We start from the raw sequence: 72,089 nt of genomic DNA, 5'->3' as shown, positions 1-72,089 counted from the left end.
GTACACGAAATGTCAGATTTGCGATGTGTATTTTATTTTATATCGTGTTTTCTGTGTTACAACTTTGCGTCTCTTAATGTTCATAATGATACTTGACACCCTGACCGTGTGGAAGGTGTGTAGTCCTTCCACATGGCTATATTGCCAGACTTCCAGAAACTATCTATTAAACACTGCTGCAGCCAGCTAACCAGGATCGGGATCGCCACATCTTATTGACAAGCTTGTCCAACCTAGCAACCGTAACTAAGGGGAGCGGGACTCGAAGGACTGGTCAATTGTCCCAATCACATGGCTGGAAAATGTCCCAGAGTCTGGTGAAATGTATCCAGTGGTTTAGCGCTCAGTGATGTTGGAACACGGTCTTGAACAGTGGTCTCTGGCTTGGCAGCCATCTTGGGTATCCGTCACAACATCGCAATCCCCTCCACCTCTTCACATTAAAGTCATCTCATATTCATGCAATCTGACCGTGACATGACATGGATTGTAGAAATGTTGATATGAGATGTATGACATCAGAAATGTTCAATACCAACATTTTATCCTGGCCACTGGGCTGATTATAGAACAGGGTCATTATATCCAGTGTCATTTTGGCAACTCTTAATGCTAGACATAAGTCTAGCATAGTTATTATGATACTAGTGTTCCAACGTTAATTAAGTGATTAATTTTATTTACAGACAGAAAAAATGACAATATAGACTCGTTCATGCAAATTTTTACTGGTTTTCTTAATCTTTCTTTGAAAACTGATTATCTCCTGGCTTTGGTTAGGGTCAGAGGCAGTTATAATAGGCAGACTGATCAATAATGAAAACAATCTTTAGTTGAAAAGCTAGTTAATGTAAAATGTATTACATGCTTTAAGTGAACTCACTGAGTCAATAAAACAGTGGCCATTTGATTCCAGTTCCACAAATTTACAGCATCGATTTAAGCAAAGACTTTCTCAAAGTGGTGGCATGTAACTTAATTTGAAAGTACATGGATTCAAGCTTAAACTGATTCATGAGCGGAGATTTGCCAACAGTCAGCAGTAACTCAGCCACAGCAACTAAAATATTTGCTAAGGCTGTTCTCTTAAAGACCGTATTAAGTGAAAGATGGTGCACCTATAGCGCAAATAGAGCTCGGGCCAAAACATTCTGAAGAATTATGCTCGGTGTACTCTGGAGCTGAAACAGGTCCCATCTCATATCCAGTCTTCCTTGGAAACGCATTCATCAGTTGGTGAGTCATGTTGCACTCAGGAGCATGACATTTACAATTGACATCTCTTAGTTACCTCAGCTTGAGGGGCTTTACCTCCATTCCCAAGGAAACATGCACACAAAGTCAATCCACCTTTAACAATAATGAGTCCGAGCACATTTGAACTGCACAATGATGATGATGTGTTATAGCACTTCTACTCTAATTATATCCATAGACATATCCAAGACAAACAGGTAGGGAGGAAAAAGAAAGCTCTTTCTCAACAGGTATGATTCACCCTGCATTAACACTGCACCAGAATAAATGTATATGTCTGTAAATAAGTTCAAACTAAATGTTTCTTTATGCCGTTTGTTCGTGTTCAATTTTCTGTTTCTCTCTTGTCCCTATGCTGTGCTTATTATATTCTCAAGGTTCAAAAATGGCAGGAAACGTCCTCACAGACTTGAACTGCAGCTGCCCTTTTGGCAGCCTTGTGGCTCGTAATACCTTTTAAAAAAATATATACCCGCTCCATGTAAGAGATGAGCGCGTCTGTATCTGTTCAACCAACTAAATTATCTGCATCCGAACCAGTGCTCCGACTGGGCAGGGCTTAAAACCGGGAGCGGGTTGTGCTTCAACCTCGACAAACCAGAAGCTGTTGATTTAAGCCTGAAACTGATACAACAAAATCAAAGTTGCTTTATTTATTATTCATTAAAATGCTATTTACAGAACCGTCTCAGAATTGAGCTTCAGATCAATGTTTTTGATCACAAGAGTTAGAAAGCTATTTACAGAACAAGTTCTTTTTTAATAAACTTCAGTCAGCAACCTGATGAGGACTGTCCTTCATCATGCCTACGGATGTGGACACGTTTTACTTGGATGACTTGCAAAAAAATGTATTCTCTATACCGGGTACTCGTTTGAGTCGAATACTCACTCAGCCCTATTTTAAACCATTTAAACAGAGATGGCAAGAGGAGAGTGTGGCAGCACTATCAAGCAAAGTTAAAGCTTTAAAACAAACTTTAATGAGACTGGAAACTTCAACAAAAGGGGTGAATTGTGTCAGTCTCAAAATGAGTTCGCTTGTGTTTTGTGCCCGGCTTTGAGATGTTTTCAGATGCATTTCGGGGCACCGGTGGGAATTTTGTCAGTGAAACCTCCGTCAAAAAATATCAGTCTGACAACCTTTCCTCCATGACGGCAAACAAGAACAAAAAAAGTACAAACCTTTAAAAACAAAACCTATGATGAAATGTATTACAACTTTCATCAACAGATTTTTCAGAAGCTGATTAAGCTGCTTGACTTGTTGCACTAAAAAGCATCATCACACACTTCAGTAACATTATGCCTCAGTTACAGATTCATGAACGAGACATTAGACAGGTACGACTCCGAGGATACTTTCACTTAGCCGTCTTAGCCATTTGTAAATTATAATACTACTCCTGAATTACAGTTTGTAATAGATAAGAAAGCCTGTGATCGTAGTGACTGCACATCAAATACACACAATTTTGCACAAAAATTGAAAGTGAACAATTAAACCACACGTTAACACATTTTCCTTTATGCTGACTGAAAACAGTATCTTAGCAGTACATCAGAACAAGGACAAAAGGCATTCGGGGTGAACGCTGTCCAGGGATCTGAAGAAGTGCTTCAGCCGAGGAATAAATGACTTCCTCTTAAGCAGCATCTCATTCAGCTTTTGAGCAGCGTTGGACCCACCAGGGGACGACTCTGCTGTCACCTTTCTTGTTCACTCCCAACTGCTCCAATTTGAGATCCGGCTCTGGGAAATGCCACCTCCGCGATTTTGTTCTCCTCATTCCTCTCTTGTGGGCTACATCTGTGAAGGCAAGAAGAAGGAGACGGTCTAATGGAGAGCTTCGCCAGGTGGTGTAGGGATCTGCTGCTCAGTGTCTGAGACAGGAGCTAATAGGGTTGACTGGGCTGATGCGGCACAAGAGTGTAGACTAGTCAAGGAGGGTCAGGTTATGTGTTGTTGTTTAACCATATTTGAGTGGAAAAAAGACAACTTACGACACTTGGATGAAGTAAATATTGATTGCAAGCACAAAGGAAGGGCGTCTGCCATTGCACAACCAAAACAGGAAGAGGGTTTATTTTTCTCCGGTCGCTACAGGGAGCTATTCCCAGGAACAACTGCAAACACTACACTGCAAAAGAAAAATAACTCCTTAGGAGTGAAAGAAGGCGACGAGGGAGAGTGATAAGCCAAGATTAAAGGCATTCACTCAATGGAGAGAGCTGTTGGTTAGCTGTTGGGGTCAAGGCCTTTTTACCTCACATGTGTTTCCCATTACGACCAGGACTTGAGATGATTCAACACCAACGTTTAATCTATAAGATCGGTAACAAAACCTGCCTACTCATTCATACAACTGGATGTTTGACTCTTCCTTTCATCAGAGCGCTGAGATCAGGATTTATAGGTTAATCTGTGAATCTGAGTTGCTTGTTGCTTTGGACAGTAGCCAGGTTGCTAGCGGTAATCATGTGAGTATGCAGGTCAGGGCGGTAGACGTGTACTGCAGCACATATTCATCCTATCACAGACTTGCACTAAACGTTTGAGTTTTTATTTTACATAACCACAATCTTTTCTCAGCATTAACCAAAAGTGTGAGTTGCCTAACTCTAACCACACCTTGTTCGCCTTGCACAGATATTTTAGATTAACATGTGCCACTGACATTGGTTCAAGGAGAGGCCTGTGTTACTGATCAAACACTCTACAACAGTGATTACTGTTGCAATAAAGAGACAGAATATAGAGATTTAACACTTACGTCAATAAGAAAATAATGTTTGCAGCCGCTTTAACTCTAAAAGAAAAATTGCAGTGTCGCAGCAGCTATTGTGCGAGCAACAGAAATGATATATAATAACAAAAATAGACGGAATGGCAGATAAAAATTTAAAAAAATATGCAACGGAGACTCGATGTGAGGGATAGGACCATGACTGTCATGTGTACTGAACCCGCTGTATACTGTTCAATGACAGTACTCATTAATAATCACAGTAAAGTACTGAACAGCACATGAAAATAATACAAAAGGCAATTAACAATTTAAATTCACAAGATAGAATATAGGAAAGAGAGAACCAGAGAACATTTACAGGAAGGGGAGATGAATCATTAGAGAAAAGTATTTCTGATTCGTGGGATCTTTCATGATTTCTACTTCACTCTGATTTGTTGAAAGAGCACAAAAGGAATCAGCCAAATATTGACATGAGTTATTGTGCTCATATGATCTGTGTAGGAAATGAGATATGAACTACTGGCTGGCTCGCCTTCAGTGTTAGAGCTCACCGTGCCTTCCCACTTGCGATTCTACACATTTTGTCGGGAATGTGCTTCGCTGCGCTTCACTGTAGTAAAAAACGCTTCTCTTCAGGCTAAAAACTGTTTCACACGGGCAGCAGAGAAAAAGCAGCATATGCCACAGGTGGTAACCGGAGCTAAGGGGTGTGTCGACTTCTCTCCTTCAACTTTGGACCTCGTTCTGAAGCAGGCGGTCGAGGCGGCGAGCGGGAGTCGGCTCCACAGGTTGAGCACGGGGGTTAGATGTCGGAAGCGCTGGGCTCTTCTGGCTTAGAGGCGTAGGTCTGCGCGAGCATGCAAAATTGGCTGTGAGTTCAAAGAGAATCAGTGAGAGCAGGGAGTTGAGTTGAAACCTGTTATTTCTATCTCTTCCTCTCCCTGTTTGATTCCGACTCTCTCTCTCTCTCTCAAGCCTTTTCTAATGATGACTTTATCTGCCTCCCACTGGAAGGCAGAGGAGCAGCGGCCTCCGGGCCCCGCAGCACTAAGGTATCGGCATCGCAACTCATGCTTTCCTCTATCTCTGCTTTTCATGTCGGCCCTCATTTAGCTGTTTAGCCTTGAATATGAACAAGTGGAATAATTTAAGGATGTCCAGAATCCAAAAAATTGCTGTCTTATACTCACCCATGATTAACATCAAAAAAAAGTTTTTTCTTCCTCCTTCAAACTTGTCAAATGGAAACGGATATGGATGTCAGACATCTGGGGAATAGCTGATGGACTAAATCTAAGCATAGCGATGAGCGGAATAAGATTAAATCTGTGTGCATACCTGTGATGGAAGCTTTTATAAAAGGAATTAACAGACGAATGACAAAGTCTTTGATCCTCTGCATATTTTTTGATGACAAGACAGAAAAATGCTCCTCTTCATGTGCAAGATGACGTTTGCTATAGGGCATATGCCAGTACTGAATCACACTTCTTTGCAGAAGGCAGGCACATTTTTTAATGTGTGTGGAAACACAACTTGTGCCTCTAAAGCTTCACAGGTTACGAAAGGTTTATGACACGGGGGTAAACCAAGGCGGCTGTGCCGTGCAAAGTAGGACATTTTTCACACTTTTCTTTCCATCACAGACGTGTTTCTACCTTCATGGTGCTTTGGTTCACCAGCCACTTCTTTCCACTTGCCAGCAATTAGCTTCACCAGGATGGTGCAACACACAGATCCAAGCCCACTCTGTGCAGGTGCCCCAAACAACCGGTACAAGTCACGGGTGCAGCAACAAAGGTTGGGACCCTCGCCAGCGAAAACAATGTCTTTTTTTTTTTTTCTCAAAATTTCTCTCCTGCATCAACCGTGTGCTTGGAAAACAGTGATAACAATGTAGACAGAACGGCTTTGTTTCAGTCAAAGATGTGAACACGTCATATTTTGGATCCGAATGAGTTATTTCTTTATCGAGAACATGGTGTTTTTTTTTAACAATCGTCTTAGGAGACGGTGCACTATAACACTAGTAAATTATTCAACAAATGTGCAAAAGAAAAACTGATACCATCTGTGATCACACAGTGTGAAAATCAAATTCAATCTTCACCAAAATGTTACTGTTTTATTTAAACAGAGTACAGACACAAATGCAAAGCTATCAGACGAGAGCAGCATTAACACAGGATGCAAAAAGGTGCCAGATCTGCTGAATGTACTCAAGGTGTTCAAGAGAAAAAGGTAAAATGCAGAAAGGAAGGATAACTTACTGAGAATATTGTACGCACTAACCTTCTTCTGCCCTCGCTTTGCATGTACAGGAGATGACAGCTGCGCGGTGGGGAAAACACACTTCCAATAAAGGTTGAAGACACCAGTTGGCCTTTGAGGTTTTTACCGAAAACAGCTATGAAGACTGTGAAAATAACGTTGGATTTAACACAACAGGTTCAAGAATGATTGGCAAAAAGAAAAAGGTAAGAAGCCAGGAAGATGAGTTACACAGAAGTACAAAGAATTCATTTGCACAGTAACAAGAAAACACAGAAATATAGATTTGTTTAGGTACAACACAATAATTACTCCTGTAAACATTGTAAAGACACCATAAGTAAAATACATAAGCTAACAGTTAGCAACACGTTAGCCTCAGACAGCTGAGATAGCACTGAACCGACAGCAGAAGAACAAACACATCTACCATCCCAAATTAAGGACAACAGTTACAAAACTGCCACAACAAATAGACAACAAAGGAAGTTTGAGAGTGGATAACAGACAGCTATCATTCTTTAAAGCAACATTATGCAGAAATTGCCGTTTTGTGGGATTTGGTGCCCCACAGTGAGTTTAATACAAATCCCAGCTCTGTCAGATGTAATGTAGATACTAACTACAAACAAAACTCATCACGTCATAACAATGTCATGTGTTTGAAACCTGTATCTTGAAGTAGTGCAGAGGGGGGTGGAGTGGCTGAGACAGAGACACCATTCACCCTGTTACAAGACACTGTGCCATCAAAATGAATATGAAGCTGTTATTTTAAGGTAAAGAAGTTGATCATTTCATTTGCTTGTATCTAATTCCAGCCATAACTTTAGTCATAACATAATTTCAGCATTTTATTTTATTGTGGGTTCATCTCACAACAGCAAAAACCACGTTCATTATGCAACTGTTACGTATCCAAAAACATATTTTGCTAACAAGTATGAACCAAACTCTGTAGTCTTTATCCGACTCTTCCTGACTGTCAATCTCTCATTAAAATGTCCCTTGAAAGTTGTAGTTAGCTTAATTATTCAATTTCCTAATCCTGCGGTGTTGTGTAATCATTGCTGCGAAAACATTTTCAAACCATTAAAATGGGCATGTGTTTGTATTTGTCGTCCTTGCTCCTGTCTCAGCCAAGGACTGATTTAGGCTATTCCAAACTTTACTTTTTTTGCAAAATGCTTGTGGGTCTGAATTTAATTGAAACCCAATTAAAATCACAGCATGAAAGCTCTAATAATAGTCAAGGGTTCGTCTTTAACCAGTGAAGTTTATAGAAATTGCCTCGTTCCCTTCACCTTTCTCTATTTACTCTGCATTTTTGATTTAACAACGGCCTCTTAGTAAAAAGGGATGCAGAAAAGGAAAGGTGTTACTGACAAACAGAACGTGTAGCTGAGAACATCTCAAAATGCCAGACCAAAGATGTTTGAGTCTCCTGTAAGCCTTTGTCAAATGACCTTGCCGGGCTAACAGGCAGAATCAGCACCAGGTTCTTGGTTGTGATATCTCAGAGCTTACAGGAAAGTCCTTTTGTTCTGTTTTCCTACTGTGACCGTAGCTTTTTTGGTTCAGCAAAAAACATTTCTTTCAAAGGTTGCGCTCATTTAAGGGCTCCCAGTTGGGTAGTGACCTGCCGGTTGGGAGAAGTATGTACTCATTTTACTCTATGCTCCTGACCTGCCCGCCCGATCAATGGGAAAAAAACCAGCCAACAACAAAACCAGAAAGCTGCATGTCAGAGGAAAATCTGAAGAGCAAGGACTCCCAGATTCAGTGGACGATGTATTAAAAATTTATGAAAAAACATTCAGACTCCATGTCACCGGATCTCTTTTGCTGATATAGGTGTTGCAACAAACTAGGTACTTAAAAGAATTTCATTCTGTTTGAAATGAGTATGCCCTCATGCTCACTGAAACAGGTGCTTTCATTCCTAGCAGTGAAGAGATCCTTCAGAAAGTAAAAGATACAGAGCATAAAATCCCCAAATCCTAATGCTGCAGAAAAACTCAACTTGAGCAGGTGTCGGGCTCGGTCAAATAAAGACGATACCTTCCTTAAGTATCGCAACAAACTATATTTGAGATAACTCAAAGCAGTTGAACGTGAATACGCCCTTATCTTCACTAAAACAGTTTTTAGGTGCTGTAATGAGCAGCGGTGAAGAGATCCCTTCCTAACACAATTAAAAAGTAAGAGATAAAGAGTACAAACTCAAAGCTTCAGCAGTCTGAGTTGGGTCAAATCAAGAGGATATCTTCCTCAAGTATTGCAGGAAAGCCAGGTATTATAGAAATCTGTCTTAAATTAGTATGCCCTCATGTTCAGTGAAACAGTTTTTAGGCACTGTAATTACTCGCAGTGAAGAGAGCCCTTCCCAGAGCAATGAAAGAGTAAGAGGTGTAAGACCACAAACCTGAACGCTGTAGAAAAAAACTCACCTTGAGCCGGAGCTAACGTGAAGCTTCAGCAGTGTGAGGTAGTCGAAACAAAAGGATCCAATGTTAGTCTCATCTAAAGAGACTGCTGAGGCCTCCAGACAGGTTTATCTAGGTTTATAGGTTTATTTGAGGAAGAACGAGGATTGTAAATTTCTTCCGTCTTTACTGACAGGCCTGAAATTTTACTTAAAAGCTAAAATTATAACCACTGGACTGTTGTTCATTTTTACACTTTAGTTAAAGCGTATTAAAATGATTAAATACTCGGAACAGTGAACTCGTTTATCTCAATATTAAATTGAGACCGTTTCAAAACCAGAAAAAAAAAAACCTCTAAAACTTATCTTGCTCACACAGTAAACATTGTTGTATATTCTGTTTTACTGGATGTTTATTTTATTGGGTATTTGCAAGAAGTATTATTATCCCACAGTTGCTCAACGTTAACATATTTCAGGAACCCAAATTGTCCGACCCTGAGCAATTACAGAATGGTACAGTTTGTCTGGGACATTTCCTGCAGCCCCAGACCTTGCCCTCTGAGTTCTGTGTATTTTATTGAGCAGGACATAGATTTTATCCACCCTCTCACTAAAAAAAAAAAGGCCTGACTGGCTTTTCTCCTCTGCAACTCTGTAACAAGTTATGTGACTGCAGGTGAGCTATGGCCTAACCAAGCAAATTGACTGCGTGAGGTGAGGGAACAGCACTAATGTCTGCAGGTGAGAATACTCAACCCTGTTGCACACACTGGTTAAAGAAAGGGCTTTTTGACATTTAGGCTGTGCTTTTCGAGGTCTCTGAACAGAGAAACATTATCCCTGTCAGTATTTTCTTGTCTTGACAACATACTGCAGACACTTTGCTTGCTTTCTCTGGTTTTCACAGACACAAAAACACTGGATGACGCAAGTGATGAATTGTGATTTTTTTTTTTTGCTACTTGCATTTGCATCCAGACAGGGAATCACTGTCACAATATTGCAAATGTCTAATTCCATGACTCCACTCAAATTAATTTCATGACTTGAATAGATAAAAGCAATTGACCAGTATGTTTTTCTCAGGGTCAGTACAATACCTATTATTAGCAATCGAGGACACTGATGACAGATATGTGGAACGGTTACACAAGAACCTGAATTTTGCACTTGAGTGTTTTATTTTCTACTTATTTTCTACTTTCATTGTGGAGGCAAAAAATTGTATCCCTACTTTTATTTGATAACTTTAGTTACTAGATATGTTGCAGATTCAGATTATTCAGTGCTAATCAGATAGTGTTGTAGGTGGGACAAAAAGTGGTGACTACAGACTGAGAGAGGCGGCTGCAGCTGAGCCAAAATGGCCAATTTTTTAATTTAAGGAAACATATTATGCTCATTTTCAGGCTCATAATTTCATTTTTGGTGACTAATAGAATAGTTAAAATGCTTTAATGCTCAAAAAACGTGTCAGTTTTGTCTGTCTCCAGCTTCCAGTTCGCTTCACCTCCACCATGAATATTGGCATCAGTGCTGCAAATGTGTGACATGGTGACGTAGTGTGATGTCAAGAAGTCACGGAAATCAAAGGCGGGACTACTGACGAGGCGTTTCAGGCACTTCAGGAGCAGCATGCTCTGTGGGAGACGGGAGCTCCCGTTGGTGCAGACTTTGGGCTTTTAAACTTTCAAGATCTTTTAAATACACAAGAGCCGATATAAGAAAAAACATAGTATGATGGGTCTAATTTAATTTATTTGATCGGGAAAAAAAAATCGTGACTGATAACCAGCATTGTGTTTCCCTAAAAGATATATATATATATATATCTCCAGAGCCACTGTTGAGATTTTCATTCCCTTTATTCTAATCATTAGAGTCAAAGAGTAATTTAGGATATACAGTATTTTACCTCTTAATAATACATTACCACTATTAAGCTCTTTTGCAGAATATGCAGCAGTCAGCAGTTAGTCCTCAGAGGCAATAATAATTATTCCAAGGTTTTACACGTGATCATGTGAAGACAAGACATAGCTTTCTTTTGTATAATAAATAGAGAGGTATTTATAGCACCCTTAACGACGTCCTTCTAATGTAGACTGCTGAGACTAAAACCAAGTCGGTATGCATCACTGTAACAGTGTGGACAACAATGCAATGCAATGGATGATCTTTCTTTGCAGTGGACATTTCCAAAGCACTGCGATCCCTTTCGGCAATATACAGCACATCGGTGTACAGTACAGTACTTTATATGCTGCTGTTTGATAGTGAAAGCGAGCCACTAACATATCTCACTTGTACCAGCGCCTGGGGAAGCTGGCTGTATTTCAAGCTCCACTACAAGTTGCCTTCAGCAGTGTACCAAGCAGAGCATGTGTGGTTTATGAACAACATGTCTGTGTGTTTGATTTCTCACCGTGCCGTACTGGCCTCTCGCTCGCATCACCTCACTGCCCTCTCCCACATGCACAAAAGAAGCCACTCTACCCAAGCCTTTCCGAGCGAACAGAGGTTACACGCTGCATTCAGTACTATTGCTCCTCAGACAGATTCAGCAATTACCGTGTGAGGGCAACTCCCGGTGTTAACGGACAACGCTGTTACTACAGTATTGTACCGGGGGAAAGTGGGTGGGTGTCGTGGTCGGTTTGGAGGTTGAGATTGGTGCCGTCCGTGTCGTTTTTCTTTCCAAAGGCAGTCGGCAAAAATGAGGCGCGCGAGTGAGGCGAGCGGATGTGTTGCTTTGAAGCAGAGCAGCATGGCTGTCAGAGTCAGTCATGGATGGGATGTTCCTATCCACAGCCTATTAGAGAGCTGTTTATCAATGCAGCTGCCAATCAGGCCAACTCCTGGTTTGCCCATTCTAATCTGGACTTCATAACTGCTACATATGGTGCAAGTTCTGTTCATTATGTGTGGCATGTGCTCCCCCCATCCCACTCCTAGTGTGATTCCAGTGGAGCTGCAGGTAATCTATGAAAGCCACAAGATTGCAATGCTCTTGTCTGCGCAGATGGTGGCGGGTGTGTGTGTGTGTGTGTTTGTTTGTGTCAGTGGGGGAAGAAGAAGGAGGACAGAGTGGCATGAAAATAAAGAGAGCTCCCACCTTAGTTACAACATGAAGAATTAATCTGGCTGAAAGTAGGTTTTGGTGTTGTGTCTCGACTCACTACAGTGTCACCGCACACCTAAACCAGCAGGGAATTTGTCATTACATGTGCCGAATGACTAGCTTAATGATGCTAAGGCATGGCGAGCCTGTCAAGCTTTGGCTTTCTTCCCTGCAGCCCAGAAGGCGTTTCATTAGATTTAAGGATTTGATAGGGACAGATACATTACACATAGAGAAATGCACAATCATCCCATGCAATGAATCACACCGTTTATAGCTACAGACTGCTATTACCCCATGCGTGTCCCCAAAACAAAACAAAAACGACGTTATTACTCAAAGGTCCGCGTCTGACTTTTATTTTAGGTCAGGGGTCCGGAACGGATGACGACAACAAAATATCAATTTGCTCAATTGTGTAATGTCACAGCCCTCGCATTTCATGTGTTTAGTAGGTAATCAAAGAAAATATTAAACTTCATAATGTATTTTAGTCTTCATAACACCAGTTGTGGGCTGGGACTGGGTCTGGCCTGACTCTCCCTGCCCCAGAAGGGAGACCACCATTAATTTGATGTTTGCAAAAGACCTAGAGGTGGAGCGAGTGAGAACCGCGGCTTGTAAGGTGATGACACCAAAACGCAAGACAAGCGCGAGAGATTCATTAAAGAATGTGTTTATCTCTTCTAAAATAAGCTACAATAATTAGCATTTCCTGCTAAGTGGTTTGCTACCTTGGATTTTCGAAACGTTTTGACTCACAACCCTGACAGTGTTATCTGAGATTGTCACCTCATAAACGCCTTATTTTCTTGTGGGAATAAAGGTGGATAAGCTAATCAGCAGAGTAATGTCAGAACATGCTCTCAGCACTCGACTTTGTTCCAATGGCAGATTTTTTTTTTACTACAAGCAAGAAACACCTTGTATTCATTGTTTATTTACATATTTTTGAAGTGGCTATTTTTCTAGCGTAAAGTGAATTACAAAAACAATGCTGCTTCCTCTACTGTACATGGATCATAAACTGATGGGGATGCTGACTTTTTCCTCTGTAACGGGCAGCTTTAGCTTACAGACTTAAGCTAACACGATATGTAGCCATAAAGTGCTTTTGTAAAACCTTTTCTATAAGGTTATTATCAGCAGGAAGCATTAAAAGGTCAGCCGGAGACTTTTCACCCAGTGTTAGCTTAATCAACCAAGTAGCTTCAACTGATGAAATCTGCTCATGATGGCTGTATTTTCAGATGGCAAACTTGCCCGTCACCAGCTGCAATGAGAAGCTGCCTTTGTCTACCACTGTCTGAATCAACACTACACGCAGTTTGTGTTGTGTGACGGTAGCCAAAGGTGGTGGGATTGTTTGTGCCTCCTGTTAGTTGTTGGCATTGCTGAGAAACCATGCACAATTGTAGTTGCACTACATTGTTTGCAAATATAAATATGCATTTATTTAGGCTGCATTTACATTAGGTAACATTATTCTGCATGTTCTTTGCTAATATATTCATCAGAAAGTAGCAACTGCTTCTAAGAAAGCTCTCCAGCGATCCCTATGACCCCCGGATACCTCCCTCCATGATTTATTCCTGTTAGCGGTGTCTCTGTAAATAAGCAAGGACACGCTGTATTCTTCGGGGAAAGCAGTTGACTACAATGAGCTTTTCTTACATTTTGACACTGATAGGCACGGCGCGATGGGAACTACAGTCAAAAGAAGTTTTCCAGTGGAACAAAAGGTGAGCACATGTGCCCTTTATTTTCGCCCATTTGCATAAAGTTGAATTCAACTCACTGAGATGTCTCTACCAAGTGTCTGCCGCTGCACTCTCTGCTGCTCCCTGTCTTCTAGCGCTCATTTAAAATGAATGGGTTGCACCATCTCTGTCTCTTGTTGTCTCTCTAGGTGTAAGCACAAAGTGAGCCACACTTAACCTATGAATATGAAATGTTGTTTGACTTGTACAGGACATATTTGCCTACATTTTTTGAAATTGCTATAATCAACCATGATACCACAAACAGTAAGCGAGTGTGTTTCTGTCCCGCCGTCGTTCCTTGCACCAGCGTCTCTCGTGGAGGCTGTAATTACATTACAGATCTCTTGAGTTGAAACTTGTGTTGTTTCTCAACACTTTGCTGAGTGTGGACCAATAAATGTAATCTCAGTAGGAATTTGGACCAGGCTTGCAGTGGTTAATAATTCAGTTCAGAGCTGGAGGCTTTCATTGAGGTGAACTATGCAGCAGTCTTGTTAAACATTCATGTTCTCAGCTATGCCTCGCGCCTGGAAGGCATTTGACCGCTAGAGCGATAACTCAAAAGGTAAAGGCTTCTCATAGATATTAATATCAATTTGATGTCTGCGGTGTCAGATCTGCCCCCTACTCAACAGTAGCTGTGCTACTCGGGGCCACCGTAGTTTCTCTCCCTCCCTGTTGCAAAGACGGGTGTCTGTCTGTTGTGTTGCAGGCTACAACAACATTTGCATTTGTTTGTGTTGTATGTTGTTAGTGTGCAACAATGCCCATGTGTCCTTTTAATTTTCTTGGAATGTAGAAAAGGTTTAAGAACTGCGGGGCATCTGCCAAATAACCACAAAGCGCACACACATAAAAGATCACAGAATAGAAAATAATAACAAGGTGTGACACCACAAGCTCGGCTCACGCACACCATGCACAGCATCATTAGTACATGATCTCAGCTGGTGGGGCTTTTTTGGCAGGTATTATATAAAAAAGCAGCTGCCCCTCACTCATGTGTGAAGAAATATGAATGGGGAATAGAGAAGTTTAGCTTTCATTGTAGTCAACAACAATGAAGAATCAGCAGGGTGGCAATACAGACACTGCTTGACTAGAATAAATTCAGACTGCACAGTCACAAGTGACAGCTGCTACACATGATTTCAAGGTGGAGCGTTTGTCAAATGTTTGTTTCTGCGGCGCTGAACAAAAACAACAACAACAAACACAAAAAAGGCAATAATTCTTCTGGCTTTTGCTCGGGAGAAACTCTGTTCATATGTTAAAGTACGGGCACATCAATATCAATAATGGATGCCAGTGAAGAGATTAAAGACAAGATTTTTGATTTTTTTTTTTTTCTTTTTCTCACACTCTTAAAGATATAGCGCAGCATTGTTGAGCTGTGTCTCCGTTACCGCAACCCAGAGCATGCTCATCAATCATGCTCACAGTACAACAACACAAATTAGTTCTTTTTGGGTGGCAGTGATTTATTAGAACGGCAGCTGGATATGCAAGACTAAATTGTTTTTCTGCACTTTCATAATTCATTTAATTCTCCAAACAACAATTTTCTGGCAGGTCAGTGTTGTGCTCAGGGTTTGAATTTTTCAAAGTAGTAGCTGATGTAATTGTTTTTTTTTGTGCTCTCTGACTAAGAAACTGAGCCTGTGGCTACTGGTAACAACGCGTATGCGATGGAGTCAATTTGACACAGTCCTCTTTAAATCTGAGGCACCTTTGCAGCCATCTTGCAGTATGTTTACTTCTAAACAAACAGTGCGCAGGCAACTAATTACATCCCAGAACCACGGCTCTGTCTGCACACCAGCAGGTAGTGACCCAATTTGTTCTTTTGTCACATGTAGCTCAGGAGCGTTCATGACACACACAGAGTGTCTGCTCCCAAATCAGACATGTATTAACAACGTACGAACAAGATAAAAAGCAGCTGCCTGTTTCCACATTTACATTTCCCAAAAGAAGTGCCGGCATTAGCCAAAATCATAGTTACTCGTTAAAAAAAAAAAAGTCATAAGCAACTTTGCCTCCCTGAATAGCCTGCTGTTGTTGAGATGGACATTTTCCTTCCGCTGCTGTAATGCTGTAGGGTAACCCTGTCTCTTAGAAATTTCATTTATGTACTACCAATTTGTTTTGCCGAATATTTTTAAAGGCAAACATATTCGGTGACAGGCTGGTATGTTATTATTGAGTGAAATAAGTGCTACAACTGCACAGAAGTGGGTGGGGTGGATGGTGGGTGTTCAGAGTGCCGGACTCTGACACCGGACCGGTAAGCAATAAAAGCACTTTAGTCGATGTTAGTGAAAAATTGCAGTCCAAATATAAAGTAAGCACGTTGTGTTAAATGCACAAAGTCACTTATGATTTTTCAATATTTTTCCAAACCGCTTACCTTGAGGAATAAGTCACTTTATCTGTCGTTGTAGTCATTCAACAACATTTTGTTTGGTAGCTCTCAGAGACCAGCATATAGACCAAATAAAGGAACCTGTTGCCGTCGACTCCTTTCTTTTCCTTGAGGCAGCTCTCTTGGCTTTTCTTCTCTTTAAGTGGTCTTTCATCACTCGGCCTGTTCGGTAGTACAAGCCGCCAACGAGAGCGCTGGAATTGGGAGCTTTGCTTGTTCCGCCATTGCCGGTGTAGGTACCAGAACAGGAGGATCCTGCTCTCTGCGTCTCGAGCAAGCAGACAGGAACGCCTCTTTATGGAGTTCTCTGTCCTGATTGGATAAAGTGGGCAGGGATACCAGAAAATGTCTTTTCTCTTTCACTGCATGAGTAGGAGGTAGGAGAGGCATTGGTTACTGACCAAACACTCTATAACAGTGATTACTGTTGGAATAAAGAGCTATTTAACACTTATTTTAATAAGAAAATAACACTACACAGCAGCTTTAACCAAGAGCTTTAAATGTGTAAACATAACCTTTCACAGGTTTAATAATGCTTTAGTTGTTATGGTACAATATTGTATTGCAAGAGTGGATATTGCAGGAAAAAACTAATGAAACACGTCGTCAGTCATCATTTAGCTGATGTGTTCTGTATAAATATTTTAGCTCAGGGGTTAAGACAGGGTTTTAAAATGCATAAAAAAAGGCAACAAATAACAAAGAAACAAAGACAATAATGTTTCCTTATTCGGGTCGATAATTAACATTATATAACATTACATTCCTCTCAAAATGTGATTGTCGAGACATGGCTGTGGTCTCTGGTGTTTTCCAAATAACAAGGAGGAACAGAAGTGCTCAGAGCCTGGCCATGAATTACACGACTCCTTCAGATGACCCTCCAAATTCAGACCCCGTCTGTCCTTCCTCCAACCCCAGCTGACCCTCCAGCTTGAATTGTTGTTTCCATCTTGTTTGCTGCCGCTACAGATGGCAATTTTGGCTGTGCAGCTTAAATCTGTAATGTATTCATTAGCAGGTTGTTTTGAGTGTAAACACAGGAATCGGATACAATATACGACAGTTACGCTCTTGTGATATTCTATTTTTTTCTTACTAGAAGAAAACAATGGAAAGACACAACAGTGACTTGATCCTACTAACTAACATCATCTGTGTAGCACAAGTCTGTAATGGCTCAGTACTGCGTGCTATGAACCTCCAGAGTTGTTTAAAAGTTATTTAAAAACATATTAATAAGTCACACCGTTGCACTGGATGACACATTCCTTCGTTATGATGAACACGGCCCTGCTGCCGTACTTGCAAGCGTTCCAATATATGCCTGAAAATAGCTCCCAAGGAAAGCACTATGTCCTCCTGTTTGAGTAATACTTGCTAAAACTACAATGCCAAGTTGTTATTTAACCTTTATATATATAAAAAAAATGAAAGTGTATATTTTTGACCAGTAGAAACAAACAGACTTGGGTCTGAGAGCTACAGATAGAGTTTGGAGGTTAGTGAAAGAACTAATGTTGCTTTTGGCCTTCTCAGTTGACTTATATCACCAGCATTACCCATCACACTGACAGTATGTAATTTCTGCAGCTGGGGGTCTCTCTATCAATACAATGACAAACAAAAGACATAGATGATCTTGTGAAGTCGCGTGGGATTGTGTCAAAACTGCGTCACGTCCGATGACCCCCTTCCTCACTCTCTGACTTTCTTTCGGAAGTTTTATTGAAAGGCAACCACCTGAAGTGCACCATTAACCTGAGTAAAATTACAGACTTCTCTGGGTTGAATGGATTGAATTCAATGGATTCAAGGTATATTATAATTGACATGCGAGGTCATTATACTGTATAATGGCCCACAGCAAGTCTTTCATACATTCAAAATCCTTTTAAACCAGGCTCAGAGGGAACCAAATGATTAAATCCATTATAGGTGACCAGTACCTATTAATCAGCATGAGGTACTTTAAATTTAGATATGTTCGCTCTTTCATCTTGAAGGTGTTATGGGTAACATTCAGCCACTCCATGTGGCATTCCCCCCCCGCTTGGTTGCATTCATGTTGCAATACTGCTGTCGCTCAAATCATCTGCTACCTCGAGTGGTTGCCACTTTGTGCCGTAGCTAAAGTTGCTAACACTAGTTAATGTTAACAATATGGGCGCATACTGTAGAACTCAGCCAGTCTCGCGTTTTTTTCCCACACACTGGCCACTACAGTACAAAACCCTTGATTGCTGACGAAACACGGATACCACATGACACTGATGATGTTATACTATTAGCTCGCCAACCTTGTTAGAAACTGGAACCAACAGAATTAAAATTAATATATAAAATGATTAATTCACAATCGTGATAATGTTTTTAAGGAAAAGTGATGCTTTTATTCTGCACCTTCCAACAAGCTCTGTAGATGTATTATGATAATGATTAATGATTTGTCTACACAAAAATGTTATCAATGTGTCCTTCAAGTGTACAACAACAACAGTCACTTCCAGGTAGACAACTGGCTGTTGATTTGCATTGCAGAAATATTTGAAATCTGCAAACTTGTTTATTACTGTTGTCATTTTGAGCCTTAAACCGTAACGTTTAAAGATATTAAGTTAAAGATGGCAGTTCAAACCCATCTGACGTTTCTACTGTGCTTGTTCCGTGTACTGTGTTGCTTTGCAAGCATCTTTGGTGTCGACCCACCAGCAACATCTCAGAGTAACTGCTAGTTTGGGGTAAACTCGAGTCATTTTCTTTAGTCTGCAGGCCAACAGGTAAATAATGTCTCCAACCTAACATTAGTGAAACTGATGTTATTAATGAGATATTAAAGCAGCATTCATTTATTTTAGTAGAATGAAATGTTAACAGTTAAAAAAAAAAAAAAATCATAAAGACAGTTGAATTGTTTGTACGTTAGCGCATTTTTACACATCAGGCTTACGGCAGAATCAGAACATTTCAGTCATTAACTCCCCCAGAAATGTCGCCATCAATCTAAACATGTCTTAAAATACATGCAGTGTTAGTATGATGCATGTTTGTGATAAAAGGCGTATTAATTATTATTAGTATCACAGATGTTGGGACATCTACAGCAGAACTTTACTCATAATATTCAAAGGCATGTATGTTCAGTGCTGTGAGGTGTGGGCGGGACCCATTTGATGGAAATGGCTAGAAGCCTGCATTTCAACACAGAGGCTGTCAAATCTAGATATGTAAACATATGAGACTTCACGCAGCGACAAGGGCACAGGCGGAGAGATCTATCACATAGATGACACCCCGGGATTGTCTTTAAGCTTTCCTGGTGTTGCACACATAAATTAGCCCAAGCCAAGCTTGGATCAGTCAATTATGCTGGGGGCGGTGATTAGTGTTTGAACACAAACGTTTTGGAGGTGGGGATTATCCCTGTCAGCCCAGAGACCCCAACCTTCACCTCTACAAGGTGAAAATCTCGACTATAGCAAGAGGTTGAAATGAAGCTTTCTCCATGTTTTAAGATGAATAAATTTAAACTGGAGCTCTTATAAATTTACCCTCCTGTTGTTAAATAAAAATCACATTTCATATAATGATCATTTTTCGAGGAGAGCCCAGAGAAATAAAATGTTTAGTGCCAATAATATTTATTAAGCCAGTTCATTTTCCACACTGAAAATGGTGTATTCCACTGGCTGCATGGCCATGTTATGTTCGTTAAAGGAGTGATTATAGCCTAAATAATTAATCGATCGATCGACTAATTGATTAGCCTTTGGATGGAAAATTAATCAGTAACAATTTCAAATAATCAAATGAAGTTGGTTATCATGTGAGAAGAAAACAGCTATAAAATGTTTTCAGATTTCCTGTTTTTTTTCTGTTTTATATTATTGTAAACTAGCTTTTGGGTGATGGTTGCACAAAATAACTCATCTGGAGATGTCAACTTGGGGTCTTCTCACTGATTTTCTGATGTATTATAGAAAGGTTGGGTAGGTTTCTGGCTTTGTATTGTCCAGTATTGTTGTTGTGAGAAATACAAAAACCCTGTGTCACAGTTGGCATGATGGACTGTAGCGCTGCCTCGAGTATGCGGCTCATTTCCTGGGACAGCTAGTCGTGAAATTAGGTACTACCAGTTCTGTCCGGTATAAAGAATCATATCAAACAGATTTTTTAATCAACCCAACTCTATATTATAGACCGGTAAATTATATGGATTACTCAAAAAATGATCAACCGACATGCAGACAACCAACAGTGGAACAACTTTATTTACAGCCCTTATGGAGACAGTAGCAGGGTCCATACTCAATATGTCTAGTAAAATAGCTCACATATGCTGATTTTCTTTGTTGCTTTAAATGTGTCCTTGATAATAATGTTATTTGTTATGACATTTCTGTGTTTAAGTTGTTGTGCAGTATATTCTGAGCCTGTCCGTGCTCACACGTCAGTGTTTAATTGGTAAGCTGGGCATGTTTTTTATTAGATTTGCTGTTGTGAAATTGAGGGACTTCTGAGTTTACACATCCTCTGCATGGTGTCAGTTTTGCCATTTGGTGAATGTGGGCAGTGTAAATTTCACGCCCTCCCTCGTTTCTTAGCTTTCCTTTATAGAGCAGGCTATACTGTAGAGAGGCTATCCACATGCAGTATTCTAATGATTTTCTTTGTTTCGTTCATTCAAGTCGTAGATTACCATTGATTGTGATAAAGGCAGTTTCTGTGGCAGATGGTGCAATAAGACAAATTTATTCACCAATACAGCACATTATCATAACCTCTCTCTCCGTCTCTCTTTCATTTATGTGCTCTCTCTCCTCCATCTCACCCCTCTCTTCCTCCCTTACAGTCATCTAATGCTGTTTATCTTTCTTAATCTACTGTATCTGTTCTTCGATCGTCTTGCTCATTCACCCTCACCCACTAACTGATGCAAGGCGCAGTAACTCATGAGGGAATTAACAGGTGAAATGTATGCTCTTCATCTCAAGCACTGCTGTGCTGCATTACACAAACCCGCCCAATATCTTTCTCACAGTGCGCAAACAAGAAGTTTATATAATTAACTTTCAAAGACATTGTTGAACCGACCCTACATTATAGAGGAGGAGCTCTTCCCCCCTTAACTCCAGGGGATTAAGGTAATGACACAGAAAGAAAGGAGTAGACAGGTGGCCCGCAAGACGTCTCCTCCTATTTCATACAGTAATGAAATTGAATTATAAACCTCTACTAATCTCTTTCACATAGGTTTGGAAGATATTCCCTCAACTGCAGGTGTGCTGGAGCCCACCTACCGGCACAAGTTATAAAGTCTGATTTACATTTCTTCCTCAGGACTCAAGACTTACTCCTGACATCAGTACAGCTTTTATAGTCTTCAATTGAAATCACTGGATGCCATACCAATGAGCCCTGGGGGCCGTTGCACCAGCTATGCATAAGTTAGAGTATAAAGTCCACACTAAACGATACGTTGAAACCAGGTGGTCTGATACTAAAACTGTCGTTTGGTTGCAACACTGAGGCGCAAGCGTCATCTTAACTACTCTGGCGTAACGTCCAAACTATAGAAGCACCATTCTTTATGTAGTGTTTATTACCGTGTTGTCACTTGTGCAGGATAGTCTTTGAACAGGCTAGTGGCTGAAAATATCTTCCGTTAACTACCATTAATCAACAAACAACAACAAAAAGGTACGTGAAACAGGACAAAGCACTATGATAAGGCGATAACTATAGCCTAAAAACCTTTATCTATTGCGAGTGTAAAATAACAACAGTGACACTGAGTGGTGAAACTGTCAACTACAACATGCGGTGTTGGGCAGATAAGGTTGCAAACTATAAATTAGTAGCTAAGCTAGTTGTTAATTAGAACGTTATCTAACCTCATATATTTGCTTGCCAACACTGTAACATTAGTGTCTAATGTCAAATTTAAAAGCAGAACAGCCTCCTCGTCCTCCAAGTTATCCAATCTTACAAAATCTTACACCTACTTAAACTTAAGATGTCCAAAGTCCTTATTTCAGATCTTTCTATAAGTGATTGTAAATGCTTTTAACTATACTAATTTATTTTGTTTGTTGCTAAAAAAAAAATAATTTCCGACGTAAAGGTCCACATGAAATTGTCAAATGTTTTCGAAAGGACAAAATGCTTCTTGGAAAAATGTCTTTATTAATATTCAAAAGTAGATTTTGTGCATTTAATTGCAGCTTGACTCTTTTCTACATGCACTTGAATTATGAATCGTAACCCTCTGCCCTCTCTTGACGTAAGCCTGCATTTCTAAGTGCATCATGATAGCTTGACATTGCATTGGCAGCGTGATGATATCCCTTCGCAACAGGTGATGGGGCTGTGCTCACACTTCACACAATAGCCTTTTCTCCACACAATGCTAACCATTACACTCACATACAGGAGGCTGCATTTTGTGCAGTGTACTTTTGCCACAATATGAATCTACAGGAGGGTGAGTGTCAAGCTGCATGATTCTCTAAATATAGATCAAGGCCACGCCAGTCAAGGAGGTGAGCTCATAACTGTCAAAGCCTGTGAAAGAGCAGTGGAAAGAGACAGGAGAGCACACACAAGCCTGCGGATGCTGGCTGCATTATTCTGTATGGAGGAGCCCCTCAGCATGTTTATACTCATTCAGCGAGACAGCTGTGGGCATCTCGAGCCTGCCTATGCCTATGTTTCTCCTAGGCTCTCTAAGCCAGGCCCATTCATCATCCTCCAACAGCCCTGCTCTAATTGGGCTGCATCCCCACCTGCTGTCACTCACCACCTCCTCCACATTGAGCCGGAAGAGATACAGATGTACCTGGTCCGGCACAGCCCTGTCGCAGCACACCAGCTTCTGCATTTGAATTGCATATGTGGACAGCTGAGCCCCGGCATGTACACTGAGCTGATCCCAGGCACTGCTCTCTCCATTTCTCCCTGTTGGTACCTGCCTGTTCCTCTATCCACAGTGCTGTTGAAGCCTGGTAATGATGTGGCCTATCAGTTTAACTGGAGACGGGGCTACAACGCTTCCGAGGCTGGAGACCTCTGTTCCCCGACATGGCAAGGACATTAGACATTCCTCTTCCTCGGTTAGCATGTCTCTTAAAGTTTTGCAAGGCCTACTTTCATAATAGCTCTTGTCTTATTTGAGTGGAGCCCTGCACTTCAGATAAGAATTGCAGATACCCTTTAGCTGCCAAGCAGAGCTAGAAGACATCTAATGAGCCTTTGAGATTTCCCTGCTAAACCTACCATAAAATGCCCGACGTGCATGGAGACGTGGCTTCAATTTGTCTGAAAGGAATTCTGTGGTTTCAAGTTTCAGCATAATAGACAAGACAGCGACCAAAAGTCTCATTTGCTCAATTTGATTTTATTAATAAATAAAGGATTACCACTTTTGTTCAATGGAAGATTGGCTGAAGATATCTAAGGGCTTGGCTTTGTCTAGTTGGGCTAACCAAGAAGGAGATTTGCATTTGTTCACTCTGTTCGTTTTCTAGATTCTGCGTCCTGTATACTTAAATTCCCTGTCAAACATGGAAAATATCCTTGTCTAACCCCATTAATGGCTGACAGCAGCGAGAGCAGTGAATATTATATGAGTAAAGCCCATTTAGTCCGTTGTGACATTGGCTGAAACCAAATGCTTGGGCTTTCTCAACGTGATTTTGAGATGCACGTTGTGGTGTTCTTCAAATTTTGAACTTACCGTATGTGCACTATATGGTGGTCAGGGTTTACAGGTTCGACACGCACAACATTGGATTGCATTGGATAGTCACAGGCTACCATTTTGCAGCTGGTGCTAGATGGACAAACAAATGGACAGATTAAAGGTTTTGGGTCAACAGAAATTGAGTTTCCATCCCCCTATTTTGTGAATGTTGCAAACATTTTTCCGCTTGGCTGATGTGGAAAAGTTGGTGTCTTGGTGTATAGACTTGACGTACATACATGTACAAGCATGTGACTTAAAGCTCTAGTGAGCCCAAACTCTCAAAGATCTTTGTTTCTAGTTGAATGATAATAAAGTAAACAAATCTTGTGCTTTAGGTACGTCATGCTTTATGTGCTATACTTCTATATCGTATTGTAAGAGCAAATTTCATAGGAAAAAAACAACAAGTATGAACCCACTGTGACTTCAATCATTGGTTTTGGGAAATCGTTTTAGCCGGAAGTTTGGCATTACAGCGGTCACCATCTTGATTTCTGGGAGCCAGATGTGACCACATTTGAACAAGAGACTGGAGTTTGGAATAGAGATTGGACCGTTCTGATCCAATATTGGTATCCACAACTCTTTACGGCAAAATTGAAGTTGAGTCTCAGCCTCAGCGTTGTCTAACCCTACACATAATACCAACAACAGCAACAAAACCATCAGAAAAGAAAAAAAAGATAAAAGTTCTGGTATCAGCTCTAGTATCGGTATCAGCAGATGTCCAAATTCAGGTATTGTAATTGGATTGGAACAGAAAAAAGTTGATCGGCACATGTCCAGCGGTAGCAACGCCCAAAAGCACACCCTCTATTTTACTCTCAATCGGACCATAATTTACTAAATGAACATTATGCTGCATTGAAGAAGATGTGAAACTAGTGATTGAGAACATGAGCTCATTGGAAAACTGTTTACTGAGCTAATAAATCAAGCGAGAATTAGAGTCATTTTCTCATAAGCTTACATTCAATCAGAAACCAGTTCAACGTCCTTACACATTTGTGGACTTTTCAGAACCAGAAGCTCCTTCCATATATACAGTCAGTGGTATCAATGTGTTGTGATTCCTTTAAAAATGTTTACTCCTTCTGATAATAAACCATTTCTCTCAAAGCATATTTGCTTGTGGACATAGACTCCAGGGTTTATATGATCACTTGTGGCAGCAAAACAACGAGGCATGACTCAGTACCAGTGGAGTGAATGGAAGCTTGAGTGGATGAAACCGGAACCTGGATTTCTCTCTCTCTCGTCACAAACAGCAAACAACGGATATGAGATTATATGATGATGATCAACAGAACAGCACATATAAATCATGAGAAGCCTTTCATCTTAATATATATCCATGATTTCCCTCCTCTATTTAATAAAATACACACTAACTCAGGCAGACCATATGCTGCTGCCATATCCTGTCTTGTAACTTTTGAGACAGGAAAGTTTGAAATGTCAATTTTTATGTTTCAGGCTACATAAACATGAATACTGGGCTTCTTCCTGGAGACAACATTATGGTTTAAGTGATCTAACCATAATGAGGCGTCAGCTGTTCAGACAAAACACAGGATGTTGACTTTGATTGTGAAAACAGGGAGCAGTCATTTGAAGTTGCTTTGTATTGATGCAGAGCGCTCTGCAGGCACCGGGTACATGATGAATCATGCAGGGAAATTCAGAGTCTCGAGGTCTGTCCCAATACCCACACTTAGTATTTCCAACTAGTCAAGTGCCTACTTTAGTGACGCATTTCCGCTAATTGGATATAGTGTACGAGTACCTATTAAGTTCATAAGTAAGTGGCAAAAGGATTTTCAGGACACACGTTAATGACTTCACCCACCACTAATGCAAATATATGATCACGGAAGCCAACATAGTAAGTAATTAGGAACTACTAATTAACCAACAAAACAGGAAAACACAGTATGGAGGCTGCAGGATAAAAACTCATTACATGGAGAGACATCTAGAAGTTGTACTGTAAGAGACAAACAATTGTTTTGACAGACTACTCCTTTGTAATAAAATGTTTGGTAAGGTAAAGTATTTCTAAAATTTTGTGAAAGCTAAAGGAAGAAAGCATGTTTAACCAACATGGTAATTATGTTGATACACTCATATGAATAACTTAACTTGAATCAGTTAAATGAGGAAAGATTTTCCATTTAACAGTAAGTGACAACCATCTGCTGAGGTCCTGTGAAAACTGCCGAGTGTCTGGAAACAGATGTTTAAATGGTTAAAAAAAAAATCTTTTTCTAAAAGTCTGAGACAGATTATTACTCATGACTACTCAGTTCACATTGCTACATTATTACATGATTACTCAGTTGTCATTGGTGCATTATTACATCAGTACTCATAGGTCGGACCACGGCCATCTTCCAATTCAGCCTTCATGTAAAGTTTCCTAACTGAATCCCGCACAGGACTTTTATTCAGGAGACCGCTGTTTGTTTCCAGTGTGAAACCTGAAGTCAACAATGGGTTATTTTAGGGACTGAAGTCCCTCATGTATATAACGAAGATAACTGCCTTTGTAAGGGAAGTTACAGAAGTAACGTACTGATTTTAACCCAAACCACAATGTTTTACTAAACCTAACCAAACCGCAACCATGCAATGAAAGTCCAGTACGTCTGTCACTGTGTTGTATCATAGGGAACAGACAGATACCAGAAGAGGAGGTGAATGTCTCCTGAAATACTCAGCCAATGGTGACTTTAACACACAGTCTACATCAGGGGAGTCATACTACTGTCAATATAATTATCATTGCAGTTTTGATAACTATGGCATATTAAATCCTTTAATTACAGGGTTGGGTTCTTTGATCCTTGGCTCCTCTTGTCTGAACCTCCAACTCCTAATTATATAGTCCTATACTTGATGTTAATGTTTACATTAGAAAGAATGACTCTAATGTTGGAGGCATATAACTGTTTTCAGCCTGAAATAGAGACATTATGAACTCAATAACTGCTTTTAACTTCAAGTAAATTGATTCTTGTTGGCAAACCAGCTTGAGAGTGCTTTACCACCAGCAGCTGGACTGTATCCTGGTGTTTCTTGAGGGGTTACTTATGTTGTGGCACATAAATAAAAGGCTTCCAACTGTCAAACATTGTATGTATACTTACAGCATTTACATGGCACTCCAGCCTCCAACCAGAGCCACTCCTGTGCATCAGACAGAAGCAGAAATAATAAAGGTTTTTCTTACAGATGTGATGTGTTTCCCTGTTATTATTGCATACGGTTAGATATACAGTAAACATCATGAATCATAATTGAATACTATTACGTAACTGTGTGCGTATGTGTGTATAATGATTGCAGATGGTATATAATCACATCATGCATGTATGAAATTCATCTGGTCGGTGGTGTTAATATGAACAAAACAGCAACACTAAGCCAAACGATGCATCATCCAGAGATGATGCATCCTCATCATCCTCTTCTACCCCTCCCAAAACACACAGATACCCTCCCCCCTAAAGCAGTAATGCAAAGTAAAGCCATAATCATATGAATAAATTAATGTATGACAATAAAACACATGAGACAGTCACACCAAATACCAACATCACACAGGGTGCAGATTTAGTGCCAGATGTTAAACGCGTTAATGGGAACAAAGGATTACTCTAACCTTGCTGTTGTGATTTTGCACTGCAGTATCCTGCCCCTCTGACGCAGCTCTCTCGCCTGGTGTACGGGATGAGTGGGTCACCGGAGCAGATGTATGAGACCAAAACACTTCCAACCTCCCACTGCAGTGAATAAGTAAAAATTTTGTGGCAGCATGTCATAAACATCTGCTTTGATATTCCCTTTAAAAAGCTGCAATTCAGTGTATTTTATTTAATAAAGTCAGTTCTTGTTGTTTGTTTTTCTCCCTCTTCCTTATTTTTTTTTTTTTTTTGTCACTTTAATAATGATGTCCCTCGGTTTGAATGGCTTTAGGAATAAAATATGTTACAGTGTCAGTTGTTATGTAACTGAAAAATGGGTAGAGGTCAGACATCACTGGGAAATTGGACCCTAGAAGAAACTCTTCTGTTTGAAGTGCCGGCCACTCTGAGGGATAGTGCTGCATGTGCGGAGATATGCTAATGAGGACATGCTTTGATTGGGCCACCCACGTCAGTGACTCCGGCTGACAAAGGTGCACAAGGCTGCATCCGCCAGCCTCATTAAAGCCCTGTCCAATTATAGAATAGTAATTGATCGCCTGCTTTGTGTGTTTCTGCCCTCTCTCCTTGTCTCCAAAGTATGCTCGAGGTCAATTTAAAATGCATCAAAGCTGTAACATGGTTAAATCCCCACAGACAGTTGCTGGCCTTCCTTGGCTTTTTGTTAAGCTCATACAAGCACCTGCGTACTAAGTGTTGTCCCTGTTTTCTAGTTTATCACTGCCTCCGCTCGCATCCAGAACACGAATCGCGATGCTCTGGGGATTGTAAGGGCGAAATATGAAGGGCTTCTATTTGACTGCATGCACTGTTGAGTGGGTTAACCATTACAGCTCTGTTTCTGTGAATACAGCTAGAGAATAAATAGGTTTCTCCTGTACTGAAAAATGCGAATGAATCCGCAGATAACACAAAGTCAACATAAGCAATTAGAATGATCATCGTATGCTGTGTTTGTGTTTGTCTGTGTGTTTGTGTGTGTTGAAACACAGGTACCTGTAGGAGTGACTATGTCAGTCAACCACGCTGAAATCATACTTTCAGCAAATATTCCCCACTCCACCCACTCCTCTGCTGGGCTGTTGTTTCAAACTGGGAGAAATGATTTGTTGTTTTCTTTTAGATGAGACAGGGTGGCATGGGATCCTGAACTCTCCCGCGCAAATAGAGGGAAATAAACATCGAAGCGAGCTTGTCACAGCCACCGACAACCATCAGGATGTCGAAACAACACCGGCACAGACACAGCGCTGCCTTCAGATCTCCATATTTAGATACGTGCAGTGTGTGTGTGTGTGTGTGTGTGTGTGCACGCAGAGGGCTGCAACTTCCAACAAACTCACACAGCCCAAGCACTCGTATTGACAGGGACCAAGTTCAACTGATTCTGGAGTCAGTCAGTAGCAGAGGTCTAATTTATCTCTCAATTAGATCTCTCCTGCTGTATTGCCTCGGCCCCGTCATGATTTGTATGCCAACCAAGATGGCTCCTCCGCTGCCCCATTATGAATAGAGACACTGCCTTGTGTGGTCTCATTATTAAATAAGTAAGGGGGATGGAGGAGGCAGACAAACGTTTTTAAGCCTCGTCGGAGAAGACGCCATGGCCATTAGAGGCTGAGCATTAACAACAGCAAGAAACAACACAAACCGGAGGAGGGGAGGGGTGCAGAGGCAGAGAGAGAACGAGCCGGACAAGAAAGAAGAGCTGTAATTATGGTAATATTGCCACCTTGTTATTATAGCCTGTATTGCATGAGGGCTGACTGTGTGAGAGCCAATGATACAGTCAGATCATTTTGTTGAGGTTTTACCTGTTTTTTTTTTAATTCTGCAGTATTTGTGCATCAGGGATTATTACTGCTGCATCAAAACAAAAGAATGATAAATGTGAGTTAAAAAATCATCTCTGGACTTCATAACAGCCCGAGCATCCTCAGTGGCAGGATTGAATACATTAAATGCGATATGAATTGTCCCTTTATTGATGCCATTCATTACAATGATGAAAGCTCTTGGTAATTATCAATTTTGTTTAAGCACATCCGAGAGCTTTGTGTGGCACGCTAATGGACGCCACCGGTGAAGCCAGTCATTCAGATTTGTGTCAACGAGTCATTAAGCCGCCTTTGAGGGAAGTCAGCAATCTGATCCATCATGGCAATAATGAGTCGAAGATGAACTCATCAATTTCACTCTCCCGAGCGCTGCGCACGGCTTATGGATAACAGTCACTGTCTATTCCTCCGTGACTCACTCTGCTCGCCACCTTCTTTCACCCTCTTTGTGACATCTTCACCTCTCCCCATGGGTCTTTTCTGTCTCGCCTGAACCATCTTTCCTGTCACCTTTTCTTTTTTCTTTTTTTTTTTTTGAAGTCAAACTTCATCATCCAAACCACTCTGTTTCCATTTCTTGATTCTCGATGCCCCCTCCCTGACAGATCAAACAAATGGATACATCTCCAGCCAACGTGGCACCGAAGCTTATCCCCCGCTAACAGCAGCACACAAGTCGTGTCAGTCCCAGACTTCATTCACTACGCTTCGCGAAAAAACAATGCATCAAAAGAAATAAACGAGTGAGGAAACAAATGTGTGTGTCAATAAATATATTTTTATTGTCTTTGGTGTTTTGTTGAAGCGATTTTTGTTGAATAAATAAAGGTTCGAAACTTGACACTGTGCCTCTGTCTCTCTCTCTCCCCTGTATAAGCGGTAGGAAAAGGAGTGAGGGCATGACAACAGAGGGAAGAGAGTGGTTTGACAAAGTTAATTTGTTTTTCTGTGTTCATCTCTATCTCAGGGGATTTCCTGCATCTGAAATGAAATAAGCTGCCTTAAATTGCTTTGTTTTGATATGAAATTTGTTTGTACGGTCGAATGGTTTTTGATTCTGCACACTCCAAACACTACCTGACCTCAGAGGCTGCCTTAATATGCAATTGTTCATTTAGCCTTTAAGAATATTGTTCCCACCTGTGACCCAAGGCGGCTCCTGCAGTTTCCATTTCCTCAATCTGCAGTTCATCATGAAGCTGGCTGATCATAACCAGCACTTAATGATTCATGAACAGAGAAACTAATGGAGTACTTTACACGTTGTAATCGAATGAGGCCATTATGGGGGGAACTGGCTGCTTACTGGGGGACTTTGATCAAAGAGGGACTCGGGATATGATCATGAGATGCATCAGATGGGGAGAGATGGCATGGACTGACAGCGAGCTTTTTGGACTGGAGGTCCGCATTAGCACGTCTTTGAAAGAGAGGGAGCACGCATATACTCTCCCAGGACCCAAGGTCAAAAAAACTGATGAGGTCTTCTGAAAGCAGACTTTTCAACTCGTCAACAGCTTTTCAAAAGGAGCAAGAAAAAAATGTTGTGAGGCCCTGATCACGATACTGAAAATAACAGAAGAAAGCAAAGAAGAGACGGGCAGGACTCAGGTTCCTAATGCCTAGTAATGCTCTTTGTCACTGTCGTCTTTTACAAGATAGAGCTCCAAATAAGCGTTGTTATGGTTATGGTATGGCTACATTTAAAAATAATTAGTTAAGAGAGGCAGCTTAAAGGAAATAGAAAATGAACAATGGCTGTTGATCATAGACTGCTCGTCGAAGTCAAAGATTCTGTCCACCTAAACCCCGACCTACTATACTACTACCACTACTATATGTACTATAACAACATCACAGCAATTCTGCCTTTGCATTGAAAGAACATAATTTGATTATTTCAAACCCCAATGCTGTCATTTTTCTCGGGGTGGACAAACATTATTTGCAAAACTGCATCGGGTTACGTGTCAAAAAGAAAAACAAAAGTAAACATGGCTCATTGTACAGTTTGGAATTACTGCATACACTTGCAGGCGGTAGGCCTAGCTTAGCACAAAAAACGCTAGCCAGGCTTTTTCTAATGACAAAAAAATGCTTACCAGCACTAACTAACTTATTTTGTTTGTTTAATCCGTTCACACAAAGTTTATTCCATACATTTGGTTTTTGTACGGATAAAATGAACAAGACATAACCTGCTAATTATTGAGCTGTACAGGTGCCTGTATTTAATAAAGACACTGTAGCTGTTTTCTTGTTTCCAGATTTTGCACTAAGCTACTGGCTGGCTCTAGCATGCTAACACGCTAAATGATAAGTACCACCTAACTACCATGCAATACCATGCTAACAGCAACTAGTGCTGTTGTTTTTTCTGGTTAGAAAGACAAATAAATAAGAATTTAATTTCAATCAAACTTTGAATTGGCATAAAAATGTCATGTCTTTATACTGTGGGAGGAAACATGTGCAATTAATGTGAACTTCACACTGTCGACACACACCTATTATATATTTACTTTGCAGGGACATGCGCTCTCTCACACACATGCACACATACACGTCAATGTCGCCAACAGGGCACTACATTTCTCCACTATCCAAGAGGGGACCTCTGTTTCTGGTCATTTTGAACAAACAAAAATAGAATAGAAAAGCTTCTTTTAAGGTCTTTTACCATAATTCTACTTCAAATGTGTTATTTTAATTTTTTTAAAGAAAATGCCAAGAGGGGACTGGAGCTGTTTGTTTACTAAAGAGATTTTCTTTGTTTCTTTCTGAAGTTGATAATTAACTTTGATGTCATCAATATTTAAACATTTCTCTGTAATACCGATTTTGCGAAAACAATCATAGCCACGTTAATGGAGAATAAGTTTTACCTGCAAAAGTAATTTGGCTGCATGCACAAATATTAGTATGAGCAACTTAATTTACTTAGAGTTATGTTTTAGAGATCAATTACACCAGGACACTAATTTTAGGGGGAATGCATATTGATCTACTAAACAATGAATATTCTTTAAACCTGATTTGTCATTCACACACACACACACACACACACATACATACACACTAGGACACTGATTCACCTCCCCCTCTCCCCCCTCTCTAGCTCTAGCTGTCTTCTGCTCTGCTGTATCTCTAAGCTTTGCACTCACTTCTTGGGTGCCAGCACTTGTTGGAAGGGAAGAAGTGTTGACAATTGTCTTCTCCTGCCTTGTCACCAAACAACTTTGTCACACTTCACTGCCAGCTTAATTCTCAGACATCCCTGTCAAGAAATGACATTTAATTTTCACACCTCTTCTCGCTGCTATTCTTTCTTTCATGAATTTTATTTTTCGAGCACACCCCCCCCCCCAGTGCATTCGCTGTCTGGCAGTATCGATATCTCTGACAGTCTTTAACTCAAGTGAACACCGCTGCTATCTTTGAGCTTTCTTCCACTTGTATTGTATTGTGACAAAGGTGAGTCATATATAATATAAAATGTCACCTCGACACCACATAGCCATAGTATATCATATCTATACATATAGCTACATCTATTTGCTCGCTATTTCTCTCTCAATACATTATTGTATTGAGTGAATCCTTTGTCCTGTTGGTTCAAGACAGGACAAGACACATGACAACCCTCCTATTGGCTTGAAGAGATAAACTATAAATATTAGAAAGGTAGCTAGATAGATATTCTCACGTTTTAAAGGCCCATTTTTGATGCTGCTTTCTGTGTTTGAAGCGCGCTTCATTTATTTCTTTCCCCATTTCTTTCTTAGCCCAGTAAATTAAAATGCTGCTCCACTTCTTAGTTTTCATAAGATTAGAGAGAGTGCATGTCCTAGTCTGTCGTTTTATCCTCCCCATTACATGTAGGATGAGAGCTTAACTTCCTAAGGGTTTCCATTTTAGCCAGGATCAATAGCCAAGTGCTCGTTGGCCCAAGTGACTTTGGTCCTCCGCGCGCAGTCTTCAGGAGTAAGCCGCGGTTTGACAGTGCAACCCACATGAGCATGAAAATAGAGCTTAGAAGAACTGTGCACGTCCACCTCGACTCCATTTCCTCTCCAGAAGTTTTGGGCTGTTATGACAGGTCTTTTTCATGGTTTAAGTAGGTGACTGGAGGGAGCTGATCCAAATGGCCAAAACAGCCCCTGGTTCATTATCAAGAGGCCTAGAATTTGAGATTATAGGTGATTACACTCATCCATCCCCTTTTCTGCAAAAAAAAAAAGAAATCTGTTTAATCCCCCTCTCTGGTGCAGCTTCGGAGGGCGCCCAGGGACGGCTGGCATCCATCACAGGCCTAAAAAAAGCACAGAACATACGGAACCAGGAGGAGCCCTGGCCCTGGCTTGCAGGGAAGAAGGCCAGTTGGCCGGCGAACAAGAGGTGCTGGGTCTGATCGGGCAGAGGGAGACGCCACTTGGCCGTAGATCACAGCGGTCAGTGGGGACATCGTTGGCCCGCCGGCTTGCGTGTGGAGCTCTCATGGAAAATGGGAGGGGGGAGCTGGGAGTTCAGTGTTGACCTTAGACTCTGAACTGCAGCCACAACGCAGCAGGACTCTCCTTCCAACCTCGTCCTCGCCGTCTCTGACAGCCTTGACTGACGGCTCTCAGAGCTGCATGTTTGACACAATCTCACTCTGCCTCACTTTCTGATGGATTTAGAGTTCGGGTCATTCACAGATAATTTAACACCAATTATTTTTTTTATGTAAATAAGGTTTTCCGCAGATTTTATAGCACAAGTGTTTGCACATTTTTCCCTGATCCGTTACAGAGACTAATGGAGGAAATCCACCCTCATTACAAGTTTCTGAGAACATTGTTTTCTTGTTTGAAACCAGTCCTTTGAATCTTTGTGTGGATCCATGCAATGGGAGCCTGGTGAGCAGCCTCCATTTAAAGTTTGAATTGATAGACGATATTGATCACCTAGAGAGTTTTGCTCTCATTAAATGCTGCCGGTTAGGTCAAGTTCACACAGAGCCCTTGTCTACAGAGTAATTCCATTTCAACAGGCCGTTGAGCTATTCACAAGGCGTTTTGTGAGCTGTGAGACACAAATAACAAGACTTTTCTTTCACCCTAGCTCTGGATATTTAGCATTTATTTCTTCCTTCCCTGTTTGCGAATTCATAGATGTCTGTAAGGAACAGAAATAACAAGCATATGAACAAACACTTGAAAGCGGTTTTTAAAAAATCATTGCAAGCTGTGCAGGGCTCCATGAATGAGGTTTTGATTTGTTTTTATGTCATTTAAAAGGAATAAATAAGGGTGTAGACTTTGAAAATGCTTTTTATCATCCCCATCTTGTCTTATACTTACAGAATATATTTGGACTTGCTTTTTGCCCTGCATGTGAACTTATCACATTATCATACTTGACCTGGTCAGGTTAAAGCTACCTTTGTCTGATACATAAGGCCAAAGGTTCATGACCTTTTTGGCCTGTAGCAACTTAAAAACATCTTAAAAGGCAGCAGTGTCTATTAGGAACTCACACTGAGGACTATTCAATTGGTATTTGAATGTAATTAATTTGTTTTGTTTGCTTAATGTTGTGAACTGTTGAACTTACTTTCTCAACCCAACATGTAGCTGTCCAGAGGCGAGGAGTCACGCTGGATGGAGCTGAGACCTAAAAATCTGTGTACATGAGGAGCGGGCAATGCAACTCCTCTCGAAATGTAACGCAGCGCTACCACAATGCATCGTACGGCCGCTTAGAAAGACAACGAACGTGAACGTAGAAACAATGACTCCTGGTGACGTGTACCATCAGTGTGCAGTTAGGTGTCGACAGTCGGCAATTTTCTATCTTAACCAGTGCAGCTTTTCTAGCCTTTACGTCGCTAGCAGCCAAGGAAATCCACAGACTCTATGCGAAGCACCACTACTAGACATGTCTTAGTATGTTGTGAGCACACGTACCCACTCAAAGCCAAGCTGAGGACACAGGAAGTTAAATATTCTATATTTTATATATTGCGCTGAATCATAACACAAGCTAGAAATAACGATGGTCATGACTTCTGCTTGAGGACATTTTCTCTTCTCTTCTTTTTCTATGAATCCTGTTCTGTCAGTTTGGTCGATATCATTCTATAGCAAGGAGGTCCCACCTGTTAAAAATGAACAAATCACCTACTGGGTATCAATAACATTACATAATGCACAGGCACCAACACATACTGAACAGTAAAATGATCCGGTCGGTTGTGATTCAGCTGTGTAGTTGTCACCGATGTGAAGCATTTTACACACAGACACTGGAATACCATGAAAATAGGTTATGTTGCATTCATGATGCATTGGCATGTGGCAGACAGAAAACCTGACATCCATTGTTTTCAATAGGCGAGCAACAGTAAATCTATAAAGCACCACCAACCGCTCTGCAGACAGAACTTGAGGCTGAATCCTCCCAGCCTTCACCTTTTACAGGAGGCAGGATAAACAAGACAAAACAAATCTGACAAAATGGATGCAGCCAGATTTTTCTGTGCAACAGCTCTTCTTGTCGTGACTTCCTATGAAGATAAAGTAGTGGATTGGCAGAAGCTCTCTCCTTTCTGTTTAAATTTGAGGTTTTAAGGAAAAAGATTTACCTGCAAATTTTAGTCGTGCTCAGCTTGTAATATCCAAATTATACCCTATTCAAGAGAAGTGAAATCATCAAATAAATGTTTTTGTTGTCTCCCTCTGCATCAATGGATCTCGCTTCTCTTCATGCTGCTCTCATTCACACTACAGACAGAAATCATCTCTGAGTTCAGCCGTGTTATTAATGAAATGATTAGGTGGATGACCCTGTTTTTGATGTTTTATATCTGCGGCATGCTCCTGCCCCAGTTTCCAAGATACGGGCAGTCCGCTGACCAAGACGTGCTCTGCAGAATTACTTAAAGATAACGAGGGACTTAATGATCCTCGCTGATCTGCGGCACTGAAAACACAGATTAACATGCTGCTTGTCCTTCTTCTAAATTGTCTTGTTATTCTGGCACGACAGCAGATGATCAAGAAACAGAGGTGACCGACCAAAGTCCCTTTGTACCTCAGCCTCTCAAAAACAACCTCTCTCCCCTCACTTCTCACTCCTCTCCCCCACCTGTCAGTGCGACGCAGACTGAAAGTCAGGTAAGGACTCTTAGTGCAGGGTGTCACAAACACAACACGGATGAGGGCCAGACCACACTGCTGGGAGGAGGAACAGCCCTCTGACCAAAAGCGGTGCTCATGATTCATTCATTACATCGTTAACAGTTTCCAGAGTGTCAACAGCTTGTCTTTGAAGTGATAATCTTAACATTGAGGGTGTCCTTGAATTTCTTCTCTCTATTAAAATGGTTAATGGGAAATGATTTCTATAATTCAGCAAGGAGGAGTTCCCCGAGCCTCCTGTTAGTTAAACCATGTCTAATAAATCTGTGGGGAAAAGACAGAAAATATGGGAAGCTCCTAGAAAGCTTTGGGCATTTCTCTCTCAGTTTGCATTTCATTTTACTATACGTTGGCTCGCACTATATCCAAGGACCATGTTTTTTGTGACAGTTGGCTAATAATCTTCTGCAAAAGCACTGCATTATGTTAGGCTGTTTTATCATTATGAAATAGAGTATGCGCAGTATGTTGTGAATTTAATTTTACATCTACAATCTGAATAAAAATGAAAGGGGCAGCCACTACATCTTGGCTTTTATGTTAAAAAAAAATAAATATAATTCAAAATCAATATTTTGTTTTATTCTCTTTTTATTTACAATGTCTTTTGAAGAATCTTTATTTTTCCTTTGTTGCACCCACAAGCTATTGAAGCTACAGTTGCATGACAGAGTAAAGAGAACTGATCCACTAGCAAACATAAGATAGATGCAAAATGTAATTCCAAGACTAACAACAGGATCAGTCTCAGAAAATGCCCGATAAGGACGTACTGTCACATTCAAGTGACAAAGCCCTCTAACATAAGTAGGAATTACTGTCTGTTTGGGAGCAAAGTGGTGAATAATATGATATAAAGCGACAAAGGAGGTCGGTGGGGTTGGACGGGCCAACAAAACAGCTCGTCCTTGTTTCCTGCTTGTAGTAAACATCTGTTTACCTTCCATTACCTTCCCCTAACCATAAAGTAATGTCTAAATTTAAGCAGTAACACGTGTTGTCAATGACAAGAACAATGACGAAACAACATATTTTGACATTTAATTTATAGAACGTGATGATTAGAAGAAAGTACGCCTGATGACGAGACCAAAACGATCCCTAAACTGCAAAGCCAACCTCAGATCAATTGAGATGTACTTTCCCTCAGAAAAAGATTTACTTCAAAAAACAAATGAGCCAGTCAAGTGAGGTGTCGGCGCAGCAAAGAAAAAGAATCTCCCAGTGGTTGTGAATCTTTCTCTCTCTAATTAAAGTTAAAGTTGACTTGAGTAATTTATGAATTGTATCGACCTCTGTCTGCAAGCAAGGAATTGCATCATCATCATCCGCAGGTCTCTTCAAAACCCCACAGTTGCTTGTACTGGAGAGAAATATATAAGTCACTTTTTTATTATAGAAAGTTAGCTCGTACAAAGAAAGCATTGAGAAGAGGTGATACGTCGCAATCATCAGTGTTTTTTATCATAAAGAATTCTTAAGAGACATCTTAAGCTTAGATTTCGAGTTATTTCAACACTATTTCTAAATACTTTTTTCTAAATTCTTGTTAATGTAAAGTAAATTACCTTGTAAATGTTGTAAATTGCCTTTTGGCAGCAGATAATGCTTTATGCTGGAGTATTAAGCCATCCTCTCACGTAGTGACTAGAGCCTACATGCAACCATAAGCCTCAAGTGTGTCATGGAGCTTTTGGGCTCACACTGGTCTTGGTCGTGACTTGATCTCAGTTAAGTTGGTCTTGACTACAATACTGCACGTAACCGTGCTAGTTCTCTGTAAACTTTATATAAACTCAATCTCAAGATCAATTTAGATTCAGCGTTCTTTAGAAAAAGGATTTCATTTCCCATAAAGTACAAATTAGCCAGTCAAGTGAGGTGTCAGTGCAGTGAAGAGAAAGAATAACCCAGAGGTTGTACGTGTCTCTCTAATTAATGTGTGTCAGTAGAGCAAAAGTATTGCAAAACTGTTCTATGTGCAAGAAAAAAAGACTAACTTTTTACGGTTTTGGAGGAATAAATGTGAGAAAAGTGTTCGAGTTGTAACTAAACAAATCTTAATAGAGCTATGGAGTATTAAATCATCCATCAGCTGGTTATTATCTTGCCATTATCAGCCATTAGAAGCAGATAATTAGCAGCAACTGGTATTGGCTGGAAAAAAACAAAAACATTTTGTGCATCCCTAGAAATGAGGTTAAAAGAATAAAAGCATCAAAGAGAAGTCTGGAGACCAGACAGAACAAATCCAACGAAGAACTACAGCACTACTAATGTTCAGCGGACTGATAATCACGTTCTTAACAAAGCAGCGATGAAACGAGTCATCGTACCAAATATCGCTGTTAATTTCATAACAAAAAACCTCAGTGGAGTCAAAAGGAGATGAATATAATGGGAACATCCGGCTTAAAACCTGCCACATCAAGGAAATCTTTTAATTCCAGCGCAATTTATTTCAACCCTTCACCCTAAAACACTGATATATTTCACTGTGTTATTCATTGTATGATTAAAGGCAGCCGAGAGCAGTGGTAACGATTCCCCCGCAGTAAGCATAATCCAAGCTCATTTCAAGCTTATGTTCTAAGAGGGGACTTTAAACACAGGCATATGGTGATGGCTTTATATCATACTTAGTGATCCCAGCGGGGGGTCTAATCAATAAAGGACATGATCTTTAGATGTACAAGTCTGATTTTTGCCTGAAATCCAAAAAATGGAGCCTTATCCCAGATGTGGAACTGTCCCTGCTTCGAATCCTGGGAATTGAGCAACTGTCAAACTGTAGCTTTTAATCATTTTGTTACACAACGATGAAACAATTTATAGACGGGCTTCTGCTTGGATCAGTGCGGAAAAAACTGCCCCGTATGAAATAAACAATGCGGTATAAAATGCATTTTTGAGTATATATGATAAAGGGGAAGACAGATAGTGATCTTTTATTGTCCCCAGTTTTCTTAGAGATATGCTTCCCACAGGACGTGGTGTATGTTTGGTTTAGCTGGAGGTGGGGGTTGATTCAGAGAGGGAGATAAGCTCTGCTCTTCATAACTGGGCCATTTAGTCCCTTGTGACCCAGCCTCTCTGCCTTTGGCAAGCACATCATTTTATTGTGACCCCAGCCGGCAGCCAAACAGTCAGCCCATAAGCCATCAGTAATGAAAAGCACTAATTCCAGCCTAGTGAACACAAACAGAGAGGCCCAATTCATATTCATACGCTGAGCTCCTTCCTTGCACTCCGTGTCAACCCGTTCATCCATTCATTGCAAGTCAGACCACCCCTAGCATATAGCATCCTCAATTTACTCGACGAGCAGCAGCCCCTCAAGGTTCGTCGCAGCTAAAACAATTAAGTGGCCACGACTGTCGTGTTGAAGTGATTGGGACATTTTCCCTCTCAACTGAATGATTTAATTAGTAAACATTTCGCAAAATTTGAAGTCCATCTTTAAAAAAAAAATCTTTTGTTGATAGCACTTAATGCTCGGGTGGTTCTTACATACCGAACATGTCATTCACATACGGCGTGTGACATTTTGAAACGGTTTGATAAATTACTCTGCATCTCATCCAGCTGAGACACTGTTTTCAGCCCAAAGCCACAGATTAAAAAATGAATCTACAATTCCCCTGTTTAGCGATCACACATGTTTAAAGGTATTATGCACCCCCGGGAGACTTTGCATGTAATAAAGAGTGTATTCTCAGCCGGGTGCATTTGCCGAGGCTAGACATGCCAGCAGGGCTGCACAGCCCACGTCTGGGTGATTCCAGCAGCTGTTTCTATGAGCCTGGGGAGCGAGCGTGTCAAGTAGGATGCCTTCTGCTGTCACAAGCTCCTCAAGGTGTTTATTAAAAAAATGTTAATGCCACCGGCATAACACACACGTCGCGACTTGGCCCTTGTGACAAGGATCTGGCAGTGCCCAACTGTTTCCACTTGTGGGATGGAAGTGTGTGCTGGATTTTCACGCCCACGCAGCAGGAGATGTTTGTGGGCAGCATACTTCACTGAGGTCCCCGAGGCCACAAGAGATTTACTTTAGATGTCTGAGTATCTCTGGTGTTGGGAAATATTGATTAGGCATTCTAAATTAAAGGGAGGGCAAATCGAATATTCACTTTGACACAAGTGGACACGCACACATGCTGCCAGCAAACACAGACTCCTGCTCCTCTTTCTCCATCCTTTTCTCCAGATTCCAGTTTAGTATTGTTTTTTAGTTTCCTCCAAATTGTTGACTTGTTGACTGTGAGAGTGAAAAGCCGGTAATGATATCTCAGCCAGCCGAGCCAATGGGCCAACGCTGATTTAGCCATGTCAAATGGAAGGCCAAGTTAAAGTCGACTTCAGTAATTTATGAATTTTATTGACCTCTGCCTGCAACTGAGGAATTGCATCAACATCCACAGGTCTCTCCCAAATCTTACAGTTCCTTGTGCTGGAGAGAAATATAAAAGTCACATTTTTATTATAGAAAGCAAAAACCTGTATTGAGAGGAGGTAATATATCACGTTATGATCAATATTTTTGTATTTTAAAGTATTTTTTAGCTATAACTCAACTTAAATTCCTACTTTTAACAAAACTATCTGCAAATCCTATATCATTTTTGAAATGCTTGTGAATGTAAAGTTGTAAATCACCTTTTAGCGACGGATAAGACTTTAATGAATATCTTTCATGTAACTGTGCGAGCTCTCTGTAATCTTTGGTGAAGCTCATGCATGCTTTGCTGCATTTCTCCCTTTCATGCAGTTGATTGGGGTGAACGTTCAGCATTCATGATAGCGAGAGGAGAATTTGTGCTTCGAATCAGGCGGAGGGCAAACGGTGAATGCCACTGTGTTTTAAAGCATTTCACTCGGTATTTACTTGGTGATATTTTTCCCAGACATTGTTAAGAGTTGGCCTGTTGAAATCCAAAGTTTTTATTAAATTCATTGATTATAAATGATGATGAAGTTGTAATTAAGGATGCACCAGTTGTGAAATTACAAGCAGATGCTGATGTTTAAATATAACAATTGGCCGACAGCCCTTACAGATACCAATGTTGTTGTTTTTTTAGGAGGGGGTTGTTGTTTTTTGTTTTGGATGTTATCTATTCTACCGTTTGTGCAAAACAAAAACAAAAATCTCAACTGTTTGAAAGTCAGTCATTCTTTCATTACACTGTCTGTGAAAGAGCACAAATTCAATCATACAAATTCATGAAACAACCTTTAATATAACCTTTCAAATGAAAAAGATTCCTTTCCTTGAGAAGTAAGTGCTTTAAAAGCTTTTTAAGCCTGCTATTCAATTACCGACTCAATGATAAGAAGTTTTTTCAGCACTCACATGGAATTACAAACTGTTGGCAAGGATGAGGGGAACCAGCAGCTCATGAATGTGCCAACATAAAATTGATGTGACACAACAGATAAACATCGGCACTGCTATCACTGAATGTCTTCTTGTTTACCTATACACCGATAACAGCCAACGATGTGAATATCGGGTATTGATACCAACGTTCAACCAGTTCATTGGTGCACTCCTTGTTGTAATGTTTTCAGTTTTGATATTTGGCCATCAAAGCTCACATTCAAAATAGTTTAAATATTCAATCGCCAAACAGCTTAAAATCTGCAGTCTTTTTAGTTGTGTTGACCTGCTTAATGAATTAATTTGAGGTTATTTGAAATAAGTTATCTGTTAAAAAAAAAACAATTAAACGAGGTTATGGACAAACAAAACGAATAAATGAATTGATAGATAGCGTGTTATTCATTTTGCAGATTACTTTTTTTTTTTTAAATAAGGTAAAAGATAAAACTATGAGACTTTTGTTTCAGTGTTGCTTTTATTCCTGTATAGACCACTGAAATATGAGCTGCTTATGTGATATGAAAAAAGGGGAGGTGACTTAAGCTAAAGCTGCAGCCTACACGTCTTCGGTCAATAAAATGTTTTGTTCCAACTGCAATCTTTCTTCATGATTTTAGTATTTATGAGAAGTTTCAGTCTGGTCTTAAGCGTCGCCACAGAACTGAAACTGCCCATCTGAGAGTACTTAATTATCTTCTTTTAACTGCTGACACAGGAAACTCGGCCGTTTTAGTGCTTTTAGATTTGACTGCTGCCTTTGATACAGTCAATCACTCGATTCCTTTATCCCGACTTGAAAAGTGTGTGGGCGTTAAGGGTACTGCCCTTCAATGGTATTTGACAGAAAGGAGTTTCTCTGTACAACTCAGTGAATTTTCTCTCCTGTGGGGTGCCCCAAGGGTCTATTTTGGGTCCTTTATTATTTCCGTTATATAATGCTGCCCTCGGGCTCCATTTTTAAGAAACATAATATCTCCTTTCATTGCTTTGCGGACGATGTGCAAATCTACTTGCCGTTAAAGCCGAATGATTCAGACTCACTGCAGCCCGTATTTAACTGTTTGAGTGATCTAAACACCTGGCTGGATCTGAACTTTCTCTGTTTAAATGAAAATAAAACTGAAGTCGTTGTATTTGCGCTGGCACTTTTGGCCCTCTATGGTCATACGTTCGACCATTTACTGAAAATGTAAGCGTGATTATTGACAGTGCTTTAAAGACATACAAATTAGTTCTGTTGTCAAAACCAGCTTTCTCCAGCTCAGACTATTAGTCAAGGTTAAGTCGTATCTGCCCCACAAAGATTTTGAAACAGTCATACGTGCATTTGTAACTTGCAACTTGATTACTGCAACTTTCTGTAATCTATGAAGAGAAGACTGATTCAGACCCACATACAGCTAGTGCAAAATGCTGCTGCTCGGCTTTTAACCAACACCAGAAAACATGAGCACATCGCTCCAGTTTTAGCCTCACTCCACTGGCTTCCTGTCCACTTCAGGATTGATTTTAAGATTTAATCGTTTATTTTTAAGGTTTTAAATGGCCTGGCACCTTCTTATTTAAGTGAGGATGTACATATTTACTCTCCGGTTAAATCTCTGAGGTCATCCTATCAGATGGCTCTGAACGTTCCCCGAGCCAAACTCAAAAGTAGAGGTGACCGAGCGTTCCTCCTAAATTATAGGACAGTTTGCCTTTGCAAACAAAAACGGCAAAACTTTCAAGTCATTGCTTAAAACCTACCTTTTCTCACTGGCTTTTGATGCAAGTTCGACCTGGACATCTTGCCTCCACATACTGTTGTTTTGTGTTATTTATTTGTATATAATATAATATTATACATATAATGCCCGAAAATGATTGAGCTGAACTGAAATGAAACGGTGACGTGAAAAACACGCTTGATAATGTCCTAAATGTATCTTCCTTGTTGATAAAATGTGCCTCTTATTTGACTAAAAAAAATAATAACTAAATATACCTACTACTCCTCTAATGTCTTTGCACAAGATTTTAGTTGGATTCAGAAGTAAATCTTATGTTGATGAAGAGGAAACATAGCCACGAGCAAAGTCACATCATCTAAATTTAAGGGTTGGGTGACAAGGTACTTGACATGATCTTGTCCCCGTAGGCTCTGAAACAGCTTACCTGAGGGCAAGAAAACCAGTTGCCAGCAGACTAAATTAAACAATTTCTCTCGTTCTGTTATTGTGGAGCAGGAATGCTGCTCTCAGTTTTATGAGCTGGCAGGATCTTGTTTGTTGAGCTGCTGACAGACAGCAGACATAGAGCCCTGTGGTGGCAATTAAAGATGCTTACATCTTCTTTTCAACCTTTCACCTTCAAACAAGATCTTTGCTCTTAATGAAATTAAATTTGTGTTGTGAATGGGAGGTTTCCATAGGTGCATATATGAATGCTACCATTACATGAATAGCAGTCACTAATTAGCTCTCGCTGAGGAGAACGAACAATGATATGCCCTCCTCCGTAATAGCAAGGTCTTTTATGAACAATAGGCATAACCCACAGAACACACACAAGCTATAGAGAGGCTCAGCAGCAGCGCTTGTCTGCAAACCCACAGCCGTCACCTGCTTTAAGGGTGTCATTAATGTGACATGTGTAAATACGCAGCATTACCACTAATGAGAACAGAGAATCGGCTGCCGCGCTGTCAGTCTCATCATGGCTGCCCTGATCAGCTCAATACTGCGCGGCGTGTTCACAAAGGAGCAGACACTATGTCACAGGTAACATGGACGGTTCATTCAACACTGTCTGACTATCAGCGCCCAGGTTGAGAGCTATATTCATCAGCCTGGCGTTAATTAATGCCTGCATGATTGAATGCGAGAGGGGACGCGCGGGAGAGATAATGCACACCTACAGGTACAACACCGGCACCACTCAAAGATATGATGATTAATTCATTCTTGTCTTCCGCTTTAGAAATTAAAAATCAGACATGCTGTATTTTTGGTGTCAAATGCCTTGCCGAATACAGCAAGAGTCATTTTGATAGTAATTAGAAAAGCCTGTTGGAGTAGGGAGTCGCATTTACGACATTTAGACAGCTCCGAGATGCAGCCTCCCCCGTCCGTGGATCGGAGATAGAAAAATGAACGCATGTTGTCCCTGACTTGGGGCTCTTTGATTGTAACAGATTGGCAAGGAAGTTGGCTATTTGAAAGTGGGTCTCTGGAACACCAGCTTTGAGGTTAGGGTTAAATGGGATTGCTCCCTTTGAATCATTTTGATGACCCACCACAGCTGAGTCTGCAGGTTGTCCTGCTTTCTTTGAAGCGTATTATGTGCCAGAGATTGAGCAGAACTCAGGGCTTATCACGCGCACACACACACACACGCACGAACACACACTGCATCTCAGACTCCGGCTGGATGTTAGGTGACAGTTGAGGCAAATCTCCAGAGGAAGGAGGTACTGCTTTAATCAAATGAAAGGAGGTTACAAGGGAACGAGTCTGACATTGTTATTTAAAGAATAGACAAAAAAAGGGTAAAAGTCAGTGACTAGGAATGCTTTAATCTATTATATTCACAGACATTCAGGAGTATACGACTAATAGCCTGCAATTAATCAATCAACCAACAATCAATCCATCGATAAACTTCATTCTAAAAAAAAGTTAAAACATAATTTAACAGAATGTGAACATTTGCTAATCCTTTTTGACATAAACTCAATTTTAAAACAATATAAATACAATACATTTACTGTTGTACCTCATCAACTACACCTAGTCTGAATTTGATGCCAGGGTTTTACAAACTCTGAGCCTGACCATAAACTCTGAGTTGGGATGAGAAACTCAGTTCAGCCTGAGTTAAGGGCAGGCGTTGGGAATAGAAAAAAGCCATCGTCAATGGAGCTCCTATACTTTGATTCACCATGGCAACAGGTAAATGAAGAGCATATATGCTCCATTTTTATTCAACAGACTTACAAATATGAATGCATGCCAATGCTGACCATGAAACGTATCAGGAGTAAAAACAGGAGTGGAGAACGTCAATAAGTAGGTCCAACACCGATAGACCCACATTATAACACATACGGTGAATGGAGAATGCTTCCTCATCTTTTTTATCCGTCTAATTTATCTGTTTATTCTTTTCATTTATTCATCTTGTTTTAACTTGTTTTTGTTTTCTTGTCTTTCTTATCTCGTTCTCTGTCGCTACTGGTCTCCAAGCTACCAAACAAGATTTCATTGTATGACTACAACGACAAACAAAGTGATTTACGCCTTATGTCTTTATCCAGCATAATCCACATCGTCATTTAACAGACTTGAATTTCCTTAATGGGTTATAAAGTGAATCTCTCTGAATGTTTATTGCCTTTTATTTATTCATTTGTAACCTAACGACAACAGAAATGCAAGTGGCGGCAGCTGAGGATGAAAATATGGATCAGACAGATAAGATATAGTTTATTTCAACCTGTGACTGTAAAAGTCCAACCTAATAATAATAATTTAGGTGGTTTCTGGTTGAGAGGGTACAAATTTTTTGACGCCTATTATGTAAAAATCTCACTCACAGAAATGAATGACTATTGGTGTCAGTTTCAACAAAGTCACTTGAATGCTGTCAAAACACATTATAACTACATAGATGCTGCCTACATGCAAAAACTTGTTTTCAACAACATTTAGTTGCACCACAATCGTCCTGCCTCAGAAATACTCACATCATCTCCAACATGATATGCAAACTATGATATAAAACATCTGTGAGACGAATCACAACATGTTCGGTTGTTTGTTGATCGTTGTCTAATGTGTCCACAGCTTCATGGATACGTTTCAACAGCTACTTATTTTTACAATGACTACTTCACTAATGTACAGTACATGTGTCAGTGCAGGAGGACTGGCTGTCAACCTGACAGCCGCCTTAATGTTCACAGTTTCATAAAGAAGGAGAACAGATGTTGTTGTGAGCTGAGGATGAATCGTTGACCATTTCTTTAAGATGGGATGAATCCACAATGTCCACAGATTGCTGTCTCTGCCGTTACTGATGACGAAATAATCACAGAAGCTCTCATGGTGAAGATAGTCCTCGGCAGATTAACTAACACCGAACAGGGATTCTGAAGACGTGAACTTCTGCTGGTATGTGCTTCGATATTGACTGTGTAAAAGAGGAAGCGAGACAGCGTGTCAGACAGCTGCTTCAGGCTCACCATGAGGGGAGAAGTCAGAGAAAAAAATTCAGGGTTTGTTGACGAAAACCTGCCAGCGAGCAGGTTAGGTACAGTGGATCTCTCATGTCCATCAAGGTCAAACATCCATAAATATCTTTCAAAAATCATTATCATCTGATTCTTTTTCTTCCAGTTTGACGCTGGGAAGAGGAACTGCTAAAAGCCAAACCAGCATGACTCCGATGGAGATTTGCCAGAATGTAAACAACTTGGCTACAGGCTATGAACACAGAGGATAGATAAATTCAACATTCAGCAAGGTTCTTTCGAATTAATTTTTCATCAGTTCGCACCAGATTTCACGCTGGTAATAAAGCTTGACTGACTGGTGGCACCTCGGAAACTTGACAGGAGACAGAAACTAATGAGCGTAAGGTAAAAACTATACAAAAATAATCTGTCTGTTTATCTATCTGTTGTGGTGTTAAGCACAACCCAACATCGACTTCACACTAGCAAGCCCACCAGACACACAAACACACACAGAGCAGCACCACCCCTGTTTTTAGCTGTTTAGCTCCACATGAGCTCCATCTGCACTCAAAGCCTTCATCGGTGACATGTGGCCTGTCCATTATTGCTCTATTAAAAGCTGCGCGCATGTCAATGGGTCTCACGCTGTTCCATAGCAAATATGCATCTTGTATTCTGGCAGAGAGATTAACAACATCAAGCACAGTGATTTCTTTTAATGTCAGCCTCCCTTTGATACTTGGCACTTGTATTTGGGCTTGATTGAGATTAGATCTTGCACAAAGTAAGTGTAAGATCATACTGTATGATGAGGGTGGTTCCCCTAACATTTTAAAAGAGCTCCGTCTGGCTGTGTTGGCATAATAATTATTTATTAAGAAGTTTGCACTTCCTGCATGCTTTTATTTCTTCTTTGTACTCAGGTATGGAAGTATACAACTTTACCAACATCTTTTGAAACATCATTTGTCTTCTCAACTCGACCCTGGCTTTTTGTCTTCTCGGCTGCTTACCTGGATTCACTTGTGAATTCAAAAACACAAATATAGGCACCCGGCCTGACACGTACTGGCACACTCTTACATACACTGCCACATGGGCAAACAGACATGCAACACCTTTGTTTTTTCTCTCTCTGTTTCTTCTCCCCCACCCCCCGGGGTCGACCGTCAGCCTATTTTAGCCCTAGCCTGCTGTTACCTGAGGGGCAGCTGAAAGGTGGTAATGGAGGGCTGACTGAGGCCTGTCACTTCATGCTCTTTCACCCCGGGGACTCTGAGTGGGAAAGTAATGGCCAAGCCTGCCAGATGTAGCAGTCACTTTTAATCAAGTATACGGCTGTCACTCTGCCTGTATTGATCCCTGTGAAGTCCCCAGGCAGCCTGCAATCGGACCGGTTTCTACACCACTACAACTTTCCCTCTCGCCTTTCAAACAACTCCCCATGTGGTGGCATCTTGGCCAAGTTAATCATAATCCAGCTCTGCCGTGCGAAAACAGCAACCACAGAAAACAAGCTCAGACAGGGTCATTGCACCTGCCATTTACCATGTGTGTCACTCACAAATTTCTCCCAGTGCGTGTCATGATTTCATGTGAGACACATATTTGCATGTAATTCAGGTTTCGGTGGCATCGGCGCATTCACGCACGAGTGTGTGTGTCTAAAGACGGCACGCCTATTAGCCTTACAAGCTTAACGCATTAGGGAGCTTGAGCAAATCTTTCGATCTTCATTTTGTTTTGATGTGAGGTTCACATAAAATATCTCCAAGGTTAAGTAGCCACTGCGAAGCCACGTTTGTCTTGTCTTCACCTCCCTAAACAGGAATGCACACTATTGTGAGAGTGGGTGAAAGTCAGGATTTGGCACCTGGCTCCCCCCGCCACCCCTTCTTTTCCCAGAGATCTGTTGCAAGGCTCTGGTTTTATTGTTCATTTGCTGAGGCCACAGGGGCTGACTATTACTGGGTCATAACTCGGCAGGATGATGAGGGATGAATTCTAATGTGGATCCATCACCAATAGGGACGGGAGGGAGGTGGCAGGAATGAGAGCTGGAGGACTCCTGGGGGAGATGGGAATAAAGTATGTCATGAGCACACACACGAGCACACACTTAAATGCAAACAGAGAAACACACACATAAACACAGGCGTATGCAGGTGCATGCACTGTCCTTTCTACTGGAAATGTAAGACATGTTTATGCATAATATCCACTCGGACGTGTGTCATGCTCACATTTTCCACAAGTTTCTGTTTGTAGCTTGTTTTCCTGCCTTTGTTGAATTCAAACTTCTTTTTTAACTATAAGAGGAGTCACTGTTGTGCGGAGGTCACTTTCCTTTCCTGCGCAACCCTTTGCCATTTTCCATTTGTGTACAAGTATCACGGGCGGCTGGAAGGAGGAGAGGGTGAGCATTTGCAGAATAATCTGCTCCACCATCCAGACACATGGTTGACTCCATGTGGTAAACCTCAGTGACAGATGCTTAGAGTAAGAGTAAAAGGAAAGGTGTTAGGCAATGACATGTGAAATAGAGGGCAGACTGTCGAGCCCCCTGCATTGCAGATGTACTCCACTGCGCCAGAGTGGACAGACAACACTGAACAAGGCAGTGTGGAGACACACTGTTTGAGAGAATTTGGTAAAGGAGGATTTTTGTGACCCTGCATAAAAAACTTGGGAATTCTCATCTCGGAGAGGAAAAATGCACAGAAGATGTTGAATAACACAAAGGACAGAGAGGAATGTGAAATGATTCCACGGTCACATAAATCTGGCAGCCAGTAGCTGTAAAGCATATCTCATGCAGAAAGTAAATTTCCTGTGCTGCTGCCAACAAAGTTATGGCAACAAAATGATGATTATTTTATTTCCGTCATAATATAGGTTGCTGCAGCAGTAAGTTACAGTTATTCTCAGCCTTGTGTAGGCACAGAATCATTTGAAGTTGTAGGTTTTTAGTTCCATTTAGATTAAACTTTAATGATCCCTGTGGGGAAACTGGATTGTTGCAGCTGAGGAGAATAAGATAGAGCTAATAATAATAATACAACAGAGAGTACTGGGGATAACTCAACAAGTCGCCACCAGCGAAACATGCTGAACATAATGCAGCATATGAATAAAAATTATAGATCGTCTGCACTGAAGGGTTTGGAGGTTTATGAGGATGTTAAAGCTACTTATTGTCATTGCAGGAGAAGAAATGTGCAGATGTAGAGAGTGTCCAGGAGAACGGAAATGCATATGCAAATATTCTTTAAGTCACTGTGATCACATTTGAGATAAAATTGTAAAGAGCGAGACAGATAAGACATCTTATTTTTCATCTCAAAAGTTTCTTCTCAATGCTATCCGGTTTTCCTCTGGCTTTATCAGAACATCTTGTTATGTAAAGCACATCACAGGAAATTTCTATCGTCTGCACAGCTCCAGCATAATGCAAGCCATCACGGGTGACTTGGGGAGAATGCAGGATGAGTGGGGTCTGTCTTTGGGATTTGCAAGTGAAGTATCAACCCTTGCTTTCTTACAACACACTGTTGCAGAATCCCTCTCAATCCCCTTCATGGTGGAACAAAGATTTTGCACTGCAGCTCACATAGAAAAAAAAAAACACAACAAAAAAAAGACGCGGCTCCTCCAGTGCCTTCTGTCTTTTCTGCAGGAAACAGACCGATGGCTCTATTAAAGCAGCGGCACCATACACCCTGGGTAAAATAGCTGTCAGATTTGTCACTTTCAAATGACATACCTATTAGGAGCTAATAAAACCCCTGAGCTAAGTTGAGCCAGCCGGCATATATCAAGGCTGCGATTCAGCAGAAGGATGAGATGTTGAGGTGGAAGAGAGAAGGATATTTCTTTGCTTTTGTGTAAGCTTTTGTTTGCCTGTTCGGCCCCTGTCAAGTTAGACAATGCAGTTCCCTGAGAGTCTAATCGATGCTGCAAATGTCAAAGACTGGCTACGGTTGCATTGGGCTAAAACATGACTCTCAGTATGGTGTTGTTATCTGCTGGACAAAGACCTCGACAGCTGATGCCCAGGCCTGGGGTAAGAGCCAACATCTACAGAGGCTTTATCTTATAAAGTCTTCTCATCCACTCGATACCAATGATCCACCCTAATCTAAGAGGTGTTGTTAATCAGGAAAATCTCTCCGTGCTAGCTGCCCCTATGTGTGAACTGCATGTATGATAAGAGGCGAGAGTGGAAGGTATGTTAGCTTGTCATTTGGTGTCAGATTTACAGTTTTGGAGCTTGTGATTACAGCTCAGAAAGTGTTGCTTTTATTTGAGAGGTAATGGTGTTTGGTCTTTGAAAGCTTCATCATATTGGATCTGTTAACATGTGCTGGAATGCAGACACACACACACACACACCAAAAAAAGCAATTGTCATTCAGAGAGCATCTACAGTGAAGATTGCAGTGTCGTGTCATTAAGACGACTCCCCACCCAAGGGTATCGTTATTGTACAGCTGCACAGTAAAATACTCAGCCACACACACACACACACACACTTTCACATACAGGTAGGGTACCTTAATTGGCCTCACTCTCACAAGAGACTTGTATTTTTAAAATGCATTGTTATTGAAGACCATAATTGTACTCCGAAGCCTGCACTGTTGTGACGTAGCTTTCAATATATCACAGCAGATTTTATCACGGCAATAAAAGTAGATTGGTCACAGAACACCGTCCTTCCCAAAGCAAATAAAATCTCAGTAGTCTTGAAATTATAATGGGACTAAATAAATTTAATCAATCAATACATTGATTAGCAATTATACAATGGCGGCATTTTTTGACCACAGTATAAAATGTTTAATGTGCTAAAGGATGACGACATGACTGAACCGACCAGAGTATATAGTCCACACTTAGCAACTGGTTTTACAGCTGATTATTACCTTCCATGACAGTAGTTTGATTCATACCAATTATATATATACCTCATTTCCATCATTTCCACTTCCCTTTACAATGCATTCTTTGTCACTGCCAACCACACCGTTGGTCTGAGGAGGCTGCAGGGGTGGACACTTGATAACTGCTTTTCACCTGTCAGCACTGCGTCTCACTGGGAGGGCACAGCACCCACCCGGCACCCCGCTGTGCAGTCAGTCAACCACTATGGGTCATAAGCGTAATAATAAGGAGAGAACTCTTAGCCGCTTTTTTAACCCACGCACACAGCCAGTCGTGTTTGTTGAAACGCACAACAAAAACAGTTGGTAGCGCTATTTTTTCCTCATGCTTTTTCAATGCAACCTTGGCCAAGATAAATTATTGATCTTGCACAAAGTCAATTACAACTTTGTCTCAAACGACATACGACACCTCCTATCCTTAGACCTGTGGCCGTACTATTTAAAAAGAGTTTACCAGTTGCCATGCAACAGCTCATAGTGAAAAACATAGCGAGTCAAGCCTATAGTTAATCTCATTAAAAGTGACTATTAATATATTGAAAAACATGCACGTTCATGCTTCATGCTTTCAGGGTCAACTTGCTTGAGTTACCACCGTCCGTATTGGAGGCCAGTGATGCACTTCCTAACACTGCTAACACTAGCTCGCTAACATCCACATTGATAACACTAGCTAAAGTTTCAAATATGTTTATTGGGAAACCAATCAATTAACAGAGAAATTAACAACTGACAGTTATGTTTCCTTTTTTGTTTTTTACAGAATGTAAGAAAAAGTAATCCCTGACAACAATGACTAATGACAAAAACGAATAGCATAACACTAGCTAAAGTTGACGTCACTAATGCTAGTTAGCTTTGTCTCAGTTCTACGATCTTTGTTTTATTCCGTTCATTTAAACAATTTGTATTTTGCTATATTATATTTTGTTGACATTATTTACATATATTTTACATTCTTATTTTACCTCATATGTTCATGTATTTGTTGTTTTGCAAAATCTACTTCCAAGTAGCATTCAGCAGCCATGCCTCAGGATTACCAAATACAAGGAAACAACATCCATTCTCTTCTATCTATCCCAGACTTTCAGTGCCGAGGAGAGAAACAACTGGCCTATTGCTATCCATCTCTTCCTGTACTGGAGGGGCTCGAGGTGATAAATTCAACTCTTACCAAAGCCCATTGGCAAGACACCAAGCACATGTTGTCCCAGGACAAATGCTTTTAAAGTGTATATTGTTCAGATTTTAGTGCTGTGTTCAGTTTTTGATACCTACTTCAATCACTAGAGAGACACATTATCATCTGTCATTTCTTCCTCTCGACTTCAGCCTGGCTGATTACCCCATCATCCTGCCAGACATTGTACACAAACTGAAACTTATCCAAGATTTTGACTACAAGACCACAAAGATCCCACTGATCACATTTGTTGTTGCCTGCCAAGAAATAGTCTCACCTAGACACCAACTTAGATTCTTAGATGCGATTCACTGTTGAAAGATTATGTCTCGATGTAGACGAGTCAGTAATCGGAAATTTAAACGTAATTTAGAAACATCATGATTGCCTGTTTTTTGTCAGTCCAGGCTGCCCGTTCCTTACAGATGAACCAAATGGATGGTGAAACGTAACAGGCGATGCGTTATGTTCAAAATCACACTACATCTTGAGTTTTAGTGAGGATGATAATGATAATGATTTTATTATCTCAGCATATCCTCCGAATAGAAATCGAATCAAAATGTGAGGTGCCTGGAGCATTGGTTGTCCACCTAGGAGTAACGACCCCCGAGGGGATCGCAAGTGAATTTCCAGGGGTTGCCAGATGGGTTGCAGAGAAAAAATAAAAGAACATATTTTAGACTTGGGAACGGTTCTCACATTAGATTTCCTGTACGACTGATAAATTTGCCTTGAAATAGATTTTTATTGATAGTGTTTATGAGAATCCTGTGCACAGGAGTTTCAGCATGGTGTGAGTTCATGTCCCGGTGCTGAGGGGCAGGGGGTCGGGGGGGCGGGGGGTCGTACACATCAACCTGATTTTTCTGAGGGGTCCAGCTTGAAAAGGTTGAGAACGACTGGCCGACAGCACACATCCTTATACCTTAATGACTAATGGGTCCATTGTCAGCGTCTCCCAAAACAACATGACCGTTAGAGTTACAGCGACATGCGTATCGTACCTCCATCATATGGTCGCAAAACTGCTAGGATTAGGAAAACATTGTGGTTTGGGTTACAATCACTGTGTTACTTCTGTCCGTTACAAATGTACCTTTATTAACTGAGTACTGATGTTACGTTATGTTCATGATGTATCTTAACCATGTTGGAGTTTCAAGAGCCCACACTGAACACAAACAGCTGTCTCCTAAATGAAAATCCTGTGGTTGTTTCACTCAGCCCTCCTCCCTTTCCTGACTTTTCACTCTTTTTACTACTTCCCCTCACATCCTCTCTTGCAAGTGAGATTATTACTGCAGCCACTAGAGGTCGCCACCTAATAACAGACGTCAATATGGATCATAATAAGCTGCTTTCATTTTCAATCGATGTGTTTTCCGTTTCTCTGATGAGGACAAGCTGTCACAACATAACATTACATTACATTTGGGCTTTGCATAGATTAAAGCAACAAAAGATAATGTGTTAATTGGTGATAGCTTTGTAGGTACTTTATGCTAAGCTAAGCTAACCAGCTGCTGGCTTAAGCTTCATGACGAACAAATAAATCTGAGAGTAGAACTGCTCCTCTTATCTAATTCTTGGAAAGACAGGGGATACATTTATTTCCAAAAATGCCAAACTTTGAGGTTAAATGAGGAGGAATCCAGATCTGAACAGGTAACAGCCGAATGAAGTAAAAAAGATACTCACTGAAATTAAATGATCGATTTTGGTGAAGACAAGACAGGATAACTCGGACGTGCCATGAGTTAAAATACTAACAGCTCAATTAAAAACGCCTCTTTTCTATGTATGCATCAAATTGACTCACACCGGCCCAGTGAATTCATAAATAGGACTGTAAGCAGTAGCCTCAGGTTTAGTATGCCCGGCCACCCTTGAGCTTTTACACACTAGCGTGTCTAGCTGCGGATGCTCTAAATCCACCCAACATCTGCCTGATGTCTTGGTGAACAGACCATCGTCTCCCTTGTTCATCCTGCATCAACCTCTCAGGAGACCCTTGGCCACCTGTGACACCCCCCTTCACACACACACACACACACACACACACACACACACACACACTCTTCCTGCCCCACCCTTCCACCACATGAATAATGCATCATCAGACAGTCGGCAGTGAGCTAATGAGTCAATTGCTTAGAGAGCCTGTAGAGACGCCCGTTCCCTGTGATGGTTATACCAAGCCGTCCCCTCGCTCAGGTTGTACTCGCCACCAGATGTCCAAGGTGCGGGGTGATGAATTATGGGTCATCCCTCTCGCCCCTCTTCTGCTCTGTCGCCACATTAGGAGGCAAGAGCATGTGGTTTGGACCATGTGGTTATGTGTCTGTGTGTGTGTGTGTCCGTCTTTGGTCGAGGATGGACAACCATTTATGTGCACTTTCTATGAAAAGGTTGGGATCATTTAGCTTTGATGCTTTCTCTCTGCTGAGGGCTGCGGGTATTTACCTCTGCAACCAGATTATGTTCTCTGAGCATATGTACTGCAAGGCATGTGAGGAAACAGTTGTTATGATGTAATACGGACTAAAATACAATCTGCCTGTGAGCGTGCATAGGAGGGGGATATACTGTATGTATGAAAAATGCTTATGAGAGCAGATTTAAATGATTGTTTACGCATGCATGTGCGAACAAACGCTGGCCTGTGAATATGTGATCATCTTACAGTCGAGCGATGGTGCAATGCAGTTTTCTCTTTTCTCTGATGAAGCTATGTTTTCATTTTTTTGCGTTACACATTCGCTGTACTCCAGATCATCATGCACATATCTGACCTTTTAATTCTTTTGGCATGTGTTGCTAACTGCAACACAGCGACTCACTCTCTCTTCAACCGCAATTTGAAAAGCAATATCGGCCATCTGAAATTTCACGATGAGCACGCCAGAAGAAGAAAACAAAGTGCAGTGCAGTGTGCAGCGAGGGGATTTAAAGTGTGACCAAAGCTTTCCAAGGCGACTCTATTGAAGTCACAAGCTCTAGTGACAATTACAGCCAATTCCCTCCCCAAGTCCACTCTGCCGCTTTAACAGTCTCTCAGAGCAGAGAGAAGTTCTCCCAATGTCGGAGTGAAACACTGTGTAAAGAGCAAGATTTCATTAATAATCCTTTCAAAGTGAAATGTCTGCCTTTGCAGTTTTAGCATGATCCTACTGACAGTCAGGGCAGACTGCGAGGCCAAGATGTAATTGGGGTGCTTGAGCCAGCATATAATGCCACAAGAAACTGTTTAACATGTTTAAACTTAGTCGAGTATTGCTAGCATTCAGTTGAGAGATTTCATAACCATACAATACACATGGTTCGCCGGCCAGCTACAGTGGGGTCACCATCAAAGCTCAGTGTGTTTGTTGTCCACAATAACTGCTGTACAACAAGCAGGAAGCAGAAAACAGAGCTGGAATATAAAAAGGAAGAGAGCATGAAGTCCAGCATGTGCAGGACTTTGATTCACTGTAATATAAATGTTTTCCTGATTTGTTATACTTGTGTTTACGTTGTTCAGAAAGCACAAGCAATAAATCCAATTACATTGTAAAAGCATCAGTGAATTGCATTGACGTGGCTTTCAGACTAACCACGAACAGTATGTCTAATGGGTATACCACACTCTAACAATTAGTGGAGAATCTCGCCTGTAAATATTCTCTGCGCCAAACTGTCTGGCTCCCGCTGACAGATCTTTATTAGCTTTAGGTGCCAGGAAGATGTGCATGTTTATTACCAACTGCTTCATCTATCTCACTGCAAACATCTACATTCTCTGATTCATAATTCAGAGCAGCCACTCACATTAAGATGAGCCCTGACAAATGGTAAATATTTTATGATAGATAGCTCTACCCAAAATAATCATCGCAACCAAAATAATCAAGGACAGGCTTTCCAAAAGTAAAAAAAAAAAAGATAGTGCTTGCGCCGATCTCTTTATGAACCCCACGACAAAGTGGCTCAAATTAATTTAGAAAATTGTAAGGGTTTTCCACATCCCACATAATGAGTCACTATTTGAAGCGATAGTTCTTAGTCAATAGAGATTTACTATCGCCCATGATTTCATTATGCGTGCAACATAGTCATTCAAAACTCGCACAATCAACATGGCCTTTATCTGTCTATTTACTTTGATTTTTGTAAATGGAGTTCTTGATGCTCCACCACCCTTCACTCGGAGCCAAATCAATGGTAGTTAACATCATGTGATTCATAGCCCGACTGTAGGACTTTATCACAGAGGTACTTAATTAATCTGAGCTTTCCGTTTGTACTAAAAGGACAAACCAGCACAGAAGATCTGTCAGTACTCTCGCAGTCAGTCAGTGAAACATTGAGAATAATTTAGCACTTATTTGCAATCTCCAAATGCAGGATTTCAGGTGGTACTTAAAAACATGAATCAGGTTTGTAATCAGATATATATGGGATGGTATTACTGCAAAAATGCATGGTGGCAGAAAATGATGTAGTATATAATGAAAGTAGCTCTCAATATTTCATATTGTGCTTTTTTATTTTTTTTCCTTTCCCTTCAGTGTTTTATAGGTTCTCGTGCATTTAAAAGATCTTGAACGGACCAACAGAAGCTCTTCTCTCCCACAGAAAACACTGCGCCTGAAACGCCTCGTCAGTAGTCCCACCTTTAATTCTGTGACTTTATGACATCACACGATGTCACATGTTTATGCCTAATGGCTAGTTTGGCACGTAAGAATTGATTTAGCACAGCTGCTCTGTTGTTGTTGGTGGTGGTGCTGGCTCAGGTGTGTGTGAGTTGACCAATCAGAGCGGACTGGATATTCAGAAGGGGGGGCCTTAAAGAGACAGGAGCTGAAACAGCGTTTCAGACAGAGGGGGACTACAGTGCTGCAGCACTGGGCAGTATGAGGAAACCGACAATATAAAGCTATTCCAGAAATAACCCAAAATAAGATTATGAACCTGAAAATGAGCATTTTATGTCTCCTTTAACAATAATGTGTACCTGACATCTCTACCTGACTGTAGCCTTGAATAAGACTTCAGCTGAACCGAACACTTTCATGGGTATATCTGTGTCTGTACTGCATGTTTGCTTGTGGATACTGAGAAAGAGTTTTACCAAAGTTTGAGAAGTCAGTGAAATAAAACATTCATAATAGCGTGTTATCTCTTGGTATATGCTCAATATATGTGAAAAAAACATCAGTTTTGAGTATTTGTCCCCCAAACTCTCTTCCATTCAACCAATATTCTTAAATACTTTTTTGTTTGTTTGTTTATCACATTTATCGATGTGATTTTGGGCAACCAGTTTAACTTTTGCATCATATAAAACTGAACTCGGCTGGATCGGGTTTTCTTGCAAAACTCACTTTCTTTGCCCACTTTTGAGCGATCCTAACACATCTTTGTTGTTATTTGCTTAAATCTTTAAAAACAATTATACAAGATAATTAATTATATTTAATTAATTATATAAGAAACAGCTGGGATGTTTTGTATTTTACTCATTATACAAGCAGGTAATCAGGGTTCACAAAGCACGTGTAAAGTCACCTGTAAGAATGAGACTATAGTACAAATGTTACATATAAGAACTAACAACTGTGATTCATTTTGATTTTATCTTGACAAAGAGTCTAAAAGCAGTTGCAGTGAATTAGTTAAGTTGAATTAAAAACACTTAATGTAATGCTGGCTAAATAAATCAAAAGATAAACCAGGTAATATTCTATGTTTCTGTTATTGTCAACAAATCCCACGTATATAGACCAAAATCATCAATGTTCACACCAACAACGATCACTATGAATACAACTAGAAAGATAACGATGTGATCTTCCACACTGATGAACGATAATGTTCTGTAAACAGTGGCGCCAAACACGCGCTGCACGCTCCAGCTGTGTCGGCAGCTTAAGAAAATGGATATTAATGATCTGTTATTGCTGTATGTTCACAGGGAAATAAAAATAAAAACCAGAGGAATATGGTTTCACAAAATTCTTCAAAGATGAAAAAGACTAACACTCTGCTAGAGTTGTTGTCGCTGTTTGAAGACAAGTTTTATTCATACATTTATGAGTCAAAATCAATCAGGACATCAACAAACTTTAGAGACCCCATCAGAGCCGAGGTCATTTAGCAGTATGTCTCAGCTAAATTTACAATGTTTTACATGTTATTTGCAGCCTAATATAGGTTAAGTAACTGTTTGATGAGTTGCTTAAATCACAAAGTTTTCCTACATGCCATCTAGCGTCTATAAAAGAGATAGGCTTCAGTTAGAGACCGATATCATGAGCACTCCTGCAACATTATTTTGTAGAGAAATGCCTCCTATAATTAAGCTAATTAGTGTTGCTGTCATTTTGATTGGCTGTCAGTGTTTCTATTGTTCATTAAAGCGCTCTGAAAGTGATCCCAACGATATCGTTTGTCACTGTTGTCATTATAGTTTTGGTGTGGACCCCCGCCATCTACTGGTTAAGCTCCTGGGTTCAAGTCCCAGCTGGGAAAGGGTCTTTCTGTGCAGAGTTTGCACGTTCTCTCTGGGTACTCCGGCCTCCCACAAGTCCAAGTGAGGTTAATTGGTCACTCCTGCGAGTATATAAGGTTTTAGTATTTCGTTGGAATGGTTGTGAAAAGGAAAAATATATGATATCACCAGACTTAACCTCAAATTAAAAAGTCATGCAAGTCGTGCGAGGATCATACTGTACTTTCCCTCTGCTCTTTTGGACCTTGTCACTTGTTGGAATATAACCTTTGCTCCAGTGCTGACAAGCTTCGAACTGGGATTCAACAGTCATCCAACCACGCTGAAACTTTTCTGGTTAAGTGCCACTGGAGGATGAATCACGGCCTTATTTTGCGATGTGTCATTCACCTTTCTGAGATGTTCGCTCTCCATTATGCCACAGTTGTCTTATATTCAAAGCTGATATTTTTAGACACACTTGTACTTGTACATATACTACAGTACATGTTTTTGGGGCTTTCATGGAAGCTAGCACAAAGAAGGTCTTTCAAGTACCGTCATTTCCTGTCTGTCTGATACTGTGGTTCGAGTGGAGGATGTTTTTAAAGGAGCACAGCAGATGTTTTTTTTTGTTGTTGTTGTTGTTGTTGTTTTTTTCCCCAATTATGACCACATTTGAGATTAAAGCTAGAAAAATGTCTAATTTCTAAAACTGGAACTTATTTTAGGGTGACCAAACGTCCTGTTTTCCCAGGACATGTCCTGTTTTCACGTCCTGTCCTGGCCGTCCCGGGAGTTTTTTATAAAGTGGTGAAATGTCCTGGTTTTCATTGGGCCATTAAATTGACGCTGCATGTGACCTGCATCATCATGCCGAAGCGTAAATGCACATTTAACGATGAGCTACAAAAGAAATCCCCCACTTACCGTCTCGGTAGGGACAAGTGGGAGGCTTTGTGCACCGTGTGCAAACCCGGTACCTATGTTTCGGTGTCCAATGGGGGTGCCTTAGACCTCAAAGCCCACATGGACACCGAAAAACATAAAAAAAAGTGTGTGAGGTGAGTGTAGTAGTTGGATTACTAACATAGCAGAGGTATTTTTCAGTTATTTATTATTATTTATTTTTCTAATACAGGAGACATTATTTCTATCATTATTTCATTTGTTGTTTTTTAAACTTATAATAAAACATGTTGAGTAACCTCTGAGAAGCATGTCTGAATGTGTGTCTTTGGTTATAGATAGTATTTTGTTTGTAATATATACATTTCATTATCCATACAGAGGAGGCATACTTAATTTTAAGGCATCTGAGTAAATTTTGGGTATCATATCTCATTGCTGGGCCGAGTGTCCTGGTTTTTGGTAATCCAAATATGGTCACCCTAACTTATTTGCATATTCAATTATCATGAAAAACATTTTTTTTCTACACGAACATCATCAAGTTTACCATTAATCTCTACATTAGCAAACATTAGCCAACAGGACAGAGTCTACTGCTCTGTGATGCTGTATTTACATGCTGATGTTTAACAGGTATAATATTCTTACTTCCCCTAGTAAGGGATTACAAATCCCAAAGCAGTGATTATATTACAGTTTCTTTATTAAGTAACGCTGTGTTACTGCGTTTTGTCATAGGTAGGCTGTCTTACAATGATGTATGCGAGCGGCAGGTCAGGGCAGGTCACGTCGGCTGCTAACCAAAAGGCTGATCTAAGGATGGAGGTTGGGTATTTAACTCGAAGGCCACGCTTGGTGAGTTCAACTTTGTTTCCGCTCCGGCTGACATCTGGACAGGTAACAACAATAGCATCAGGTTGAGAGGCTGGAGTGTTTGACAGTTTACTCCTCCTGCAAGGTTAGGCTAATTATTGCTCCAATAAAGTGGATTCAGTTCTAAAAAGAGCTGAATAAACAGGTTGTATATCACTTTGGGGTGGCAAAGTAATAACTGACGAACTAATGACTTTTGTGCCAAGTAATAAGTAAAGTAATATTATTGGTTCTTGAGTAAAAAGTAACCTATTACACTTCCTGAGTAACTTGCCCAGAACTGGATGCCAGTGTCATTAGTTTTTGCAGATATTTGGTTAAATCCAAATTTTGACCTGACAGCAGTGCCAGATGAAACATCAAGGACTCACCTAAGTGACTACAGCTCTTTGAAGGGTCATTAATGCCAGTACAAAAAAAATCATGACAATGCAGCCAAAAGATGTTGAGACATTTTACTCCGAAGCACAGATGTAAACCTCAAGGTGGCGCTACAGGAGAGGTCAGAGGAAATTTGAGTCATATTTCTCTGGGGCTATCAGTGTCTGAAGGCTCCACAGCAGCCCAGATGATGTTTTCATAAACAAGCAACTGAGAAATTGACTGTCATGTTCGTTGCACCATACGCCTGCGATACTCATTCTGGTACACAGTGTGAATCATCAGAGAGGATTAACAAATGTTTTGTGTTGAATGTGCACTCTGATACAAAGAAAGCGAGCTGAAAACGATGATTGCAGTTACACTATCACGATGCCACTGGCACCATCAGCAACATTACACTAAAAGGCAATTTAAATGAGGGACTCATAAATGTTAAAATGTAAAACTATCCTTCAGTCAGTAAATGTTTAATTCAAGTTCCTCAAGTGCTTTTTTCTTTTAGGATTCAGAGTCATCAGATGATTCTGGGTCAATACTCGCCTCTAGCCGTAGAATTTTTGTCATATTTAATGAAATTAAAAGCGAGCCTTAGCGGTCCAAAAATGCCCACAAATGTTTCTTTAATACCGCCGCATGCTGCGAGATCCAGCTGAATCATTCATGATCAAATATATGTACACAAACACACATTTTCACTCCTATGTGTCAATTCCTCTCTTCATTTCATCAATCACCATCTACTCATCACGCCTGCCACGATGAGCAGGCGGTGGTGATAAGCGGTGATTGTTGCAGTGTTTTGTGTGGGGCTTCAAAGCGGCCGCTTCACCACAGTGTTGCCAGCGCTTTGATGCGACTCGCCACGTTCCCAAACAAACCGACAGCGTCGTCTTGCCCGAGACCAGCAAGGCGACCGAATATAATAAGACGACAGAATTCGGGCCAGCAGCAGAGAGACACCACGTCTCCAGAGATGATAATATCTACATCGTAATTGTGTATCAAGCATGTTTATTGAAAGTCTGTGATAACTGCTCAGTGACATTATCTGTTACTGTGTCATGGCCGCAAGCAAATACACGAAAACATGAAACGTACCTCAAAAAATCCGGGTTAATATGACTTTTAATTTCTGTTTATACTAAAAGACACACTTGTCGGATTGAAACTGTTTTTCTTGGATGTTCATGTTGAATCCACTTTATATATTTAAGGCAGCCTGATGTCGTGTTTTCTTCTTCTAACAATACTTTTCTGTCAAACGTTCAAATAGAACGATCTTTAAATCAATGCTTTGTTTGCAGTAACATGTGCCTGCTGTCTGTGACAAAATAGTTTTTTGCTTTTGAGATAAACATGACCCACACTACCTGATGTTTTCTCATTAAATGTGCTCAATTATGTGCTCAGAGCAGCCCTTTAAATTGTTTATTTTACTGGTGAGAAGAGGTTAACTTCTGAGATTTTCCTTTTGGTTCTCAGTCCCCGTCTGTTTGATCAAGTTGCCATTCTGCTTATACTGTTAGTGATGATAGAGACATGGGGGGGGGTGAGTGGTTTCAGGCAACTTGGCAAGAAAGTTGAATAATGTTTTGTTTTAAGGGTCCCTTGAGATCTGAATATTTCCTCAGTGCTTTCCCTGAAAAGAACAATGAAATTTGGTAATAATTACAGGGAAATAGGGTCAATGTTCAAATACATTACACACTGTAAGAGCTGCCTCTCTTCTGTGAGTTTTTAAGAGAGCTGCATACTGTACAGAGTGTATTAGCAGTTGCTGTTTCCAAGAGGATTTTTGTTGAAAACACTCTGCTTCAATTTTAATAACTAGAAAAAGTTGCAATCCTTCCGATGTGAAAGCTTTTGCTATACTTGGTATGCAGGAAACGAGGTTTTCTTGACCTCAAGTGGCAACAGCAGTATTTGAAACTGAAGTTTGGTTTTTTTTTTATTTCAGTTTTTTTTTTTTTTTTTTTTTAGTTACCATGGACCAAAATAATTGCTAAACAGACAAACAAAACACTTGTGTTTACAGACACTGAAAACTTTATCAACAGAAATTCAAGAAATGATCAAACCAAAACTAACACTGTTTAATTAGGACTCTATCTCTGCAATGTGCAAAAAAAAAAAGAGAGACTCAAAAATAAATTGGTAATGCAATACAGACATTTGAAGGAAAACAAGAGGACTAGCTTTTTCATGCTGTATCAGTTATGTTTGAGTAATTTAGTTTCTCATTTATCCAAAAGCAATTATTCCGAGCCATGGAAATGATTTGTTCCACAAAAACGTATTGTTTTATTGGCAGAAATTATTAACATACAATTACAAAACAAACAATACGCCTTGCTAATAACTCATTTATTTGCAAATATCACCAGCATTCCCCCACTTGTATCTTACACTTGAAAAATGTCTGGTGAAGGAGGATAATGTGAATCATCATCATTAAAATCTGGATCTGCTCCGGAGAGGTTTGGTGATTGGTGAGGAATGCTACAGCACCTTCCTCACCTGCTGAAGTTGTATTCCCTCTGACTGAAACTTTTCTACAGTTGCGTGATCAACATTTCACACTCTTAACTCTGCCTCGCAACATCTTGTTTCATGAAAATAATTCAAAGTGACATAGAGCAGTTTATCAACCCTCAGCCACGCCTGTAAATCAAATCATTTGTGACTTCAGAGGCAGTGATTATCAGCAGGGATTAACAGAAATCACAACTTAAGGTCTGAAAATAAGCTGATGTTTGCACATCGGATGCTGCAGTGATAATGGCGAGAACCACCGACTGAATGAGCTGTAAGTTTTACAGCAGGTGGAGGAAAAACTGCACATCTGGAGATGGTGAAGAGTAAAAAGTTGTGTCATCTTAAACGCTTTCGCACTCTGTATTACTGGCAGAGCTGCCTCCACCCATCAGCATAGCTCAGGACATGGAGACATGACACAGGATGACCCTAAATAAAGCACGAATACTGTTTCAGACCTGTACTGTTCACCTCAGCAGTCTGTGCCTCATCGGACCAGTCAATTTGCAGAGCCTCTATTTGGACAGGGCACGATCCGTGAACCACACAAACAGACCCTCAGACTGGCAGAACCCGGCCTTTTCCTCCATTGATGGAGCCAGGCAACACTGGGTTAAGCTGTTTTGATATCTCATCCTCCTCACATTGTTGGTGAGCAAGGTCATATGCTGCCAGCTCACTGGCCTGATTGGCATGGAAGGCAGACAGTCTTTTGGGGAGGAATGAGGAGTTCCTGCACATGCACACTTGGCTCATGAACAAGGTGTGGAGCTTAACCACATTCTTTGCTGAGGCTTTAGCAAAAAGAAAGGCCGTTTTGGCAGACGGCCCCTTTGACTAAGGCTTCCCCTAGGGTTCAAAAGGGAGCAGACAAAGCGCTTCTAGCACTCAAAACTTGGCTTCAATACAAATCCCACAGAGGAGCTCATAAGGCTTCTACCACCAAGTCCCCTTTAGAAAACAGATAAGAAGTCTGTGAAACCTTACAGTTTGGTTTCACACTCGACCATGTGGGCCACGATGGTGGCCACATGTACCTTCGAGGGAGAGGCTGATCTATTGCCATCCAGCAGAGAGTGCAGAAACTGCAATACGATTATCAAACTCTCAGGAGCAGGTCCAGCTATTTGGAGGCCAAAGGCACAGCTAAAGAAAGTCTGGGTGTAGATGAAAGGCGGCCGTCTTCATGTGAGAGCAGGCTCTGCCTCGTGGGGATGCACAATTGATCTGAGGCAACAAGCACGTGTAATAAAGGACATCGGGCCAGCAACAGTCTGTCACTCTGTCAGGCTCTAATGTAATCAGAGAGCACTATGGTCTCCTATAGCTTATTGGTAGCATAACCCCATTCAGCTGGTTAGCTCGAAATACAACTGCACCTCTACAATGTGTCACTCTTAATCAGATTTGTAAAAACATGACTGAATAGCTGAGCGGTTGTTAATTGTTGCTAAGGCACAAAGGAAAGTGAGTAATCATGTTCTTGAAAAGCCTTAAGAAATCATGAATCTCACTCGGCTTCATATGTAAGCGCCCAGTGCGGGCTTGACCTGTAGATGTCGCTCGTGAGATTTCCAACCACTGTACACGTTTCTGACTGAGCTGCTCCGGCTAATACTTGGTTGCTGACTCGATTTAGAATTGAAAATTGGGTTAAAACTGATTTTGGATGAAATAAATAGAAAAGGGGGCACTTATTTAAGTCTTTGGCTCCACTGTACTGCGTGTCCAAGTATTACCTGGTGTCCTCAGTGCACTGATATACAATAAGAAAAACAACAAGTGAAAGTTAACTGCACTGATTAATTAATTATTTTGAAAGCAAGGTTTCCTGCCTATCTGAGAATAACAGAATGAGGATGAGTACTCCGCTGTGTTGTTATTAAAGGGCAACTCCACCCATTCTTACACATGCAAGTGGGTTTACAGGTGTTGGGAAGTACCACTACACATGTGAAAAAAGTAGTATAAAGCCTCATGTGGCTCCAGAGGAAGCTGCATGCAGTCCGATAAATTGCCTCCTGTGATGACACTTCTTGGCAATGTTGCATTGTGGGTAATGTAGTCCACTGGTCTAAAACGCTTTTGGACTCATTATGGATAATTAAAAAAACAAATCAGAGATTCTGCCTTTTTTTTATTTCAGCCATTTCTCTTTCTTTTCAAAACCTAGCGCCTACATTACCCACAATGCATCACTGCCGTTGAGTAACATCACCGGAGGTAATTTATCAGATTACATGCAGTTTCCTGTTGAACCACAAATGGCTTTATATTACTGTTTTTCACATATGAAGTGGTACTCACTGAACCCCATAAACTACACTTTAAAGTGAAACTCTCGCCAAAAAGCAACCGAGGCTTTATTTATGATTGGGTATGAGTCAAACCTTCACGTACAAGCACACTCATGACCAAAGAGGCACTTTTAAGATTTACCGTAGTTTCGTTTTGGGGCAAGCTCATTTTGAACGGGAGTACATAGGGCATACCACGACGGCATCAAAATGTCTATTTTTAGACCACTAAGAAGGCTCCACACATCATGAAACTTTACTGGTAGCATCACCAGGGTCTCTACTCATGACACGAGCAGTAAGAACATTGTTTGTGTACACAAAGTGTGTGAAAAAGACGGTTTTGAACTACTTACGCTTAGCTACTGGGACTCCGGCGCGCCGCCGCCATTCCAGGCAAAAAGTGTCGATCTCCGAGTGCGGCCATCATGACGGAGAGTAACGGTGGGACGCTCTGTAGTCCATCTTTTGTAGCGTCTCGATTGGCGTGTTGATGTCGACTTGCAACACAATTAGCCACTGGTTCAGGATATCCCGACTGTACCTGCACGGCAGTCTGTGAAAAGTTTCAGGAGTATTACTTTTCATCTTCTTCTCGCATCCGGGAAAAGCACAAACACGAACCATCTTGATTGACGCTGTGACAACTTCGGTGTCTCCTCTCCGTCTTCTTCGCTGTTGTGTTGTGATGTGTCGGTCGGGTGAGCGGTAGTGTACTCCGTGGCTTCCGGCAACAACAACCACGCGAGAGGTTACGTGACATCACCGGCTGTTGATGCCGTACTGTTTGTAATATGTGGCTCCCTTGTCAACATGGACGTCAGTGTTGCTTTTGACTAACGACAGAACAACGAATTATCCGCGAATTCATCTGGAAATAAGCCCGAGGAGCGTCCCACCGTTACTCTCCGTCATGATGGCCGCACTCGGAGATCGACACTTTTTGCCTGGAATGGCGGCGGCGCGCCGGAGTCCCAGTAGCTAAGCGTAAGTAGTTCAAAACCGTCTTTTTCACACACTTTGTGTACACAAACAATGTTCTTACTGCTCGTGTCATGAGTAGAGACCCTGGTGATGCTACCAGTAAAGTTTCATGATGTGTGGAGCCTTCTTAGTGGTCTAAAAATAGACATTTTGATGCCGTCGTGGTATGCCCTATGTACTCCCGTTCAAAATGAGCTTGCCCCAAAACGAAACTAGGTAAATCTTAAAAGTGCCTCTTTGGTCATGAGTGTGCTTGTACGTGAAGGTTTGACTCATACCCAATCATAAATAAAGCCTCGGTTGCTTTTTGGCGAGAGTTTCACTTTAATGTGTAAAATTGGTGGAGTTACCCTTTAAAGTCATGTCTCCAGCAGTAGAGAGCAGCTGCTTCATTAGCTCTGTGGGAAGCCATCGCATGCTCGACTTTAGATTGTTCAGGTTTTCCATTTCCTCACAGTCGAGGTCCAACCTTTTCTGTTCTGTCTTTATCACATTAATAACCAGCATTTAAAAACATTTAAGAAAAAAAGATTTTCCAGAATTTCTCAATGCTTAAGACCAGCTGGCAGCCAGGCTTGCAATACACTGGCGGACACCCTGTCATATTTTGCTTCCAGTGTTTTGGAGATTGCCTGGACTAATAAATGAGACAGTTCAGGCGACTCACATATTCATAAGATGCACGAAGGCATCCACAACCTAGGAATCAGTTTTGTCCTTGAGACCCGCAACTGCAGCTGCAAACAAAGGCCACGGCACACAGTCTGCATACAAAAAAATTCGACTAACTCCACTGGACTTGATGTCATCAGATCATGTTCAAAGTGACTGTGGCAGCACAGAAGAAAAGGGAGCTTGCATTCCCTCAAGGGTTTTATTGCATGTCGTCATCTTTGGTCACACATGATCTTATAAACTCTTGACCTGAGTGAGGACAGAGGCGTGATGGATGCTCCCTGGAGGTGAGGAAGAAATAGTCCTGATGTAAAAAATGACTGGTTTTCAGCTCGCATTCATATGAAACACTCGGATATTAAGATTGACACCGTCTTTGTGACCATCAACTTATTATTTAGCAATAAATCTACTAATTATTAGTCAAGAACGACTTTCTACAAACTGAGCTTATCATCCGTTAAAGATCTGTGTGCGAATGTTTGCACTTGCAGAGACTTAAAATGCAATGTAGAAGGGACGTGTTGGCAGAGGTCGCTCTCTTCTTACCATCCGTTGATTTATTCAAGCCAAAGGTAAAAAAATGTCTGGTTTGTATGTTGTGAATTGGTGTTATTATGTTGTCTGACAATGTTATCGGCAGATATACACACAGTTTTTGTAGTGATCCCTCAAATGTGTTTATCAAACACTTGAATAAGTAAAAAATAAGTGATGGAGACAGGATATTTTACAGTTTAACAATAAACTTTATTGTCTAAAGTTGAAATTGAATAATTAAAAATCAGCTAAACCAATGTTTTCTGCCTTGTGTTCTTTAAAAACAAAACATTTATACCGTATACACCAACACTGATATATCTGTGAAAGGCCAATATGTTGGTCCGCCTCCAGTTCTGTGTAAATAGGGTTAAGAATAGTCAAACAAAATGAATAAAATGAAATGTTGATATGGCAAAAGTGATGAAGTCACTCGTGTTTTTTCAGGTATTACTAAAATATGTTAGTATTCTGGGCAGTGTAGATCTACATTCATTTTAAAGTTCACCCATTGTTAATATTTTGTGCATTCAGTTGAATGTCAGGTGAGCAGGGGTTACCTCATCTTTCAGCAGGTTGACATAATGTGTCTGCGCCTTCCAAAACTGTAACAACACACGATTAAAAATGCTTTTATGATGTGACCTCTCAATGGTTAAAGGGCAACTTTACCAATTTTACACGTTAAAGTGTGTATACAGGTCTTTTGGATCACTATCACATATGTGAAAAAGTGGTATAAAGCCTTTTGTCTCTCCAGAAGAAGAAGCACATGTTCTGATAAATTTCCTCCAGTGATGTCACTCAGTGGCTAAGTTGCATTATGGGTAATGTAGGCGCCAGGTTTTGAAAAGAAAGAAGAATGCGAGGAATAAAAAAAGGTGATATCTGTTTCTGCTGCCAATAATGAGTCCAACAGTGTTATAGGAGTGCAATGCTAGACCAGTGGACTGCACAAACTATTTCTGAGGTGAAGGGACATCATGGATATAATAATTGACAAGTCGTTGACATTGTGATGCTTTAAAAAAAATAAGTTAAGTGTTGGTTGCAAACAGGAAACATAAAGTGGTCTCCTGTGTTGAGAGTCTTATGTGTGTTGATACATCCAGCGACCCTGACCTTCCTCTGCAGACTGCATCGCTCTATAATAACAGCCCCTGACTTCCTTCTTTGCTCCCATCATTATTATTACAGCCAAGAGAAGGCTTTGACACTTGAATGTAAACATATATCATTTTGGGGGCACTTGCTACAACGGCCGACGCTGTTGCTGTTCTTGAGAGGGCAGTCTTAAGATGACAGTTAATGGTGGGCAAAGCACATCAGCTGTACAATGTTATGTCAATATATTGTGGAAATGTGTTGCGCTGTCATTAGCTTATGTCTTCATATGCATACTGAACATAATAGCTCTGCTTCTACAGATACTGTATGATCTCCTAGTAAAGTAGGATGACATGAACATGGAAAAGCTATTACACTAAGTAATAAAATACTCATAATTAGCTATAGTTGCCACCTTGGTTGACGCAACCGTGCCAAGGGTCACAGCAGCGTATAAAATATACATCATATTATACACACAGTAGCAACCGACGTGTAGCATTAAATGTGCATTCAGACATATACAGCATATGCATATTGTAGTCAGAAATGGGAGCGCGGAGATGTCATTGAATAATATACCATTAAATAGTAATGCTGAGTATTGTAATGGAAATGCTTGCAGGCTTAAGTGCCATAGTATAAAGGTTTGGGCAAACACTGAAGTAGTGTAGGAATGTGTAACAACCCTCAGAAATAATAAATCAAGGAGAATGCTCAACGCTTTCTCTTCACTTTCTTTTCTCTGTTTAAAGGATGATTCTCGTTCTTTTCAACCTTCTGCTTTATTTTCATAGTTTTCAACCACCATGATTGTTTTCATTTCACCGTACAGCAGCACGCAGCCGCGGGGAGTCCTGCTCTCCAGTACCCACCCTACAGGGTCAATGCACACGCTCCGGACTAGATAAACCCAAAAAAGCTATTAAAACAAACCCCCTCACAACAGCAAAAGATTCAAGGCTGATCTAACAGTGAGTGAAACTGCGAGAGCGTCTCTAACACATCGGCAGAAATGGAAAAAATAATTTGTACTTCCTATACCTTCATTAAACCAAGGTTGCTGTGTGTTTTTACCATCAAACACTGAGGATACAAACCCTTAATGTTTTTGTTCACGTCCTGCCACTTCAGAACAGCTGCGTATGTCTTCTCATGTGTTGTTTTTCCAGTAACAAGCCGTTCTCTCTGTCACCTTTGAGACTGATTTGATTAAGTGAAATTACCAACTTATTTCCTAGTGTCAGTGCAGTGTAAAGCACAGTGCAGGTGTTGTCATTAACTAAGCTGTATCTTTTTGTCTGCGCTGTCAGACGACCGCACAGCCAGCTGATGAAAGACCTATTGTCGCATCGTCTAATTTACGGCAGAGGGAGGTGATGTTCACATCATTTGTTTCTACAACATCTAATCTGCAAATGAGAGTTTGTGCTCATCATGTGAACCGTTTCCATTACAGTAAAGTCTGACTGCTTTCATTTCCAAACAGCAGAGGAAAACACTCGAGAGACGTCTTCCTGGCTATTAGACTATCGCTGTTACACCAAGAGATTGAAGAGTAATCACAATTTAGAAAATGAAAGTGAGGATGCCTCTGTCGTAATCTTTCATCATCTGTGATACTGGATGGCTTCACTTTGGCCAAATGAGAAAGTTTGAGCACTTTGTGGTTGCTAATACTTTAATCTAAACCTCTTTGCAAATGTTTTATTGTCCCACAGCGAGTCAACACGAGACATTTCTAAAAAAATGTATTGAATACATCGCGAGAGTTTGTTCACAGTGTGAAACAGAACATTAAAATTGAATATTTCTTTATGCATTTATTGGAAACTAAAGCTGTTGTGCCTAGTGCACTTTTCTTTTTTAAATCACAGTTGACTATTTTTGACATTTGCATTCTTCAGAACTGTACTTTTGTCTATAAAAATACAAATGTGCCTTTTACTGTTACCCAAGTGGACGGGCCACAAATCTTTATCTTCCTTTTTATGAAACATTCAAAGGTCAAAGAATTGTGGAGACATCTTTTGGCATGAAAATGTAAATATAAAAGATTCTTCTGTAACATTTTCCA

Source organism: Pagrus pagrus (assembly GCF_965226575.1).
Source record: "Pagrus pagrus genome assembly, chromosome: 5".
Lineage (NCBI taxonomy): Eukaryota > Metazoa > Chordata > Actinopteri > Spariformes > Sparidae > Pagrus > Pagrus pagrus.
The sequence above is the reverse complement of the archived record's forward strand: the minus strand, read 5'-3'. Positions refer to the sequence as shown.